The 72,089-nt window shown below is 37.4% G+C and overlaps 4 protein-coding genes across 5 annotated transcripts; 3 read left to right on the top strand and 1 right to left on the bottom strand.

Annotated features, from left to right (window-relative positions):
• Positions 1–42,599: 42,599 nt before the first annotated feature.
• LOC109219252 lies at positions 42,600–43,472 on the bottom strand. Its single transcript, XM_019383699.1, has one exon. It carries the CDS (start codon positions 43,470–43,472, stop codon positions 42,600–42,602), a length of 873 nt encoding a protein of 290 aa, XP_019239244.1.
• A 2,143-nt stretch (positions 43,473–45,615) lies between these two features.
• LOC109219254 (bidirectional sugar transporter SWEET2a-like) lies at positions 45,616–48,672 on the top strand. Its single transcript, XM_019383701.1, has 6 exons — positions 45,616–45,859; positions 46,782–46,818; positions 46,911–47,127; positions 47,215–47,373; positions 47,488–47,607; positions 48,246–48,672. The coding sequence occupies exons 1-6, from the start codon at positions 45,796–45,798 to the stop codon at positions 48,354–48,356; spliced, it is 708 nt and encodes a 235-aa protein (XP_019239246.1). The 5' UTR covers positions 45,616–45,795; the 3' UTR covers positions 48,357–48,672.
• An 8,505-nt stretch (positions 48,673–57,177) lies between these two features.
• On the top strand, positions 57,178–63,197 carry LOC109219253 (transcription factor GTE12-like). Its single transcript, XM_019383700.1, has 11 exons — positions 57,178–57,444; positions 58,424–59,349; positions 59,484–59,547; positions 59,632–59,730; positions 59,823–59,875; positions 59,967–60,027; positions 60,118–60,201; positions 60,301–60,419; positions 60,509–60,575; positions 62,417–62,538; positions 62,753–63,197. Exons 2-11 carry the CDS (start codon positions 58,438–58,440, stop codon positions 62,984–62,986), a joined length of 1,815 nt encoding a protein of 604 aa, XP_019239245.1. The 5' UTR covers positions 57,178–57,444; positions 58,424–58,437; the 3' UTR covers positions 62,987–63,197.
• A 1,554-nt stretch (positions 63,198–64,751) lies between these two features.
• Positions 64,752–67,591, top strand: LOC109219255 (protein SRG1-like). 2 transcript variants are annotated; one of them, XM_019383702.1, is made up of 5 exons: positions 64,752–65,206; positions 65,430–65,474; positions 65,579–65,826; positions 66,372–66,696; positions 67,179–67,591. In XM_019383702.1, exons 1-5 carry the CDS (start codon positions 64,949–64,951, stop codon positions 67,440–67,442), a joined length of 1,140 nt encoding a protein of 379 aa, XP_019239247.1. In that variant the 5' UTR covers positions 64,752–64,948; the 3' UTR covers positions 67,443–67,591. The 2 variants fall into 2 exon arrangements, with proteins under 2 accessions (XP_019239247.1, XP_019239248.1); XM_019383703.1 differs by lacking the exon at positions 65,430–65,474 and having other exon boundaries at positions 64,754–65,206.
• The last annotated feature ends 4,498 nt before the right edge of the window (positions 67,592–72,089 follow it).

Raw genomic sequence — 72,089 nt, 5'->3', positions numbered from 1 at the left:
CAAGGTCCATACATGGTTCACCGGGTTCTAATCGGAGGAGCCCTCATACTCGCAGAAATGGATGGAGAAGTCTGGCCAAAGCCAATCAACTCAGATGCAGTCAAGCGCGACTATGTGTAATCTTTATGCTTTCCTATATGATGTATTTGAACTACGCCTGACCTGATTCCCGTTTAAGAGGGGATACGTAGGCAGCCCTATGGGTTCGGTCACAATCCAACAAAATTTTCATTTCCCCCGACATTGGAAACTGGGGCAGAATTTTGAGGAGGACCCTCAAAATTCCGAAGTTGATTTTCAGCCATTCGTCGCACACAGCCGTCGGAAGCACCAGCCCAGTAAACTGGGGCAAAAATTTGAGGAGGACCTTCAAAATTCCGGAGCAAGAGAGGTTGCAATGTCTTGAACCGCGTCGCAGTCGTTGGTTCATCTAAAAAAAGAAGACTATTATTTTCAATTATGTATTTACGTTACATTATTTTACTAAATCATGCATGACTATTATCCGAATTGCTATGTTTAGCAACGCTACCCCGATGATACACAACGTCAAGCAGGACGAGAAAAGGCCACGGAAGACGAACTAACCTTCCCCCTTTTACAAAACTCACGATTTTTCTTTGGATGCAGGCACTCAATTCGCAACGTCATTAGATGTATTTATGCACTCATACTTTCTCAAGAATGCAACTTCTCAGAATCATCACTTATTTACAATTGCGATTCTTACACAACATCCCCAGCAGCCACAATGATGCAACCAGCTATCAGCTATCATCTACCAGCTAAGAGATTCCATTACTATCCGCCCTTTTAATTCCTGCATTTTTGCATAAGGCTACTTTTCTGCCTTTCGAGACTAAGCATTGTCTCCATCTGCATTTTCTTGCATTGCATAAGGCTACTTTTCTGCCTTTCAAGACTAAGCATTGTCTCCATTTGCATTTTCTTGCATTGCATAAGGCTACTTTTCTGCCTTCCGAGACTAAGCATTGTCTCCATCTGCATTTTCTTGCATTGCATAAGGCTACCTTTCTGCCTTCCGAGACTAAGCACTGTCTCCATCTGCATTCTCTGCATGGCATAAGGCTACCTTTCTGCCTTCCGAGGTTAAGCTCTACCTCCATCTGCATTTCCTGCATTGCATAAGGCTACCTTTCTGCCTTTCGAGGTTAAGCACTTCCTCCATCCTGCATTTCTACGCATTGCATAAGGCTACCTTTCTGCCTTCCGAGGTTAAGCTCTACCTCCATCCTGCATTTCTCTTGCATTGCATAAGGCTACTTTTCTGCCTTCCGAGACTAAGCATTGTCTCCACCAGTCGGCTGAAATATCGCCAATTTTATTTAAATCCTGCATGGCTGAAATGTCGCCAATTTTATTTAAACCCTGCATGGCTGAAATATCGCCAATTTTATTTAAATCCTGCATGGCTGAAATGTCGCCAATTTTATTTAAACCCTGCATGGCTGAAATATCGCCAACTTTATTTAAATCTCTGCATGGCTGAAATATCGCCAACTTTATTTAAATCTTTGCATCGGCTGAAATATCGCCAACCCTATTTGAATCATTGCACCGGCTGAAACATCGCCAACTATATTTAAATCTCTATGTCGGCTGAAACATCGCCAATTTTATTTATGCTTTACATCGGCTGAAACATCGCCAACTATATTTAAATCTCTATGTCGGCCGAAACATCGCCAATTTTATTCAAATTTTCTATGTCGGCTGAAATATCGCCATTTATATTTATGCTTTACATCGGCTGAAACATCGCTAAATCTTGCATTTCATCGACTGAAACATCGCCAAATCCTGCATTTCATGGGCTGAAAGATCGCCAAATTGTCCAAAGGCGTCATTGTTCGGAGGCACCATTTTCATAGCCCGAGAACGCCATGCCATGCCCTGAGGACCCCGCTTTTATCTTCTCATATTCGTTATCAAAGGCATTACATGGTTCGGAGCATCAATTTTCAAGCCCGAGAATATCATTCATAGCAGCGAATCCTTTATTAAGCCGGCTTCACAGCCCGACGTCAGTGGTCTGAGGAACGTCAATCTTAACCGTCCGAAGAACAGCATTCATGGCTCCAACGGGACTTGCATCACGTTTTAAATTGCCGATAGTGCCTTGTATTACTCAATTGCAACCACTAATCTGTACATCAGCTGCAACGTCCATTACTATCAGGAGCGATCCTCGCTCCGGTCTCGCAACCCATCAGTCCGACCACCTCCTCATAACCTAAATATGCAGTCCGTTCTCTTCAAAAACCATCCATCGGCGTAACTCACGTCGATGTACCCCGAATATCACAATGACCTGATTCCTTAAAACCAGGATATGTAGGCAGCACAGAAACCAACTGCTCGGTCAAAACCTTTGCAAGTCGTCTCTTCGTCAAAATTGGCACATCATATCTTTACCCACAACTCTTTTCGATCCTTTTCGGGTTAAAAAGAGGGGAAGCTGTTGGATACCCAATTTTTCCCATGTCATTTTTACAACTCAAAATACTTCAAATAGCATGTGTATGCATATATAAGCAATGCCCAGAGCTTGTGGGTATTTTTTCCTAATTTTTTTTAAGATTTTTAAAATCAATTTTGTCTATTGACAGTACCAAATCCAATAATTGTTCCCAAAAATATCCTGGTGAATAATTATTTTCTATCTCGTATTTACACCAAAATATATTAAGGTGATATTTTGCCATAATTTTTATAAATTTATTTGGTATTTAAAGCTCTAAGTTGCATATATTGCAATTATAGCCTATTTTACGATAAACACATTTTACCAATTATAAAATCGAATTCACAGTATTTTTAGATCAAGTATTTACGTATTATTAATTAGTTTCAGTGCATTTTAATTTATTTTTAAAATTATGTTTAACTATTTTTATATAATAAAAGGGGGGGAAATTGGCTATTTTAACACATGCCATTTCTATTATTACAGCCTCATGTTAACCCCCAATTCAACAACCTATTAACGACCCAACTTCAAAATTTTTCAAGCCCGACGACCGTTTTCGAGACCCCCAACTTCCTCTTTTAATCCTAGCCGTTTGATCATGTTGATCAACGGCACAATGATCCGTTCTTTCCTTTAATTCCCATACCCCCCCTTAACCCTAGATTCCACTATATCAATGTGCCGCGCCTTGAACTCCGCTTCACCTCCCAAATTCTCTTCAAGGCTCCCCGGACCGCTAGCCTCCCCTACCTTGTTCCACCATGTTTTCACCGGCGTCCATGGCTTCTCAGGCCATGGACAGCCTATACCCACCTCCTATGGCTCCTGCATGCTTGTTGTTCGAAGGATCGAGGCCAGACCTCGAGGGTCTTCACCCAGGCCTTCACTGATTCGAAGATTCCGGCCATCTCCGGCCTTGCTCCGGTGGCTCTTGGTCTTTTGAGCCTGTTTATGACATTATCCGACTTAGATCGGTATTTTCGAAGCCTTTCTCATCTCTAGGGTTCATCTGGAACCCTAAATATCGAGGTTCTCTCCGATTATTTTAGATCTGTTACATGTTTGCACTGTTGCTTAAGTTTCTTAAACCTTTTTTCCGATTTTCTTTCAAAAAGTCACTTCTTTTCGATTGGGGTTTCTCGAAAGTCCTTAAAGTGCTTCTGACTCTTCTTCTTCTCTTTTCTTGGTGTGAATCAATCCCTGCAATGTTCTTACTGGCTCTTTTCTGACTCACATGCCTTTCGTGTGTTCTTATATTTGCCTTGTTATGGAATTTATTTTATTATGCTCCGTTCTATCTCATACTGGTTTTTCACCATGCTCTCTCATGTCTATCTTATGTGTTCCTCTACTGTGTTTTCCTACTGAGTTTTGATCCTTTGTTTGCCTTTACCGGACTTCGCCTGGATTCTTTCTAGATGTGTTTCATCGACTGTTTCTTTAAGTTTACACTACCTGAACTATTTAATTTTCAAGCTTTCTTGAAACTTGTTTCCTGTACTGGTTCCTATGTTCTACTTGCTATTGTGCTTGTATGCTTCTCATGAGACTCTGAAAAGGTCTCTGAGCTCATCTCGATAGTTTGCCTCTTCATCTCTGTATCAAATTCGAGTTTAAAAACCCTAGGATTTGGGGGTTTTCTTTGGCTAAATTTGGTTTTATGTTTGGACAAGGGTTCTACTTTGAAACCTTGAACTCTCAGACTCACTTCGAGTTTATGAATTGAATTTGAACCTTTTTCTGCATTTGTGATTTTGAAACCCTCTTGCTCGACATGTCTATGTGTTTTATACGAGAGCTTCTCTTTCAAAGGTCTTGCCAACTGTTAATTGATTCTGAATTCCTTTAATGTTGCTTATTTGATTGTTACTGATTTTTCCCTAAATTAAAACTTTCCTTTTACCTCTTTTCTGACTCGAGCAAGGCTTTCAATGGGATTCTTTACTGGTTATTTTACTGGTTCCCTTTCCTTGTTTTACAAATCAAGTACCACTATGTATTTACCCTTATTTGTCTACCTTGCACGAGGTATTTACTTGATTTCCTTCCATAAATAACTTCTGCCCATTACCGTTTGAATTTGGACTCCTTAATTAAAGGAAGTCTATAGGCTGATTGATTTTAATTGGTACATAGTTCCTTAATTATTACTAAACTATGATTCTTGCCTTATTTGCTACACCTGTTTGCAATTATAAATACCCTGCTCTTTCATTAACACACACACGATTTTTAATCATCACAACTCTCTTCTAAACTTACACTCTTGCTTCTTGATTGCAATTTGGCTTCCCTAAATCTATTGTTTCTTCCTACTTGCTCTTCTGAACTGGTATGTCCTACTTTTGATTCAAGCATCAAAATCCAACGTGTTTACTTACAAGCTTTTATGCCAATGCCTAATTTACTGCTTTATAGAGTTCGGTTTTAAAATGATTATTTATGTTCGGCTATCTGTTACTGCAATGAATCCCTATCCCCATTCCCCTTTATGTGCTTGGGCTAAAGTTTAAGACATGGCAACGTACAAAGTTGTTGTCATGGATTAAGATTGGGTCCTTTGGATCCCAGCCTCTTTCAATCTCCCATACCCCCATTCCCTTATGTGTATAGAGTTAAGGCATAGCCTGGCAGCCTCTAAATTGCTGTCCATGGCTGAACCTGACCCTCAAAGGGTCCTAACTCTCTAATTTTTAAGGTGACAAGCTGGTCAGGGGTGTGCCAGCAGCCCAGGTGCTAGTCATGACCACCAGCCTGCCCTGGCTCCCCCCCTAATTCCTTTTCATTGCACTTACACTTACTCCTAAGCCCTTAAGTCCTGCCCCCCTCCTGTGAGCCTTGCCTTGGGACCTTGAGTTCCCTTTGAACTTGGACACTTGAGGGCTGGCCCTTCCGCACTGCACTATAATCTGTTCTGCAATAATATTTGGGGTGTAAGCACTGCCTGGAACTCTTGAAGTTCCTTGGAACTTTGACACATCCCAAATAAGAGAAGGGCTTTGAAAAATCCGATCCTGGAAGTTGGTTTATCTCATATTATTAGACTTTGAGTCTGGATTAGGTTTATTAGATGTAGATGTAACACTGATGTATTTTCATTTATTCTTTTGATTCACTTGGTCTGTCATAAGCTTTGTAATGAACCTTGTAATAACTACTGGGCTATAGTGAAAAGGGATGGGATGGAATGCATGCCAAAGGGGTAGACACCATGCCTAGGGTGTATACTTTCACAATTCTGCCTTTTCACGTAAATACCATGCCTATAGGGTGTATATTCTCTCAATTCTGCATTTTCACATAGAAAACATGTCTATAGGATTAATACTTTAAGATGCTGCATTCTTCACATAGATACCATGCTCATAGGTTTTTTTGCACTTCGCAATATTACCATGTCAATAAATCACTGCTAAAATTCTGCACATCACGTAGATAATATGCCTATAGGATTTTTCCTGCATTTTTTTGCACGTGCATCTGTCATTAGGCAATTCCACTTACAGGGCCTAAAATAAACCAATCATGTCAATGACCTGCTTAGAAGATCTCCGCATAACAAGATTCGTAACACCTAGAAAGCATGCCTATAGGAGTAATCGATTAAAATCTGAAATTGCCCACTCATCTTTAAAATCAGTAGTAATTCGTTGAAAGTGCTCGCAGAACTTACGATACTGTAACTTAAATTTTTTTATTTTTGCAATCAGTTCGTTCTTCCCCCGTCTTTGAACTAATAGATATCATGCATATAGACCCTGTTTAACGCAAATAGATAGTTAGATAATTAATCAATCGTCCGTTTTCTGCAACTACATCTAAGCAGGACTAATTCGGACTCCCTATCTGAAAATATGTGGTAGATCAATTCTTCCTACGCTAATTTTAATCAAGGACCTAAACAGTATGTGTAAGACGTGCTAAACAATTTGTTTCTCTAAATGAGGAGGCCTACTTGAGCCTTTAATTGCTTTATCTCCCCATTAAGTGTATTATGTGTTTTTGATTGTCGCCTTAGAATTTTATCCTTTTAAACCTCTGAAAAGCCAAGCTTCCTCCCTTTAGGATTAGTAGTCCTAAAAGCCTCCAGGACTGATAGGTGGGACGGGTAATAGCACGCTGTAGGTAGCGATACCATTCCGCGATTAATACCTTAACGGGGTGGGAAGGGTAGACATGGAGATGATACGATAACACTATGCGTACGATTGGCTACCGGTGTTATGTGGATGATCCATGTGATTTATAAACCTAGGACCCCTTTCCTTATGTTACTTTGTTTAGTATCAATAAATTCTGTCTTCTCAATTACCCAAAACTCCCCTTTAATTTTTTCACTGCATTATTCCTTTTCCTTTTAACTTTTTCTTCTTTGTTTATTCCATGTCTTGACTAATTCTTGCACTTAGACTCTCCCTCAAACAAATTATAGATTCCAACATGCTTGTTTGCAACCCTTATGTGTAAATTTATTTGTATACTTGTTTACATTAAAGTCACAACATAGCATGGCCGGGAAACACACTAGTGGATCTTGAGTGGTGCCTAACACCTTCCCCTCGAGATAATTTCTAGCCCTCACCCGAACTCTGGTTTTCCAATTCAAAACCCTTAGTGTCCTAATGCACTTAATCATTAGGTGGCGACTCTTCAATTCCAAAATCCAATTCCCAAACGGGAATAGAGTTGTCTTCCCAAATGTCGTAAACCCGATTTCTCTTTAGAAAAAGGGGGGCGTCGACAACTTTTGCTCCAGTTGCAAGACTAGAGGCAATCAAACTCCTCATAGCCTTTGCAGCACACATGGAATTCACTCTTCATCAGGTGGATGTGAAAAGTGCCTTCCTGAATGGCTACCTGAAAGAAGAAGTGTTTGTGAAACAATCTCCAGGGTTTGAGAGCAAAGAATGTCCTGAGCATGTGTACAAGTTAGACAAGGCTCTCTATGGACTCAAGCAGGCCCCAAGAGCATGGTATGAACGACTGTCCAAATTTCTGCTTGAACATGGTTACAAAAGAGATAAAATTGATAACACCTTATTCTTAAGGGAAAAAGATAATGATCTCCTTGTGGTACAAATATATGTTGATGACATAATCTTTGGGGCCACCACTGATAAGCTAAGTAAGGACTTTGCAAAACTAATGGGGAGTGAATTTGAAATGAGTATGATGGGTGAGCTTAACTTCTTCTTAGGCTTGCAGATCAAACAAAGTCCTAATGGAACCATGATTCATCAGCAGAAGTATGCAAAAGAGCTAATCAAAAAGTTTAAAATGGAAGAATCAAAAGAAATAGACACACCCATTGCAACTATCACTAAATTAGACATTGATGAACCTGGTTCATCAGTAGATCAAAAGTTGTATAGGGGTATGATTGGTTCACTCTTGTATCTTACTGCCAGTAGACCTGACATTGCTTTTAGTGTAGGGCTGTGTGCTCATTTTCAGGCCAATCCAAAAGAGTCTCACTTGACTGTTGTCAAGAGGATAATAAGATATTTGAAAGGCGCCATTGATTTGTGCCTTTGGTACCCCAAAGGTAGTAATTTCAATCTAGTAGGATATGTTGATGCTGATTATGCAGGTTTCCTAGTGGATAGGAAGAGCACCTCAGGTATGGCACACTTCCTGGGTTCATGTCTTGTATCATGGGCTACTAAGAAGCAAAATTCAGCAACCTTATCTACTACTGAAGTTGAGTATGTTGCTGCTGCCTCTTGTTGTGCTCAATTGTTGTGGATCAAACAGCAGCTGGTAGATTTTGGCATTGAAGTTGGTTGCATTCCTATATTCTGTGATAACACTAGTGTTATAAGTATGACAAATAACCATGTTCATCATAAGAGGACTAAGCACATAGATGTTAGACACCACTTCTTGAGAAATAACTATGAGAAAGGATTGATCTCCATAGAATTCTGTGCTACTGATAAACAAATTGCTGACATTTTCACTAAAGCACTAAGTAGAGAAAACTTTGAGAGGAATATGTTGGAATTAGAGATGATTAAGATCACCTAATAGGTCCAGTTCAGAATGCACACTGGAAAAAAAATTGAAAAATGAAAAAAAAATTTGGCTAGGAATTCTGAACTTGTGTAAATATCTAGATTAATTTTTACTCAACTTCATACTTTAACTAGTATACTCCTGTGACATATGTGTTTATATGACTCACCGATCTCTTACAAAATTTTCTCTATTATGGCATTTGAGGCATGTTCAAGAGAGTTATAAATGAAGAACCTGGTTCATCAGTATAGGCTCATATGAAAGCTCAGGTATGTTTTCTATACTCTGCACAACTAGAAAGATTAACGTTTCAATCATGAGCAGAAGTCCTATACTTGTCAAATTCCTAGAAAATTCTATCCGTTGGCATTGAACCAGTTCCGTCCCTCTAGAATTCTAAACCGTAATTTTTGCCTAATATCTAGGGAAGCCAAATTGATCATTAAAATTTCTGGACTCTCAATTTGATTAGACTTCTACATGACCTCTGAAAAAGCTGCCGTTACTTATCAATTGTCTAATTCTCTTTAAATACACACCACTTCTCTAGTCTTCATCATAATTCCAAAACCGTCAAAAATTGTTCTTCACTCCTAATAGTCATCTTCTCTAAAATTCCAAAATTCTTTCAAGAAATTGACCATCATGTCTAACCCTCAAGAAAATCCTGGAACTCCTCCACCACCATCTCGCTCAAATTCATCCTCATCTACTCCCCCCAGTGTATCTCCAAAACCTAGGCTACGAAGGCAGAAAATGCTCGCTCAAAAAACTGTAGCATCTGGGGCTCTGAGGAAGGTTTTAAACGAAAGGTTAAAAGCAAGCCAAGTGAAGGAAAGCAAAACTCCAAATTCAGACTCTAACTCTGAATCAGAATCATATCAATCAGCTACTAAGGGGGAAGGACATGGGTCTTCTAACTCTGAGAAGACTCAAGAATCCCTTACTGAGGTAAGTTCATCTATGAGTGGAACTTAGAGACTAGGTTTGTTCTGGTTGGTCCTATTAGGGATGTTGAAGTGCCTGAGAGACGTAGGAGTGGAGGTAAAAAGAATTCTGAAAAAGAAAATGAGAGAGATGGTGCATGTGGTGAAGAGAGGGGAAATGGGAAGGGAGCTGTTCTTGCTATATGTGGGGTTGCACAAGAGAGATTAGAAGAGATTGGCATGAAGTCAGGGGGAAGTGTTTCTGGGGAAGCTGCTGAGGGGCTGGTTAATCTGAGCAAGCAAAGAGATGAACCTGTTTCATCTAATGAAGAAACCTTGGCTGATCTACTGAAAAAGGTTGGGGCAAGCTATGATCCAAAGAAACGCAGAGCTCCCACAACAAAAACCCCAACTGTTCCCAAGCCTTCCAAGAAAAGAAAAGCTTCATCCCCAACACCTACTGCCTCTTCAGTACCCAGGGGTAGAGCCACAAGAAGCAGGGTAAAACAGAGTGAAGCTGATCTACAAAAAGCCTTAGAAGAAAGCAAGAAAAAGAAAATAGAGAAGGGAAAGGGAAAGATTGCAGAATCCTCTGAGGTTGTAGAGGAAGAGGAGATGGAACTGGTCCATCAAGAAAGGGGTACAACAGAAGAGGTTCCTACACCCAAGCCTAAAAGGCCCAAGAATTCCTCCAAGAAGTCTTCTTCTGCACCTGTGTCTGCTGAACCCCCATTAGGCAAGAGGACAAGATCTGCAGTGAAAGCTAAACAAACAAAAGTTTCAGATGATGAAGAGTGGAACAGAGAAGAAGAAGAAGAAAATGAATCTGAGAAGGAACATGACAAGTTTGCCATCTTTGGCAGAAGGAATATTTTAAAAGGTAGACTATTGAGGGACCTGGTGGAACCAGGGATGATGAGATTGGTAGACTCTTTAGCTGCTCAGGGTTGGAAGGACATGGTTCTTCAGATGGATGACAGGCCAGAAATGAGCTCATTGAGTTTATGGCAAATGCTGTTCTTAAGGATGGGGTAGTCAGTAGTTTGGTGAAGGGAGTCCCAGTGCAGTTTGATGCTGAGAAACTGAGAGAAATTCTGGACATACCCTCTGAAGGGTTTGATGATTACACTAGGCAAAGGTGGCCATGCCTGGACTCCCTCCCTACTGCTCTTGAAATCACCAAAAGGTTCTGTGACTCTGAGGAAATGAATGAAGCCAGGGCTGTGCAGAAAAGTGAGATGAGGCCTGAGCACAAGGTGGTGTTTGAGTTTGTCAACAAGTGCTTATTGCCCAGACAAGAAAGAAGGCACACTGCTAACTACATGGACCTGGTTCTTATGGAGTGCCTTGAGAGAGGAAAGCAAATCAACTGGCCTGCCCTCATTGTCAAATTGCTAGACAGGGTTATAAATGGCTCCAAGGCTCATGCTACTCCATATGGCTTCTTATTGACCACAGTTCTGGATAGGCTAAATGTGCCTCTGAAGAAATGGGAAATGGCCTCGAGCAAGGAACACTTTGGCATCTAAACTCTTCTTGCCTGTGACTATCCAGTCAGTGCCATCCCAGTTGAACCTGGTTCATCTCTGAAGACACCCATCAACAGCAAAGTCAGGACTTTGGTTCAGGAATGTGATGCTAAGGATGCTGAAATTGCTCGACTCAAGGCTCGTGTGGTTGAAGTGGAAACTGAGAGGAATGGTCATAGAATTGAGCTTGCCAAAGAAAAGGAGAAGAATGATGGAATTCTTCAAAACATGCTGAATCTTCTCCAAACCCAACCCTCCAGTTCCTCCAAGCCTTAGGACTCCTAGCCTTTGGCTCCTGAACTTGTCTAGTACCCCCAGTGACCCAGATTAGGGATTTTTTTGTTTTTTTTTTTTTTGCTCATGGTTGAATGTTTTCTTTCTTTTTGTGGATTGTAGGTGGTAACATATCTCTATCAATAACAACTACTGTTTTCTCTTGTTCAATGCTTAATTCTGACCTTGATAGTTTAAATATGTTTATTGATTACTGATGATTGCACCATGATTGCACTTGCAGTTGCCCCAGTGGCCATGAGTATTTATTAAAATCTGGGATTCACATTGTGTATGCAACTTTTCGATGATGCCAAAAAGGGGAAGAGATATTGTGCTTTACATATTCTGAAATAAGTGACGTTTATAACCTAATTAACCTGGTCCTTGATGATAAGTGAATTTTCTAAATTTAGTGTTAATGGTTAAGCTGAGTTCTTACAAGTTTCGAATCAGTAAAACACACAGAGTTTGTCATCATCAAAAACGGGGAATTTGTTGGCCCAAGAACAGATGAAGTTTTGAAGAATGACAAATGAACTCAGTCATGGACCAGGTCCATCTTGTGAAGCATAGTCATGCTCAACCTATACATGTGAGATGCACGTGAATGAGATAAGTCCTACTGATCAAGAAGCAATATCTCCTTATCTGATCGAAAAGGTTGCATATTGGATAAGGGGAGAAAGTCTCCTTATATGAAGAGAACACAATCCGAATAAAGATAGTGTTGGAGTTTGAGATCTTCAAGGACTCAACTACGATAGAAGATCAGTAATTGAGTCCCAATCAAACTCTGATTACTAACCCATTAAAAGACAGTGATTGTTCTCTTTCACAAGGAATTGCACATAAGTAGAAGTTAAACTAAATTGAGAGCAAAAGAGCAAGGCGATTTTGCAAACAATTTATGTGAGATTTGAGTGTGAACTCTTGAAGCTACTTGAACGAGATAGAAGAACCAATTCTGTCTTTATTTACTTCTAGTTCAATTGTAGTAGGTGATTTAAACTTGTACCTTTCAGCTTTCATAGAAGCAATTGTATTAGGTACTTAGAGTGTTCAAGTTATATGCTAACTTGAAGTTGCTACAACGGGATTAGAGTTAATCCTTAGGTTTATAAAGAGTTTTGTAAATGCTGTTTTGGCTTAGTGATTTTGGTGGAAGTTTGGGAAAATCCTACTGAGTAGTAGGTCGTGGTTTTTTCACCTTTTGAGCCAGGTGTTTTCCACGTAAAATCTCTGTGTTCTTTATTTTATGTACTTATTATTCCGCAAACAGTAGTAGTTAGTACACCTAGAAGAACTAGGTTCTTCTAAAGCAAAAATTGGGTACCACACAAATTACCCCTCCCCTCCCCCCCCCCCCCTTGTGTGGTATTGACGTTAAGAACATCAAGGGGTTTAAATAGAGTTCAATTAAGTGAACAAGTAAAGGAAGTAATCAAACACACATAAACAAGGGAAGAAAATAATCACAGAATCAATTGAAGTCTTGTTTAAGGACGGATAGTACAGAGCTCGGTCAATTAACAGGGCATAATAAAGTGTAATCAGGCGAGTAACACTTAAAATAAGGAAGATATCAATTAACAAACAATTTCAAGGAAAAATAAGGTAAAGAAATAAAGGAAACATGGTAGATTGAACAGAATAAGGAAAATATAAGTCTCGTATGAGAAAGGGAAGAGTATCAAAAAATCAGTAAAAGTTCTGAACCCTAGTTTTAAGGAAAACCATAGTACCAGGATATACACAAAAGCAATAACATAAGATGAATATAGACCCAAATAGCACTAGAAATCAAACAGTCAAACTAATTTTGGTCCGATTTAAGAAAATCTGAGAACCCTAAGTTTAGGGTAAGTAAAAATTAGTCAGAAAGATCTATGAAAAATCATATAGAGATGCACATAGATAGATACACAGAAACATTACAGAAGATATTCAACCAAAATAGAACCAGAACAGATCTAAACCCTAATTTTAGGGCAAAATAAATTAGGCGGAAAACCTTTTTAACGAAAATCGCGAAAAATATTCATAGATAGACATGCGGAAACATAGATGACATTTTTTTAACAAAAATAAGAACAAAATATTAACAGATCTTAAAAGATCTAAACCCCAGCTTTAGAGCAAACAAAGATTAAAGAAAATCTCAGAGATTCGTACTCGAAAAGATGAAGATTGATCATAGATGAAGAAAGGAGAAAGATTCGAACCAGATTTGGTCCAAAAATAGGGAAATCGGCTTGCGATGTTAGGCAAGCTATTAGGTTATACCATAATCGAGTAGCCAGTAGCGAGATATGACCAATAAGGTAAGAAAAGCATCAAGGGATTCCATATCCGGTTGGAACCGGAGAAGGAAATTAGGTGACGGCAGATTAGGGTTTAACAGAGACGGAGAGGCATTGGGAGAGTTTAAGGGCGGCGGGTTGAGTGCAATGGGGTAGGGTTTCTGGTGTTGGGTTAATAAGAAAAAGGGGGAAAGGATGTTTCTCAAGATCAACGGCTGGGGTTTAAAAAATGGATGGGCGGATCGTTTAGGAGCGGGTCGCGATCGAGTTGTGGGTTAGGGGTTGTTTGGTTTGGGCTATGGCGGACTGGGCTAGTTTATAAGTAGTTCGACTGGGTAATTGGGCTGGTTTGGGTAGCCTAGGTCCGATGTTAAATAAAATGGGGCCAGATTTAAATACCCATTTTTAATTAATAAAATAATTTGTAAAAAATGATAAATGAAATAGTAAAATTATCATTTGTGCCTAAAATTGATTAATGACAGTTAATACAATTGATTATCATTTGTGCCTAAAATTGATTAATGACAATTATTTATCCTTATAAAAATATAAAAGCTATTTTTTGCAAAAACAAAGTAATTATAAGCATATGTGGGCTATTATTGTAAAATGTGCAATTTTAATCTAAAAAATACAAATGTAATTATAAAATGCGGTTAAAATATTTAAACACTATATGGGCATAAATGATGAATTTAGATGATTAAATCATCATAAAAATAATATGAGGGATGATTATTGGATATTTGTACAATAAAAAATATAGAAATAAATTGATTTAAAGCTTTTAAAATTATAAAAAAATTATAAAAACACTCATGTTTGTAAATCTAATAATAATGCATGTGCACTATTTTGAAAATATATATGCATATTTAAAATATATGAGAAAAAAATTGGGTATCAACAGGTTCATCAAATCCATAAATGCTGCTGGGGCATTTGTCAACCCAAATGACATCACTAGGAAATCATAATGCCCATACCGAGTCCGAAAAGCTATCTTAGGGACATCGGATGCCCTAATCCTCAACTGATGGTAGCCAGACCTCAAATCGATCTTTGAAAACACCTTGGCACCCTGGAACTGATCAAATAAGTCATCAATCATCGGCAATGGATACTTGTTCTTGATGGTGACTTTGTTCAACTGCCGATAGTCTATGCACATCCTCATCGATCCATCATTCTTCTTAACAAACAACACCGGCGCACCCCAGGGCGAGACATTAGGTCTAATAAAGCCCTTATCAAGCAAATCTTGCAACTTCTCCTTCAATTCTTTCAACTCTTGCGGGGCCATGCGGTATGGCGGAATAAAAATAGGCTGGGTGCTCGGAGCCAAATCAATGCAAAAGTCAATATCCCTGTCGGGTGGCATCCCCGGTAGGTCCGCTGGAGATACCTCTGGAAACTCCCGAACCACTGGTACAGAATCCATGGAAGGAACCTCCGCACTAGAATCATGAACATAAGCAAAATAAGCCAAACACCTCTTCTCGACCATACGCCGAGCCTTTATATAAGAAATAACCCTGCTGGTTGAGTGACCAGGAGTCCCTCTCCACTCTAATCGAGGCAACCCCGGCAATGCTTAGGTCACGGTCTTGGCGTGACAGTCCAATATACCATGACAAGGTGACAACCAATCCATCCCCAAAATGACATCGAAATCAACCATATCGAGAAGTAAGAGATCTACGTTGGTCTCAAGACCCCAATAATAACCACACACGAATAATAGAATGATCTACAACAATAGAATCCCCCACGGGTGTGGACACATACACGGGAGCACTCAAAGAATCACGAGGCACAACCAAATATGAAGAAAATTAAGACGACACATAGGAGTACATAGATCATGGATCAAATAAAACTGAAGCATCTCTACTACAAACCGAAACAGTACATGTGATAACAGCATCGGATGATTCAGCCTCAGGCCTAGCTGGGAAAGCATAATATCGGGGTTGGGCCCCACCACCCTGAACCATATCCATGGCGTGACCTCCTCCTGGTTGGCCTCCACCTCTAGCGGCCTGGCCTCCACCTCTAATGGCCTGACCTCCACCTCTAGCGGGCTGACCCCTACCTCTGACTCCCTAACCCCTACCTCTAGCTGGCTGGGCAGGCGGTGCCGGAATCATGGCACAAGAACTCTGCTGTGACTGAACACCCACTAATCACGGACATGTCCTCCGGACATGCCCACACTTACCACACTCAAAGCATCCATCTGAATACTACGGCTGAGGAAACTTAGACTAACCCTGACGGGCCGGCTGACCACGATAATAACTTTGAAGAGGAGGTGCTCTGATAGGAGCTGGCGGTGCACTATAAGCTAGCTTCCGTAAAGGAGGTACATAAGGACCACGACCCCCTGAAGCTCCATGGGATGTCTGAAGTGCTGAATGAAACGGCCTGGGATGATGGCTTCTACCAAAAGTACCTCAACCTCCAGATGAGGCCCCACTGAATCTACCGGAGTGACGAGGCCTTTTGTCAGACCCCTGACCACTCCCCTGAGCTAAAACCAGCTCAACTCGCCTGGCCACATTGGCTGCATCCTGGAAAGAAATCTCACTACATGTCTCCTTGGCCATATGCAATCTGATAGGCTGAGCAAGTCCCTCAATAAACCTCCTCACCCCCTCTCTCTCGGTGGGAAGTATAAGAAGAGCATGACGGGCCAAATCAACAAATCTGATCTTGTACTGAGTGACGGTCATAGAACCCTTCTGAAGGCGCTCGAACTGCCTTCGATAGTCCTCTCTCTGAGTGATAGGAAGATACTTCTCCAAAAATAGCTGAGAGACTGGTCCCAAGTGAGGGCTGGCGACCCAGCTGGTCTGGCCAAACAATAGTCTCTCCACCATTTCTTAGCGGGACATGACAGACGAAAAGCAGCAAAGTCGACCCCATTGGTCTACACTATCCCCATGTTCCGTAAAACCTCGTGGCAACTGTCCAAATAGTCATGGGGATCCTCTAAGATGTACCGCCATAGGTAGTAGTGAAAAGCTTGGTAAACCTGTCCAATCTCCACAAGGCCTCAGATGACATAGCTAATCCATCGCTGGTTTGTGCTACAACACCTGGCGGAACTACCCCAACTAGCTGAGCTGCTGGAGTCTTAAACTGGGGAGCCATCTGCTACAGAGTATGAGTAGCGGGAGTCTGTGCTCCTTCCCCAGCCCGAGAGACGGCTGGTGCTACCAGAAGTATGCCGGCCTGAGTAACACTCTTTATAAGGCCCACTAGACGGACCAAAGCATCATGAAGTACCGGGGTAGCGATGAACCCCTCTGGGACCTGAGCTGGCCCCGCTGGAATGGTCTGGGCCGGAGCCTCCTCATCAAACTCTACTTGAGGCTCCGTCGCTGGTGCTGATGCTCGAGCTCTAGGCTGAACCCTACCCCTGCCTCGGCCTCGTACTCTGCCCCTCGTAGAAGCTTCCACAAGGGGCTCGGGCTGCTGATCAGCTGATGAAGCGGTACGTGTTCTCGCCATCTGCGAAAGAACAGAGTAGAGAGTTCAATTAGCATGGAGAGATCAATTCGCACGATAGAGATGAATAGAAGTGAAATTGTTCCTAACTCTGTAGCCTCTGGGGATAAGCACAGACGTCTCCGTACCGATCCCTCAGACTCTACCTAGCTTGTTCGTGAATTGGGAGACCTGGGCAACCTTGTGCTCTGATACCAACTTGTCACGACCCGAATTTCCCACCGTCGGAACCGTGATGACGCCTAACATCGCACTCGCTAGGCAAGCCAACGTTAGAGTTTTATTCACCTTTTTCCTTTACTTTTCATAATTTAAAATTTAACAGAACCAAATCAACGGAAATAAAAGCGGAAGTACATATATAATTGATTATCCTAATACTATTAACAAAACCAAAATAGTTACCACCCAGAAAATGGTGTCACAACCCACGAACTTTCTATGAATACTACAAGGGTTTGAAGGAAAAATACATCTGTCTCGAAAGAAAATAAAATAGAAATGAGGAAAACATATGAGGGAACGCCAGGGCCTGCGGACGCCTGCAGGACTACCTTGGGTCTCCTGGATGAATGCCTGCAACCGACCTCTCGATCAACCACAACCAGCTCCAAAATCTGCACAGGAAGTGCAGAGTGAAGTATCAGTACAACCAACCCCATGTACTGGTAAGTGCCGATCCTAACCTCGACGAGGTAGTGATGAGGCTACGGCAGGGCATAAAACAATATAACCTGCAACAGTATATAATAAAGCAAAACGGAAATACGGAATGAATTGGAATAATAACTCACAATAAAGTAAATACGGAACCCAAACATCCTTCCAGAACTCAGCTATAACCAATCCTTAAGAGAGTTACAATACTACCAGAATAAGTCACAGTAGAAGAAGAATACATAAACAACAAATGATGCGGCACGCATCCCGATCCCACCATATAATCAGTAACAATACGAACATTCACCCTTATTACTCCTTGTTGCGGCGTGCAACCCAATCCCATCAGTCCACCCTTATTACTCCTCAATATATCACCCTTATTCCTCCAGTTACGGCGTGCAACCCGATCCCACATGTCCACCCTTATTACTCCTTATTGCGGCGGGCAACCCGTTCCCACCAGACAATCATATTTCACCCTTATTCCTCCTATTGCGGCGTGCAATCCGATCCCACCATATCAGTACTAATCACAAAATAAGAACAAGAATTTCATAATTTAGCTCAAAACCCTCCACAACATTTGTATCTTAAACCAAAACAACGGGGAAATCTATACAATTATGAGACTTCGTCAGTTAATACTGCACAACGAGACCAACCAAAGTGTACCATGAAGCACCAATAAGCCACTTAAACCAACAATGTAGTATAATAAAACTACGGAACAATTAATACCTTCAATAGAGAAAACAACATTTAACAAGAATCAATTAGACCTGGAAGCATCAATAAGCAAGTAGCAGTTAAGACAGGAATATAATATATTAGAAACGGGGAAGGGAACAGGCTAAACAGATAATTTGGCGGCGCATAGGTGATCGGTGCCAACCCTGCACCACTATGGAGTGGCGAGAGCGGTCGATGCAGCTTTTACCCGAAAAGGTCGGGATCGAATCCACAGGGAGCTAGATTTGGAAATTGGATTCCTATCTAAACTAGCAATGCGTAATGCTCTTAATTACACTTCCAATCATAATTGTTCTTTTGATTACATCTACTTTTATACTAATGAGATGCTAAATTAAACTAAGAATAATTGCTAGAAGGGTTGTCTAATAGGTAACGAAGCACTAGGGAAGTGACTTTCCCCTAGGCGAATATTTGACGGGTTCTAAAGTCTAAGGTAAAGATGTTATGTTTGGGATCGCGATATAGCCAATGCATGACACTACTCACTCTATACCTCTCGGTAGCTTGAGTGACTTTGCCCTAATTGACTTTCTCAAGACCAATTGGGTGTCGAAATTATGCAAGCAATGTAGGCTCAAGTCGGGTATTACTATCTCTAGATTTAACCCTTTAATTGGGGCTATCAATCTCTTGAGTACGCCCCAATTCCTTGTTGGACTGATTACCTAGACTCAAACTCTCTTTCTCAAGAAGAGCTCAAGTCAAATAGGCACAAATTAGTGTTTGCAACCACTAATCCAATATAGAAAACACAAATCGGTCCAAATATCAACCACCCATAAACATCTAAGCCTTAAAACACAAGACCCATCAAATACCCACACTAGGGTTGAGCAACAACCCTAGCTAATGGGTCTAGCTACTCATAATAATGGAAGAAAACTTGTAATTAGATGAAGAATAACCCAATATGTTTACAAGCTAATAATTGAAGATTCAATGATAAACCAACTATGAAATTACTCAAAATAGTCAAAAACCGCCGTTCACGTGCTTAGATAAAAGTTAGATACCCTAAAAATCTGAAAAAGAACTATTTATACAAGGCCTAATTTTCTGGAAAAAAATACCCCTGCGGAGGTACCGCAAAAAATGCACCGCGACCACGGTGAGGATTTTTAGCTTGAATTCTAGGTCTCTGAATCTGGCCACCGCGGACCGTGTAAAATGCACTGCGGACGCGGTGGCTTCACTGTGATCCGCACAAAATGGCGCTTCCAACTTCTAAATTCTCAACTCTCTGAATCTCTTCTTCGCGGACCGCATAAAATGGATTGTGGTCGCGATGAGGCTACTGCTGTCCTCATAAAATGGGTTGCGGCTGCAGTGTTGAGCTTCCAAAAATTGCACCTCTCTGAATCTCCTCACTACGGACCGCACAAAATGGATTGCGGCCGCGGTGGGTCTGTTATAGCTGTGCTTTGACTTGTTCTTGGTACTTGTGCAGGTTTCACTCCTTTTTGAGCTGATCTTTGACCTCTTGTCACTTTCTTGACCAAACCCTGCAAACAAGTACAACATGTAAGCCTTTGGGACTATTTGTATGCATTTTTTAATCAAAACTCAAGTAAAAAGGAGTGTAAAATGGACTAGAATCCCTAGTTATCAATAGGTACTCGTCACCACACCTATACGCCACACATATGGAATTTCACATAGCAATTAAGTCGGGGATCCCTAAACCCTCGAGTCAAGGTTAGACCAAACACTTACCTCAATTCAACGGACAATTCAAAGCTCAATTACCGCTTTACCTCTTGATTCCACCTCCTATCAACTCATATCTAGTCATAATTAACTTAATAACATCAATTTCTGCTAAAGAAATCAAATCCAATGCAAAATTGTAAGTTTCCCAACATTTTCCCCAAAAAGTCAAAAACCGACCCCGGGCCCGCTTGGTCAAAACTCAAAATTCGGACCAAAACCCGATTACCCATTCAGCCCGGATATACAATTGGTTTTGGAATCCGACCTCAATTTGAGGTCCAAATCCCCAAATTCCAAAATTCCTGAGTTCTACCCAAAAACACCCAATTCCACCATGGAAAATCCTAGATTCTATGATGAAATCTTGTAAAAAGATGAAATAGATTGAAAGAAATGAGTTAAGAATCATTTACCTATGATTTGGGGAAGAACTAGCCTTAGGAAAATTGCCTATTGAAGTTTAGGTTTTGAAAAATGGAAGAATGAGTGAGAAATCCCGTCTAAGTCCAAAGTTATCAGTTGCAGATGTCCCATTTGCGACATAAGCTTCGCAAATGCGAAGCTCGCAATTGCGAAGGGGATATCGCAATTGCGAAGCCTTCACAATCCTGCTGCCTTTGCAAATGCGAGGAAAGTGACGCAATTGCGATCACTGACCTTGCAAATGCGAACAAAAGATCGTATTTGCGATCCCTACCCCATCCCAGTCTCCCTTCGCAATTGCGAAGGTTTGTTCGCATTTGCGAACTCTACCGGCCCAGCCTTATAATCGCATTGTGATGAAAGGCTTGAATATACATACCCTGCAGGGCTCACAATTGCGATGCCTGATCTCGCAATGCAACAAGCTGAAGCATACCTGCAATATTCTCTAAGTTCCAAATTACTTCGTAGCCTATCCGAAACTCACCCGAGCCCTCAAAACATCATACGAACTTGCTCACGTGATCAAATTGCCAAAATAACACCTAGAACTACTAATTTAGTACCAAATTGCATGAAATTTTCAAGAAAGTTCTAAAACTTTTAACTTTTCAACCAAAGGTTCGAATCACGTCAAATCAACTCCATTTTTTACCAAATTTTATAGACATGACTTAAATACTATATCAAACCTGTACCGGGCTTTGGAATCAAAATACGGGCCCGATACCAACGAGATCAGATATTAATCAATTTCTTTAATTCCTTAGATTTTTCAGACTTACAATTTTTATCAAAAATTTATTTCTCGGGCTTAGGACCTCGGAATTCGATTCCGGGCATATGCCCAGGTCGCATATTTTACTACGGGCTTTTCGGGACTGTCAAATCACGGGTCCGGGTCCGTTTACCCAAAACGTTGTCCGAAGTCAACAAAAATCAACTTTTAAGCCAAAAATTGTTATTTCATAAATTTTCCAAATAAAGACTTTCCGGAATCGCGCTCGGACTGTGCACGTAAATCGATGAGAGCTAAAATGAGGCTTTTAAGGCCTTAAAATACGGATTCGAGTTCTAAAAATAGAAGATGACCCTTTTGGGTCATCACAAACAATCCTAAATGTCTTGGTGGTCAATCACGCACACACACATATAAGTGACCCCACTAGAGACGGCTTTATAGACTCCCTAGGACTCATGAACCTAGAGCTCGGATACCAAGCTTTGTCACGTCTCGAACCATGGCCTTGGCGTAACACGACACTCGGTGCCTAACTACATGTGACCGAGCAAACCAACTGGGTGGCTGTATCGACATGTGGTATAATTGTAAGTTGAATAGAAACATTCAACGTGTTGATCTAGTAACGAGTCTGTGTGAAATATCATAAATGCGGAAAGTACTGAAAAGTCTGCAAATATAAACGAGTAGCCGACAAGGCTAACACATAAAAGCCTGCTAATAGCTGACTAACTGGGCTATAGTCTACGAAGCCTCTAAAGAATACTGAAATGCTAAATGTTTACCGAGACAAGGTCCTCGGTATACCTTATTAACTGAAATACTATACTGGCTGAAAAAGGGAGGGATAATGCCCCCGATAGTCTGGGGCTCACCGATAGCTGATACGAGATGTCCTAGCAAACAGAATCGTCAACCTGTAAATCATTACCTGCATCGCGAGATGCAGGCCCCGGGCAAAAAGGGACGTCAGTACATTTGAATTGCACTGATATGTAAAACAACTGAAGGAAAGAACTGTAAATACTGAAATTGATAACTGATAACTGAACTAAACATAGGAAGTAAGGTTATGAATACTCCCTCTTCTGGATGATGAACCAACTGTTTATCTGAATAATAGACTGCGACCTCAAGCCCTATATATATATATATATATATATATATATATATATATATAGGGCCTCGGGCCCAAATAAAGGTGTCCAACATTCAGGAACTTAGAATCAGGAACTGAGAATCATACTGCAATACATCATACTGAAATACTGAACCATACTGAGTTACATGATACCGGAATAATGAATAGGCTAGACTGAGATGTGTATTCATAATAAGTTGATTTGGCATAACTGAAACTCATAGAATATTGAATGACTATGAAACTATGCCATCTAGAGAATAAAAGTTCTACGACTATTCATGGAACTAAGGCATAATTACTTTCTGATAAAACTAGTAATAGTCATAATTAATGGGACGTAGGGAGAATCATAGACATTCCTAAACGTAAAGAGTTAGCCTCACATGCCTTAACTTCCTGCTCTTGAGCGTAATACAACGTTTGTCAACCCTTTCAACTTTAATCTATAGCAATACAAGTCAAAGGGATTCCATATTAGCTATGATACTCATGTTTTGGTCACTTAAGCATTTTATCAAACACTTGGTGAGAATAAAGCTTCATAGTCCTTATTAATGGTGTCTCTACAATCAATAACCCATTCTCTTGCTCTTAGATAAATTCTAAAGTCTCAAACGGTTATAATCAACATCATTGTTTATCACCCATAAGGTAAACAACACCCTTAACCAATAATCAACAATCAACACCCCAAACCTATAAGCGTTCATGCTTTTCTATCAAACCCATCAACTCATATCTCATGAACTAGAGTTTATAATCATTAATCCAATGCTAGAATCAATTAGAGGGTGAAGGCATTACCTTTTTGAAGTTCAATCCCCTTGAATTCGAGTTCTAGGGTTCCTTCTCTCAACAATGATGTCCCAATAGAATATCTAATGATATGGAGGGTTTACCCATGTTAATAAGATGTTGGAAAACTGAAATTAACTTAGAATCACCATTAGAACTTACCTTGCATGGTGGAGGGACCCTTAAGGAGTTAGGTTTTTGAGAGCTCCTCTTTCTAGAGCAAGTTTTTGTGTTTTGGGGGTGTGGGGGACGAAGTAGGGCTTTAAAATGACCCCCCAAGTGCGCCCCCTGCGCACCTGAAGGCCTGACCGCACACCTGACCGCGCAAAATGGCGGTAACACTGCCACAAGTGCGCGGTCGCGCATGGGGCGCGCACTGTTCTGTAAAACGCACATAGCATTTTGCACAGAGATCAGTTTGGGCTCCACAATATATCGTTGGAAAGATATTCCAAAGGCCTAGAACTTTCGTGTTTTGAGTTTTCCCAAATATCTTATACATTTTTACTAAATCCTGCTGCAAGACTGTCCTTTTTGTTAACTTAGTAGATTTTATCGAATCTTGTACACCTCACTCTTCGTCTTGATTCTAAAATAACTACTTCCACTCATACTCATACCAATAGAACTTCACATGTCCAAAATATAACATTACTACTCATTTAACACATTCATACCTACGCCGAATTTACGGGGTGTTACATTGGGGCCTTCCAGTAATAGCTTCCGTCAATCATTTATAGAATCATTGATTGATTCTTCTTCCGGATCTCCAATGCTTCTTCCTTTTTCATCGCTAGTCATTAATTCTTTTCCTTGTGTTGCTTTTAGAGCTCCCGTTAATAGATTGTTTCCTTAATCTATTTTTGAATGGATTTCTTCTTGATTCCTTTGTTTTTTTCCCTGTGATCCTGCACCAAATGTGATATATTATTTTTCATTATTGAAAATTAATAGTGTGTACGCAGATAACAACAACAACAAGATAATAAGAAAACAAACATCAACAATAGTAAGATAATGAGAAAATCGGGAATTGAGCACGTAACATGTATGAAAAAGGAATGCTTAGGTTTACAGAGAAGAGAGAGAAGCGGAGAAGCGGCTGTGAGACCTAATTAGAATGTGGGAAATCCTTTTTGCAAAAAATAAAAATATACTAATATTTACTTTCCCAGAGAATGTGTGGGAATATTAAAAATATTCCATATTTTCTTTAGTTTGCCATTGTTTTGATGTTTTCCCTAGGAACTTCCTTTTAATTTCATGTAATTATTTTTCCACTGACATAGTGGGAAACCAATTTCCCAATTTCGCGGTTTTAGGCGCTAAACGGAGAGTCTGTGAAAACTATTGAAATTTTGATAAAATTTTTGTGTCCCCACTTTCCACTGATTTTGTCAATTTTTTGGTGGGAATTACCATTGATATATTTTTGTGGGAAATATCCGTGGGAAATTCGCATTATTCTAGTAGTATGAACACATAACTTATTTTCACTTCTCTTTCAACCAAAGTATAGTCACAATAATCAATAATGCCGAAATTGGAAAATAAAAACACTCTTTTAACAACTATAGCTTCTTTAAACTTTTGGGATTGTTTTGTGAGTATGAGAAGATCTTTTTGTTCAAAAAGTGCCTTTAAGTCACTTCATCCAAAAGGCATCACGAGAAAAAATTTAATCAAACAAATTTTTTCTCCAAAAGATTTCAACTTTGAAATGATTTTAATGTTCGAACTCTTAAATTCATATTTTATTGATGATCAATTTTACCTTTCACCTAAAATGCTATCCCGTAATGCTCACCATGGCACATCAATGACGTTAATGTTAACTGGCCATGAAAACTCAACACCTTTATAAAATAAAAACCTTTGATTTAATTAACAAATGTCGTATCATCAATAGTAATTAGTGACATATATGTGAAACTAGCATTGAGACATTTGAGCATTTCTTTTCCACCACAAAATTGCTAAAGACTAACGGGAACGACTAATGAATTTTCTAAATATTAGTCTCGTATTTGTCCAAGTAAGCCGCCCATAAAAGAATAAGTTTGATATGGTTGTTATGAAACAATAAAAGAAGAAGAGTATTGCAGAGAAAAGTAGAGAGAGAGAATTCTTATTGATTTGGGATGAATTACAATGGAATAGAACCCTCTACTTATAGGGAGAGGATGACTTAGCCACCCAGTAATAAACCCTAGAATCTCTCTAAATATAGACATTCACCATAAATAAAATTCTATTTATAATACTCCCCCTTGAATGTCTATTCAACAAATAATGTGCCTCGTTAAAACTTTAACTAAAATAAAACCCAATGGGAAAAAAAATTCTAGAGAAGGAAAAAGAGTACACATATCTAACAATACGCCTTTTGGTTGCCTCGTTAAAAACCTTGCAAGGAAAACCCAGTGGGACAAAACCTTGTAAGGGAAAAAGAGTGCAACGCGCATTAACTCCCCCTGATGAGATCATCAATTCACATCCTTGAGCCTTCGCATTCCAATCTTGTGCACCATCTTCAAGAGATCTTTGGTAGAGATTTGATGAACAAATCAGGCATATTAACTTGAATGAATATATGGCACCTTGAAATCATCATTCTTGATAGATATATAATGTCGTGGAATGGCTCTTCAATATCTCCATAGAGATTCTCGCTATCATATTATCATGCTTATAATTATAGCAAGATACATATATGCACAAATTGCACTGAGGATGTAGTACTTCATGACCATGAATTCTATATGCTTTAAGCAATTTAAATCCTCCATGGATTGTCATATAAGTTAAGTCATATAAGCCATATAATAGACTTTAGATGTATATCAAGTTTTCATGTCATGCTAGACATATAAGATATCGAAAACTGATTGCACGTACCATTGACTTTACACTTTCAAGTGTTTGAACTACATGTTCAAAACTATATGTCTTTCATATGAAACCAAATTCTACTTGAATTGTTTCTCTAGACTTAAGATCCTCATATATTTTTAGCGCTATCATAGATGTTGTCGACAAACATTTTATATCGGTTCCAACCTCCTTATTTTTCATAAAGACATAACATAGAGATCTCTTCATTCACATATTCAGATACCTGAATCTCTCAGGAGATTTTATGAAGTGTTATGTCATGTGATCTTCTAGATCACTTGCTTCCTTTATTATGATCATTTTGATCATTTGCTCATCTTCTTTATCAAGAAGTTTATTTGAAACCGATTGTCTATACGCTTTAAGCTTACCATAGACTTTGTCCTTCTAGGACTTAATAGGAGCATTTGCAATGAGAATATAGTTACTTTCTTTGGGTCAACAAATGCGTCTGGCATGCTTTGCAATATATTGCAAATGAATTATCCTTTTATGAACTTCAAGTTCATATTATCTTATTCGAGGATCTAGATGCACAAATGATAATTCATTCCACGTAACTTTTTCTCAACTGTTTATCATGTCTCCCCCTCATGTTAGAAAAACTAACTTGTTACCTCAACTTTGAGAATCCCCCTTTGTGCGTTATGGTGTTAATCAAAATATACACCGCACATCAATAATAATAAGATGAAATTATTTGGTTCCTGACCCTGAAACCACTTGTGAGGGGAGAATGTAATATACTTTCGTATAACCTATATCAAACTGATATAGATAACTTTGTTCTCATAAGCAATAGTTTAGCTATTAAGTGGAGTCACTCAATAAATTATTTTGCTAAACCAACTGTGATGTAAACCAACTTATCAAGAAGAACTATCTTGAATAAAAAATTTGGAAATTATGCTCTATATTAAATTATTGAGCAAGTTACCTCGCACACACCAGGTTGCGCGTCAACAATATTTGCACAAGTAACCATCTCATAGATCCATCTTATGTGGTATACATGGCAGGTGAATGGGCCCATATTCACCTTTGATATTTCCAGCATTCATGGGATTCAATCCCAATTTTAGTTGGTNACTTTCTAGGCATACACCTGAGCACCCAAGTCAACAACCGTTAAATTTTCAATGAAAAATTTTGTAGAGAGAAAACTGACTACAATAAGAATCTTTGTATTTCTGTCAATGGCAATTGATAATTCCGTTAACTCCCCGGCAACGGCGCCAAAATTTGATCACGCCCAACTATGCCTTATAAAAAGGACTCTGCGGGCGTTGCAAATATAACCCGAGTATTACGCCCAGGGTCGAATCCACAGAGAGTTAACCTATCAACCACTATCTTCAGACCCACTAATTCTTCAGAACCAGCTTCCCAAATATTCAAATCTCAGTTGAATGTTCTTTAACAACTACGCTTGCAAGTAACTAAATGGCTGTAAACTAAACTAATAAGGTTGTAAACAATTATGATAAAAAGCTAAGGCAATGATTTCCCCTATTGATGGAATCCCTTCTGTTTATGCTCATACAAATTTACCAACACATCTCTATCAATCATGAACGCTAATCTTACCGTAAATCTCTCCCGAGTAATTACAGTAATTTACTATTGCACTCTCCCGAGATACACTAGCTTACTTTATTTAGCACGATTCACTTTAGATTACACCCAAGGCTTCGTTATCCCTAATCCCGCCTTTAAACCCGCAATTATAGATTTTTCTAATAATCTAGGAGTGGTGTTGTTCAACAATACCCTAAATATGCACTCTTTTCCAAGTTATGCACACTAAATAGGCACAGCTAATTGAGGATCCTGTCAATTAACTACAACAAATACGAAGTTGAACAAATAGAGATTAAATTAGCAATTTGTATTCACATAAACAAGAAGTTCATCACCCAATAGGTTCCATCAAAACCTTAGACAAGGAATTTAGCTACTCATGGCTATGGGAAAATAAACTAAGATAGAATTCATCATAAAAATCAAAAGTAAAGAAGAAAGATGTTTTAAGTATTCTCTCACAATGGTTTTCCTTGCTAAGAAACCCTAAAAATCAATAATAATCCTCTTGGGCGAAGTCTAATGTTTTAAATAGGGTTTAGGTCTAAAAATCTCGTATTTGACACTTTGACCCCTGAACTTTTCTGTGCCTGCCGCGGTTCTGCCGCGGTCGCGGTTGAACCGCGGCCAATCACCCTCTCTGAATCTCTAAAGTTCTGAAGCTGCTTTCCACCGCGGTTCTGCCGCAGTCGCGGTAGAACCGCGGCCAAACCATTTTTCTGAATCCTAAGGGCTGGCAGGGCGTAGCTTCATTGGGAATTTACACATTTGGCCTCTTTTCTCCAATTTTTGACTCCAAAATCGCTCCTTAGCCTTCCTTATACATATATCACCTGCAAATCATGAAAAACACTAATAAGAGCATTTTGTTATCACTTTTAGCATTAAAACTACACAAGAAGGTGATTATTTAAGGTGTGATTATAGTCAAATTCACCTATTATCAATATATATTGAATTGTGAGTTCAATGCTAAAACTTATTATTATTTTGTTAACTTTTCAACTATGATATCAATTTAGGATCTAGATTTCAATAATGAACAAGTCACAAGTGGAGATACGAGAGACAAGGTGATTAATATATAGTTTCATTAAAGAGCTTATCATGATACATTGACAATGGTAAATAATTTTCTACGTTTGATTATGTCAACCTTCACTGTTTTGCTTTTGTAGGATTCTATGGCTGATAATGAGATGATCTCTCCTAAACGGACCCCTGCTAAGAGAACTGGAGACGATGATGGAGCAACCACTTTAGAAGTTGATGATGATGTGGGACAACTATCAAGCAACAGGGTGAAGAGAATGATTAAAAGGAGAAAAATCCATGAGTTATTGCACAAGCTTTAACTGAAATAACTTAGTAAAGTACTTGACTTACTTTTCAACAGTTAGCTTTGGCTATGAACTAAGTGATTCTTACCAATATTTGGTTATGTCGTTATTTTGAAGTAACTTTACTATTTATGTTATTGTTTTGAATTCATACTATAAGAGTTAGCTCTTATAGTATCCGTGCATCGCGCGGGTACTAATACTAATTTATTTATTAAAATCGAGTAGCCGTGGGAACCACGTGCTCACCTTATTATGGTATTATAGTACATTTTAATTTGGACAAAAGTTTCTGGTCCAAATAGCACCAGCAAAAGGGATATGGAATATCCTAACCTTAAATATATGTGAAGTACTATAATTCAAGTCCTACCAAAAAAAAAAAAATTAAAAAAATCAAGTAAAACATGATAAGTACTAAATTGTTACTTTTTCATTTCACTTTTGTTTAGTCTTATCTTTACTTAAAAATCCGTTGACTCCTTTTCCTCTATTGCTAACTAGTTTGAGTAGCTTTTCACAAAATTGGATAGGTTTTCTACATTTTTAATTTCTAAAAGTATTATTTTTGACTTATTTACAATTTTGAGTTACCAAGTTCAGTGAGATTCGACCACAAAATCTTTTAAATTAAGGTTGAATCCTAAAATAGTTTTAAAAAATATTTCTTCGTTCAGCAATTTTTTTAAAAATTATAGAGCATTTGACAGAATAAGAACAAAATCTAATAATTCAATTGATAATGGATAGGCATGATTTATATATGTGTACTATAGCAAAACAGGACCCATCCATGTTTCTTCTTTTTCACTAAATGATTCATGTGACAAATTTGAAGATGTAGACGGAGACTCGGCCACACCTAACTAGTATTCTCTACAGATATCAGTATATTATTGATGAAGTCCAATAATGGGTGCAGGCCACATTGTATAATTTTTTTTTTTTTTGTTAACAAGGGACCCGCAACCGATACCGTTGATTTCGCCCAGGGTACCTTGCTCATGTATGCGTAAGGTTGTGTATAATAGACCCTTGTGATCCGGCACTTTTCTGGACCCTGCGCATAGCGAAAGCTTAATGCACCGGGCTGCCTTTATTTTTTTGTTAACAAGGGACCCGCAACTGATACCTTCGGGTGTGCATAGGGTAAACCTTGCTCATGTATAACAACCCGCAAATCATATTGGAGGATAAATTGCACTAGGCAAGTTATGTGTGATGAACTCGACCGAGGAGGTATGCAAATGAGTTTCAAACCCTAGACCTTCGATTAGGGAAGTTCCCCGCTCAACTAACTCAATCAACGGGTACATTATATTATTTTTGTTGTTGTAAATCATCAACATTTTGAGCCTTACTCAGTCAGAATCTCATAAGCCACTCAGGCAACAGTAAAACATGATGCTCAGCTCAAAATATCTTTAAAAATATCATTTAAGGTGTTAAAACAGAGTAAACATGGCTGAGTTATGAAAACAGTAAATATAGCATGACTGAGTACAAGTATAAAGTCAAAACGATGAGGAAATGGCAGTAAAAATCCCCTAAGGGTCCAAATAGTTGGCACGAAGCCCAAATATGGCATTTAGCCCAAAACATGATAACATCAAGCAATTTGCAATCAAATACGCAGTAAAACAGTCATTCAGGATGGACCAAGTCACAATCCCCAACGGTGCACGACCCCACGCTCGTCATCTAGCGTGTGCGTCACCTCAACATAGCCTAGCGCTGTGTAATCCGGGGTTTCATACCCTCAGGACAACATTTAAAATCATTACTCACCTCAATCCGGCCCAAACTCTAGCTCGCGATGCCTTTGCCCCTTAAATCGGCCTCCAGATGCTCCGAATCTAACCAAAATCAGTACGTAACCATCAAAATATGCTAAGGGAACAAAGCCCACTCGAAAACAATCGAAAAACAACGAAATTCCCGAAATTAACCAAACCCGACTCCCGAGCCCACGTCTCGGAATTCGATAAATTTTACATCATTAGACTCCTTATCTCCCCACGAGTTCATACATACCAAAAGCTTCAAAATCCAACCACAAATGACCCCCAAATTCCCAAAATCTAGGTCTCCAATTACAAGCCCTAGTTCTTCAATATTAGGCTTAAATTCCATGATTAATTAGGTAGAATCCACATTAGAATCGAGTATTAAGTCCATAAATCTAACCTCCAAGTGTTTCCCCCTGAATCCTTCTTCAATCCTCTACAAAAAGCTCCAAAATCGCTCAAAAATGGTGGAAGTTAACCTCAAAATCGCGGACAATGGCTATTTAAACATTCTGCCCAGGCATTCAAAACCTTCTTCGCGAAAACGGTCAAAGCCTCGCGTTCGCGAAGCACAACTTGGAGTTGACCACAAATTCCTGTTACGTGAACGCGACCACTACCTCACGAACGCGATGACTCCACAGCTCAAACCATCGCGAACGCCTCTGATACCTCGCAAACGCGATGCACAACGACCCCAGCCCTTCGCAAACACGGAACCTCCCTCGCGAACGCGAAGGCTAAATCTTTAGCCTCACATGCTAACCCTCCGCGAACGCGACGGTCCACTCGCGAACGCGAAGCACTGCTGTCTGCAACACTTCAGCAGATTTTTCTGCAACTTTCAACAACTAGAAATGGTCTGTTTAACCACCCAAAACTCACCCGAGGCCCTCGGGACCTCAACCAATCATGCCAACATGCCCCATAACATCATTCAAACTTGTTCCGATCTTCGGAACGCTCAAAACAACATCGAAACACCAAATTCGCATCGGATTCAAGCCTAAGAATTCCAAAATCTTCTAAATTACGCTTTTGATCCAAAATCCAACCAAACCACGTACGAATGACCTGAAATTTTGCACACACATCCCAGATGACACAACGAAACTACTGCAACTCCCGGAACCATTCCGACCCCTATATCAAAATCTCACCTATCAACCGGAAAATGCCAAAAATCCAATTTCGTCAATTCAAGCCTAAATCTACTCCGGACCTCCAAAACACATTCCGATCATGATCCTAAGTCCCAAATCACCTCCCGAAACTATCTGAACCATCGAAATTCACATCCGAGCCCTCTAACACATAAGTCAACATCCGTTTGACTTTTCCAACTTAAGCTTTCTTAAAAGAGACTAAGTGTCTCAAACCTTCTCAAAACTTTTTCGAACCCGAGCCAACCAACCCGATCACATATAGAACTGATAAATAAAGCAATAAGAAGCAGAAATGGGGGAAACGAAGCGGTAACTCATGAAACGACCGGCCGGGTCGTTACATTAGCCTTAACAGAACTGTGACTGGTGGACTTGCGTATGCCATTAAGTTGCATTTGCAATTCCTAAACTTCATCTTGAAGTACCTCTTTTTCAATTTCCCATACTTCAAGCTTGAGTTCCCAGTCTTTTTTTTACCTATTGAGTCTCCTTAGTTCATTCATGAGTTTTTGAGACCCTTTTAGAGTAATGTCAATAATATCCTGTAATTCGTTACATCTATCACAGTTATAAGATCTTACCTCGCTTGTTTCACCTCGTGGCGTGAAATAAAATTTTATTATCATCTTTTCATTCATCGTCTGATACATCTTCATCGGTCCAGTAGCCGGAGTATTTGTTCATGTCATTTTCTAGAATGGTCATGAAGCATAGATTTGCTATTTCCTAGCATTCCGAAATGTCTTCATCACTCCAGCTTCCAAAAGATTTATTTTTATTGAAACCTCTGGAAACCTTTCTTTTAAGATTTGGGCATTCAGCTTGAACATGCCCATATCTTCCACGCTCATAACATTTTCCATCATTCTTGTCTTGTTCATTGTATTGCCTGGTTCGCTTGGGGGGCATCCTACCTCTTTGCGTGTTCCTGTATCTTCTCATTAAACCATCCATGTTCCTTGATACCACGGCAATCTCTTCTTCAAGAGCTTCTGGGTCATCATCAATATTATTTTCTGGTCTTTCAGTTGTACCTTTGAAGGCTACCGTTTTCTTCTTTTCTTCCTGGTTTGTTTTCTTGAGGTGAGTTTTCTCGAATGCTATAAGATCTCCTCGAAGCTCATCATTTGAAAGTTTGTTTAGATCGTGATTCGAGTGCAACTACTTTTGTCTGCCAAGTGGTAGGTAGGCTCCTTAGAATTTTCCGAACTTGATCACCACTTGGGTATGGTTTACCAAAAGCTTTTAGATCGCTAATAATTTTACTGAACCTTGCAAAAATTTCCTTAGTGGATTCTCCTTCTTTCATCTGGAAGAGTTCATAGTCATGAACCAACATGTTGATGCGAGTTTCTTTCACTTTGCTGGTTCCTTCATAAGTAACTTCTAGTTTATCCCACATTTCTTTGACTGTATCAACTTGAGATTTTTTCATATTCCTCTCCAGTTATAGCACTATAGAGTAAATTTCATGCTTTAGCATTGACCTGAACAACTGCCATTTGCTCGTCTGTGTACTCAGCTATATCTTCTGGATCAGCAGGTGGTTGAGTTGTTGCTGGCAGTGGATAATTCCCCTTTTTGATAACTCGATATACTTTGACATCATAGGATTTTGCATATATTTCTATACGCACTTTCCAGTGAGAAAAGTGTTTCCATTGAAATATGGTGGCCTAACTTGCGATGTTCCTTCTTGAAAGAGTGCTCCGACAATTACTTGATTTGCCATGATCTTTTCTCACAAGCTGTTAAGCAAAAAGTGTGAGACTAGCTCTGATACCAATTGAACGTACAATAGGAGGGGGGTGAATTGCCTATTTAAAATTTGTATTATAAGTAGTTGACTAGTTTACCAATTAATCGACTAGAGATAAGAACAGGAAAATAGTAATGTAGGAAATAAAGTCACCAGAATTTTATACTGGTTCGGATTTAATGTGAATCCTACTCCAGTCCCCTTGGGTTCCAATGGTATTCTCTTTCAGTAATTGAAATTTCTTGAGTACGGAATGATTGATGTAGCATTACACCAACAGTTTGATCTCTATGCACTTTTCTCTTCTTGATACAATGCCTCACTAGTGTTTGTCTCTTTTTCTTCTCTCACTAATTACACAGCACATCTAAAAGAACTACAATGCTTGTTTGGAGTAGAACAAAAGGAGTGGTAATGGTTCGTTCAAAGTATGTCTTGTTCAAGTCTGGAACATATATATATATATATATATATATATATACTTCGTGAGGCCTTCTTGATTCGTGAATCTTGAGAGATTGCAAACCCAAGGGAGTTGATCCTTGAAAGGAATCATAGATTGATTCTTTCCAAGAATAAAGTCAAGTTTCCATTGATCTTCCTTGATTTGTGGTCTTGACGAGCTTTTCATCCGCTAGGCATATCTTTTTGTTACTTTGATTTGTGATAGATCCCTTGATTTTTGGCTTCAACAGTCTCCAGTGCATCCCTTTGCGATCTTGTTTCCCTTTGATTTGGGGCTTTCCAGTAATAGCTTCCGTCAATCATTGATTGATTCTTCTTCCGGATCTCCGCTGCTTCTTCCTTTTTCATCGCTAGTCATTGATTCTTTTCCTTCGTTGCTTTTAGAGCTCCCGTTAATAGATTGTTTCCTTAATCTATTTTTGAATGGTATTGTTTCTTGATTCCTTTTTATTTTTTTCCTTGTGATCCTGCACCAAATGTAATATATTATTTTTCATTATTGAAACTCATAATTAATAGTGTCCGCTCAAGGAAAGAAAAAAGAAAATGATAACAACAACAAGATAATAAGAAAACAAATATTAACAACAGTAAGGCCTCATTTGTTTTTTTTAGATTAAGACGTCTGAATCTGAATACACATCTGAATATATTAAGATGTGCATTAAGATCTGAATAGAAATAATTAAGACTGTTTGATTTTTAATATCCAAATATATAAACTTATCTTTATTTGAAAATTAATAAACATAAAATTCAAATGAAATAACTAATCTAATATTATATTAATAAAATATATAGTCTTTTAAAATATGATAGTTGTTGGTGGTGATGGCTAACGGGTGAATGCCGACTAGAGGCGATGGTTGATGGTAGTTTTGGTTGATGATGGTGGTTCATGCTAGTAGCTAGTAGTGATTGGTAGTGGCGGCGATTATGATTGAGGATGGTGGTGGTAGTAGTTGTGACTGAGGAAGGTGGTGGGTGGATGGTGGTAGGTTATAATGATGGGCAGTGCCGGCTGTGGTTGTTGATGGGGTGATCAGTTGTGGTAGTTGAGGTGGATGAGTATTGATTGTGGGTGAGAATGATGGTGGTCGGAGTGGTGGGGATAGTGGGTGGTGATGGTCGATAATGGTGTCGGCTATGATTGAGGATGATAGTGGTGTGGTGGTGGTGGAAGTGGTGGTGGTGGTGGGTGGGTGGGGGTGGAGGTTGAGTATGGTGGTGGCGGCGGCATGGTGGTAGTTGATAATGATAGGCAGTGGAGGCAGTTAATGATGAATATGTGATAGCATCTCAATGAAATTAAGTCTCTGTTATAGATCTTGATCATACAGACCTATTCAGACCCATTAAGTGGTGAAAGAATTACGTCCAATGTCACTTGGCCCAACAGCCTAACTGAAAATGGCCCAGGTTTGAAGTCCTTACACTGTTTGGCCCGGGTTGTACATAACCTGAAAGAATCTTTTCATCATTTAGCCCATTATTAGATACTCAGTTCCTTCACAGTCATAACACACATAAGCTTCTTAATATCTCTCTTTTATGTGTATTCTGCCTTATCATATAAGCGCATTTCAACTCCAAGAGCGAAGCTGATCTTTGAACAAGATTTGAAGTTGTTCAGTTACAAATTTGCATCATCCTTGCTACTAGGTTTAGTATTCTCTTCGTTCAAGTGTATATAATCATAAAACCTCCATTATTGGAGCTCAAGTTTCTCAAATTTAAAATTTGATTGATTAAAAAAACTCCATTGAAGGCTGAAGCTTTAAGTTTGAACCATATATGAGATTTTGGGTCTGAAAGCACACTTAGATCTAAGATTTGAGATTAATTTTGAAATGGGTGTTATTGGGTTTGCTTGAAAACATGATTGTGTGTTGTTTCAAGATGAGTTCAAAACTTAAATTTGAAGTGATTTAGAGCAGATTTGAGCTAGATTTAAGTCAAATTTCAGTAAAGGCTCAAGAAAGAAGAAGAAAACCTGTGAAGCTCCATTGATAGGATTCATTTGTATAACAATGTATAATATTGTATAATAGTGTATATGGGTATCTAAACATCTCTTATACACCATTATACCAAGTCGATAAATATGTATAAGTGTGTATAATTATGTATATACCAGTGTATAAGAATGTAGAAAGGTGAAATTAAATTTTTGTATGTTTTCTTACCTTTTCTCGAGCTGGACAACCTCCTTTGTTTGTTTTTAACTTATTCTATGTTTTGGGTTAAACTCTATTAGTGGCACCATTGAAGGAAAAAAAAATTTGAAATCTAGCAATGATGTGTGTATGAGAAGGAATTACCATCTGTTATACCGTTGACAAGGCAAAAAGCTGCCAAATTTATTTTTATTTATTTGTTTATATTTGAATGTATATTTTGCTAATTATTTAATCGAGTTCTTCTACTTTTATATTCATATACTATATATTTAATAACTATTTAATTGAAACCCAGCAAATTCTCTGCCTCTGACAAAGGGAAAAAAGCTACCAATTCTTTTTTTTTCTTTCTCTTTTTATATTTAAATATATTTTTATTAATTGTCTCATAAAGTTAATAGTAAAACACTGATTTTGGTAGAAGATAAACACAGAAGCTCTCCTCAACAATAGGAATGTTGAATAGCATTGACCGTAAGAACTGCTGGTTGCGTCAAAAAATGCTGGGTTTTTCATATTTGGGCCTATTGTCTTTGGCGTATAGATTTGCAAAGTTATAACTGGGCTACTCAGTTGCAATGTGTGTGTATGAGTTGTACTTATGTGCAATTCTCCCTTAAGTGGTTGTGAAGTAAAAAAAAAACAACTTAATGATTAAGATCTGAATAATTAAAATTAAAATTTTAAAAATAAATACACTTAATGTCTGAGATATGAATGATTAAGATTCAGACCTCCATTAGGTGCAAACAAATGAGGCCTAAAATAATAAGAAAATCGGGAATTGAGCACGTTACTTCTATGACGAGTCAGGAATTGAACACGTAACTTATTTTCACTTTTCTTTCAACCAAAGTATAGTCACAATAATCAATAATGCCGAAATTGGAAGATACTTTCACTTTTGGACAATTCAGAATAGCTCTTTTTGCAAAAATAATAATAATAATAAAAAAACACTCTTTTAATAACTATAGCTTCTTTAAACTTTTGGAATTGTTTTGTGAGTATGAGAAGATCTTTTTGCTCAAAAAGTGCCTTTAAGACACTTCATCCAAAAAGCATCACGAGAAAAAATTTAATCAAACAACTTTTTTCCCCAAAAGATTTCAACTTTGAAATGATTTTAATGTTCGAACTCTTAAATCATATTTTATTGATGATCAAATTTATCTTTCACCTAAAATGCTATCCCGTAATGCTCACCATGGCACATCAATGACGTTAATGTTAACTGGCCATGAAAACTCAACACCTTTATAAAATAAAAAACTTTGATTTAATTAACAAATGTCGTATCATCAATAGTAATTAGTGACATATATGTGAAACTAGCACTGAGACATTTGAGCATTTCTTTTCCACCACAAAATTGCTAAAGACTAACGGGAACGGCTAATGAATTTTCTAAATATTAGTCTCGTATTTGTCCAAGTAAGCCGCCCATAAAAAGAATAAGTTTGATATGGTCATTTATTTCTGTCATTTGATATTTCATATTAGTAAATCAAGAGAATATCTCCCAAAATTATACCTCTCCCCCGTCCACTCTTAGGAAAGAAAGAAAAAAAAACGTGTGATACTGACATTGACACTAGCGATAACTCATGTTTAAGGCATTTTAAGCAATACTCCCAATAATAAATAAGATAATAATTATTTCATGAAAATTATAGAAATATTAACTAACTATTGTAACAACTAACAAGCACCACGACAAATTAACAACAAGTAAATAGTCATGAATCTCATAGTAGTTTACTTCCCTTTTCTCTTTAAGTTATAATTTAAAAACATTTGAACAATTCAATTGTCTAAATTGAAGTTTAATTTGCTCTCGCTAATTAAGCTCTAGTTATTTAATGAAAATTACTACTATTTAACATCAATTTCCTTATAATGTCTAGCTGGCATCCGCGAGAGACATGTTTTTTTGGGGGTCAATAGAGACATGTTTCTTAAATTTTTGTTGTAGAAAAAACCCATAAACAAATAAGTACAGAATTACCAACAGGCTGACCGGGTAATTCATATTAACAACAAATAAGATTTGTACTGGTTGGAATGTCAACACCGCACAGTACTTTCCATATTTATTTATTAAAATCGAGTAGCCGTGGCAACCACGTGCTCACCTTATTATGGTAGTATTGTAATACATTTTAATTTGGACAAAAGTTTCTGGTCCAAATAGCACCGGCAAAAGGGATATGGAATATTCTAAGCTTAAATATATGTGAAGTACAATTCAAGTCCTACCAAAAAGAAAAAAAATCAAGTAACATGATAAGTACTGTTATAAAATAAAGACCGTAAAATAAATACAAGTATAGAGAGAAATTGATATATTATTCGAATTCAAACTGATATTCATAATGAACTGAAATCTCTTTTGTTTATAGAAGAAAGGAAGCTGTTGTGTAAGTTGCTGTGTGAGTTGCTACTGCAAGCTGCTGTGTAAGCTGCTACTGCAAGCTGCTGTGTAAGCTGCTATTATACCAGATATAGATAATCTTCTACTAGGGGCAATGATTATCCATAACGAAGTACTGAAAGGATAAGCTCATTGTACCCGGTATGGATAATCTTCTATCGGGGGTAATGTTTATCTATAACCGGGTACCGAAGTGATAAGCTTATTATACCCGGTATGGATAATCTTCTACCGGGAGTAATGTTTATACATGATTGGGTACCGAAGTGATAAGCTTCTTCAGGAAGCTTATTTCCAATAGAGTACTCAATAGATAAACATATTTACGGCGGAGTCCCATATGGATAAGCTTCTTCAGGCAGCTTATTTACAACGGAGTACTAAATGAACATCCATAATATAATATATTTATAACACTCCCCCTTGGATGTTCATTAAAAAATAATGTGCCTCATTAAACCTTACTAGGAAAAAATCCGTGGGAAAAAATTCTAGGGAAGGAAAAAGAGTACACATATTTAGTAATACGCATTGCTAGGTGCCTCATTAAAAACCTTATAAGAAAAACCCTGTGGGAAAAAACCTTAGTAAGGAAAAAAGAGTGCATCGCGTATTTTACTCCCCCTGATGAAAACCTTGTTTCAAATATTTGAGTCTCTGCATTCTAATCTTGTATCTGCATAACCAATACGATCTGCACCACCTTTGTTAGCATTAGCAAGATACATAAGTGCATAGCAATTGCACTGAGATAGAGTATTTCAGGACCAAAGAGTTCCTCATCCTCTTCTGGAGGTCGGAACGGATCCTTATTTACTTCAAGTGATCGATCACCCATTGGTGTACTTAATGGGTGCGCTTTGTCCATGTAAAAGCGTTTAAAGACCCTTTATGTATAGGCAAATTGATGGATAAATATCTCGTCTGCTAAATATTTAATTTGCAGACCAAGATAAATTTTTATTTTTCCAAGATCTTTCATCTCAAATTCTTTCTTAAGATATTCAATTGCCTTTGGATCTCTTCTGGAGTTCCAACAAGATTTATGTCATCAACGTAAACAGCAAGTGTAACAAATTCTGATGATATTTTCTTTATAAAAATACATGGACAAATAACATCATTTATGTAACTTTCTTTCAGCAAATATTCACTGAGGCAATTATATCACATACGCCCAGATTGATTTAAACCGTACAAAGATCTTTATAATCTGATCGAGTACATTTCTCGAGACTTTGAACTACATGCTTCAGCCATTTTAAATCCTTCAGGGATCTTTATAGAGATTTAATCAAATGAGTCATATAGGTTATGACTCGCATTTAAATGGCATGACATCTTGAGGTGTCTGGACTACTGGTCCGATCCTCACAATATTTCACAGCATTGTGCACTATATTGTATCAAATATATCGTCGACGATCATTTTGTATCGGTTCCTAAGCGACATAACTTGTTGAGATCTCATCACTTTCTTTATTTTCAGGTACCTCAACTTCTTCTGGAGTTTCATGAAATGTTATGTCGCGGGCTCTTCTAGAGCTCATTTCCTCCTCATTATGATCATTTTGATCATTAGCTCCTTATCATTTGTCAAGGATTGTTACCTTTGGAGCCGATTGGTCTACCATGCTTCATGCGTACAGTAAACTCTATCCTTTAGGGACTTTAAATTTTAATAGGAGCATTTGCAGCTGAAATATGATATTTGATTTTGGATCAGCAAATGCTTCTGGCATTTGAGTTGAATTATCTTCTAAGTGAGGATCATATTAATGATAATTCGATTCATATAGCATATTTTTCAGCTGTTTATTCCATTCCCCAAATGTTAGAAAAACTATACATATATCCCCAATCTTCCTTGGGAAACATATCTTTGTGCATTGTGGTAGAGAAATTAATCATATACCACACATCAAAAGATAGTAAAATATTTGGTTTCTGATCCTAAACCAATTGTGAGGGGAGGACTTATCATATATTGTTGGTCTGATGCATACAAGTGCTGCTATATGCAATTTAGAAAATCTTAGACCAACACATGAAGCTTTGTTCTCATAAACAATAGTTTAGCCATTAATAGGAGGTATTCACTGCTAAACTAACTTGTATATAAACCAGCATTATCAAGATGAACTGTCTTGATTTCATAATCTGAAAATCATGCTCTTAAGTGAGAAAAGCAATTTCAAATGCCAAACTGCAGGTTGACAATAAACATACATGTAACCATCTTATATATGCATCTGTAAGTGGTTCACATGATAGGTGAATGAGCCCATATTCACCTTTTATATATTTCAGAATCAGGGGTCTTAGTCCCAACTTTAGCTGGTATAATCAATTTATTATGAGAACAAGCAACACGGGAGAATTCTTGAGAATCTTCTAGTTCTTTAGTATATGCTTATCTAAATTCTCAAATAGCTCATTTAAAAATGGCAAATGAAAACTTCAAGTTTATCATGGCATGTGCTATCTCTTAGTAAACTTCTGCTTTACTATGACATAAACTTTTGCATTAGTAAACTTCTGATTTACTATGGCTACTTTTGTATTAGTAAACTTCTGGTTTACCGTGATACATGATGTAGTACAAATCGAAGAATAACGCGGGTAACTTCTCATATATATATTATTTTACCCCCTATGATTGTAGAAACATGAAGATTTTCAATCTTCCAATCATTTATAGTCGCAATATGATAGCCATTTATTTTAGTAAACTTCGGGTTTACTACAACATATGTTTTGACCATAATCATATAATATGAATGACATATTTGTAATTAAGCTCTTCGAGAGCCTTCATTTATTATTCACAATCTAATATTTATCGGACACTACTGGTGTCATGTGTATTCTAGGCAAACACTTAGCTCTTCAGGAGTTGTTGATATATTTTGTACTATCAAATATTGCTCAGACACTTCTGGTATCATAAGAGAAAATCACAATCAAATAAACAATTGTTTAAGCACAAGAAAACTCCTCTTCATAATATTTTTCTACTTCAGGAGGCAATTTCAATTGTATTACTTCTTCAGGAGCAAATTTAAAATACGAAATATTGAGTATATATTCTCTCAATCATATTACCTCTTCTGGAGGTGAATTGTAATATATTTACATCAAGAGCGCGTTCATATTTACCAGATTTATTAATATTGTCACATTCACTTCAGGGAATAGATTATTATTATTAAAAGTTCTCATCCTTCAGGAAAATCAAACATAATTATCTGAATGCGCACTAATCACATCAAATTGTGATACCTCAACCTCTTTTAAAATATTTACTACTTCAGGAGCAAATCGAGGCGTGCATTTAATATAGAGAATATTTATGTAGCTTATCTTCCATTGTAACCATAGAAAGCCTAAATTATCACTTCTGCTGATCATAGGCATATACCACTTCTGGTGGTTAACAAAATATAATTACAATGAGATATACGAAAATCACTTCTGGTGGTTGTATATTTCTTGCAAACTTTGCTAGAGTTTAAGTTGATCTAATAATGTTATCCGTATTCTTCAAAATGACATAAATAAGATATATTATAGTAAACATCATTATCAAATCATAATTTTTCTTTATGTACAACAATTACATAACCATACTATCTATTACAAACAACAAAAATTAAAATATTTACATTTCTACAGATTCACCACCGATCATATGACTTGTTTCTCAATCTGGGAGTGCAAGGTAATCAACTACATCTAAATGCATAAAGTCTAAATTATCTTCAAAAATAAAATTTGCTTCAGCATTTTTCTTAGTCTTCTTTAGGGAGGCTTGATAAAGCTCAACCAGGTGCTTTGGCGTACGACAAGTACGTGACCAGTGCCCTTTTCCTCCATATCTATAGCATGCATTTTCTGCATTTTGTGTTTGCACCGCTTCATGCTTTTGTTCCTTCCTTTTCCACTGCTGGTGGTGAGGAGGGTTCTTTGGTGCATTATTATTACCATGATTAAAGTTTCTTCCCCGACCACGGTCATGACCACGACTGGGGCCACGACCTCTTCCGCGCTTAGCTTGGTGGAAGTTCGTCTCATTCACTTCAGGGAACGGACAAGAACCAGTAGGTCGGCTTTCATGATTTTTCATTAATAGCCCATTATGTTGCTCGGCTACAAGAAGATGTGAGGTAAGTTCAGAATACCTTTTGAATCCCATCTCTCGATATTGCTGCTGCAGGAGCATATTCGAGGCATGAAAAGTGGTGAAAGTTTTCTCCAACATATCATGGTCAGTAATATTATCACCACATAATTTCAATTGGGAAATAATTCTGAACATAGCAGAATTATACTCACCGGTAGATTTAAAATCTTGCAGCCTTAGATGAGTCCAATCATAACGTGCCTGTGGAAGAACGACCATCTTCAGGTGGTCATATCTATCTTTCAAATTACTCCACAGTATGACTGGATCTTTAACAGTAAGATATTCCATTTTCAGGCCCTCATTAAGGTGATGGCGTAGGAATATCATTGCTTTGGCACGGTCTTGGTTTGATGCCTGATTTTTATCCTTGACGGTGTCTGCCAGACCCATCGCATCAAGATGAATTTCAGCATCAAGCACCCAAGACATGTAGCTTTTGCCCGATATATCCAGGGATACAAATTCAAGTTTAGAAAGATTTGACATTATATAGAAAAAGAAAGTTCGTACCTCAGATACTTTCAAAGTATTTGCTCGAGATGGCAGAGTCTTGTGCTGATAACGTGTTATAAAATAAAGACTGTAAAGTAAAGACAAGTATAGAGAGAAACTGATATATTATTCGAATTCAAACTGATGTTCATAATGAACTGAAATCTCTTTTATTTATAGAAGAAAGGAAGCTGCTGTGTAAGCTGCTACTGCAAGCTGCTGTGTAAGCTGCTACTGCAAGCTGATGTGTAAGCTGCTATTATACCAGATATGGATAATCTTCTACTAGGGGCAATGATTATCCATAACGGAGTACTGAAAGGATAAGCTTATTGTACCCGGTATGGATAATCTTCTATCGGGGGTAACGTTTATCTATAACCGGGTACCGAAGTGATAAGCTTATTATACCCGGTATGGATAATCTTCTATCGGGGTTAATATTTATCCATAACCGGGTACCGAAGTTATAAGCTTATTTCCAATAGAGTACTCAATAGATAAACATATTTACGGCGGAGTCCCATATGGATAAACTTCTTCAGGAAGCTTATTTACAACGGAGTACTAAATGAACATTCATAATATAATATATTTATAACAAGTACTAAATTGTTACTTTTTCATTTCCCTTTTGTTTAGTCTTATCTTTACTTAAAAATCCGTTGACTCCTTTTCCTCTATTGCTAACTAGTTTGAGTAGCTTTTCACAAAATTGGATAGGTTTTCTATATTTTTAATTTCTAAAAGTATTATTTTTGACTTATTTACAATTTTGAGTTACCAAGTTCAGTGAGATTCGACCACAAATTCTTTTAAATTAAGGTTGAACCCTAAAATAGTTTCAAAAAAATGTTTCTTTGTTCAGCAATTTTTTTTTTAAAATTATAGAGCATTTGACAGAATTAGAACAAAATCTAATAATTGAATTGATAATGGATAGGCATGATTTATATATGTGTACCATAGCAAAACAGGACCCATCCATGTTTCTTCTTTTTCACTAAATGATTCATGTGACAAATTTGAAGATGTAGACGGGGACTCGGCCACACCTAATTAGTATTTACTAAAAATATCAGTATATTATTGATGAAGTCCAATAATGTGCAGGTCACATTGTATAATTTTTTTTTTGTTAATAAGGGACCCGCAATCGATACCCTTGATTTCGCACAGGGTACCTACCTTGCTCACGTATGCGTAAGGCTTCGTATAATAGATTCTTGTGATCTGGCACTTTCCTAGATTCCGTGCATAGTAAGAGCTTAGTGCACCGGACTGCCTTTATTTTCTTTGTTAACAAGGGACCCGCAACTGATACCTTCGGGTGTGCACAGAGTAAACCTTGCTCATGTGTAACAACCCGCAAATCATATTGGACGATAAATTGCACTAGGTAAGTTATGTGATGAACTCGACTGAGGAGGTATGCAAATGGGTTTCAAACCCTAGACCTTCCACCAGGGAAGTTCCCCGCTCAGCCAACTCATTCAATGAAGGGTACATTATATTATTTTTGTTGTTGTAAATCATCAACATTTTGAGCCCGTTTGGATATAAGTTTTTTTTTTTTTCCGAAAAATTTTCACTTTTTTTCGAAATCAATTTTGGCCATAAAATTTTCAATTTTCACTTGAAGACGAATTTTGAAAATTTCAAAAGGTTGTTTTTCAAAATTCACTCAGATCACTCACAAAACTTTAAAAGTAACCAAAAATTATATTCATATCCAAACATAACTCTAATTTTCAAATACCATTTTCACTTGAAAATATTTTTCGCTCTTTTTTTAATTTTTTTTTTTTTTTTTTTTTTTTTTTGTTACCAAACGCCCACTTAGTTTTCTTTTTAGCATCATACACTATTTTGTTATAATAATTAGTAGTTCTCTTATTTCCTTTTTATGGCGCAGTGGGGGAATAAAATATAGGCATGAGCAAAAATTATATTCTTCGGCTGGTCCCACCATTAAAAGACAGCTGGGAGTATACTATGTGTATCTTTATGTATTTATGCAATTTGGCATTACATTCATAATAACCATTTCCAACTTGACAAAAGCTGTCACAGAACTAGAGTAGTAGTATATATCCTAAATCTCTCTGAGCTACTTTTCTTTTTTCCCAACTTAGGAGGAGAAACACAAATTGAGATTTTCTTCTGTCATATGTTTAAAAAAATCTAAATATCTTTTTTGAGCTGATTGAACAAAGAGAGAATGTCATTAGTAGGTGAATTGCACTCAGTTTATTCAATCTGCAGTTTTGCTGCTGGGATTGCAGGTAATCTTCTTCCTCACCCCAACTCTAACCATTTAATTTTCTTGTGCCTGTTACTGATCTGCTGCTTTCGTGTTCTTTAAAACCTTTTTTTCTTTATTTAAAGTGAAGAAACTTTTGTGGACAGGAATAATTGAACTTTCTTCTTCTTCTTCTTTTTTTTGGGTATTTTTCCATTTGTAAAGGTTCCATCTTTTTCTTCTAATTTGACTAGTTTTTGGCACATCATTGGAGAATATCTGTTTAAACTTCATTTATCTTTTTGTGTATAATGAGGATTGTTTGTTTTGAAAGTTGGTTCCTTTTCTATGTTCCTTTCTTCTTTTGGTTGTTTCTTTGAGGGGGAGAGGGAGGTTGTATTCATTGGATGGAAAGATTGTTTTGTTCTTTTCTCTTTCTGAATGTAATATTTTGCCATCAATTTTTCTGAATAAATGCTTGGAACAATCTTATTAGAAACCAAAAATATCATTTAAGTCCATCTGTTATGTCATTTGAGGTTAGCATTTATAGCAATAACTAAATTGGAGTGGCATCATATTAATGAATATCCGATTAGTTACTAAATGTCAGACTAATTTCCCCTTAAGGCTTTAGTTTTAGAAGTATGACTTCAAAAAATCCCAAAAGTGGCTCTTTGAAGCTCTCCTCAGGGTTTGATTGGTCAGAAGAAAGATCTTGTAATTGATAGAAAAGGAACAGAAACAAAAAGAAAGAAGAATAGATCAGCTTAGTCTCTTCTTACTAATCATTTCCTATCTTGTACTTCTCATTGCTTTTCTTTTTATCCGATCGACTAAAGCATTCCAACAATGAAGGTTTTATTCAATCTGACAATTATAACACTAGAATTTCTCTAAAGCATCAGCTAAATTGGAAAAAGTTTACACTTTCTAACCAAATATTTGGTTAATGTGTAACGCAGGGAACCTCTTCGCGTTCGTCTTATTCGTGTCACCAATGTAAGTTTTCTAAATCTTTGAACAGTGAAAATGTAGTGCAAGCGATTAATATGTTGCATTGATGTTGATGGTATCCCTCCTTCAATTTTCAGACCAACATTCAGAAGAATCATCAGAAGCAAGTCTACAGAACAGTTTTCTGGATTACCTTATATCTATGCGCTCATTAATTGCTTAATATGCCTCTGGTATGGGACACCAATTGTATCTCCTGGTATTATATTGGTTTTCACTGTCAACTCAGTTGGAGCAGTGTTCCAGCTAGTATATATCACCATCTTCATCATTCATGCTGAGCGGTCAAAGAAGGTCATTTTGGTTCTTTCATATCGAATTTTGCTAAAGTTTCTAATGCAAACTGATCTTTTGCTTATAATCGTTACATGTTCAATGCAGTTGAAAATGTTGGGGTTGTTGCTTGGCGTTTTTGCTGTATTTGCTGCTATAGTGGCCATCAGCATATATCTGTTTGAGCCTCCTAGTCGACAAGCTTTCGTTGGATATTTATCCGTCATTTCTCTGATTTCCATGTTTGCTTCTCCACTATTCATTATTGTAAGTTTTCATGAAGAAAGTACTATAAGTTTTCATGAAGAAAGTACTATAACCTAAGATGATAAAGACGCCATTCCTCATACTGATTGGTTTAAGAAACAAATTTTTGGGCAGAATTTGGTGATCAAGACAAAGAGCGTGGAGTACATGCCGTTTTATCTATCGCTTGCAACTTTTCTCATGAGCCTTTCTTTCTTTGCCTATGGAATGTTCAAGAATGATCCATTCATCTCTGTAAGTAAACCTTCCATTCTTCAGGCGGATTTCCTTCTCTTTAACTTCCTTTCCAGTCCTATTTATGTAACCTAATATGTAGCATGGCTTTGCTTCAAAGACAACATTGTTAAAATTTTATTACTTCTGAAATTTTTCTTGTTGTTTCTGGAGATAAATTAGAGGAAGTATGAGCTCGAAAGTTTTTCCCAACCACTATTCATGAAAGGTGAACATTTATCATAGTAACTATTTTTAATTGAAAATGCGCGAACCCTGAAAATTGGCTAAATTAATGTTCTATACCTTCTAGGAAATGCCCAATGGTCTGTTAGCTTTCTGCTTAACTGCTTTTACCTCCTACTACATTGGCCAATGCGTTGACGCTGGTGCAGGGCAAGTTGGCTTATTGTTATTTATTATTTTGCTTTTTCACATTCGGGCGCTTGGGCGAAGGGTGCCAGGGTTGAGGTCAGACCTACACCTCTTCACCCACCCTCCAAAAAACAAGGAACACCAGAAAGAGCAAGAAATGCCCCTCGAAAGAGACTGCATCAATTAATCCCACAATGGTGTTTGAGTTTCGTGGTGATGGTCATCATTGTTGATGTTGTTATGTTTCATTTGCTGAATAAATATGTTCTTCTGAATGTGGTCAGGTACCAAATGGGATAGGAGCAATTCTTGGTGTCATACAACTGGTCCTATACTTCAGATATAGCAAATCAGAAGAGGAGCCAAGAGCACCTCTCTTGGATTCTTATGCATGAGATGCAAGATTATGGCTGGAGCCTGGAGTTAAGATTCATTCATTAAGAAGTGACTCAAAACTTTATCTTTTCTCTTTTTTCTGATTCTTTTTTCTTGTGCGGGAATTTGGGAAGTTGAGAAGTCTTTTTGCTTCTTTTTCTGTTAATTTAATTTTTTGAGGAAAGAGCTTGAAAGATGTACTATAGGTGGTGAAGAATATATGATTTCAAATTGTGGAAAGTATAGTTACTTGTCCAGTGTTCTGTGCTCAAAATTTCATTGAGTGTCTATTGTTTAATGAAAGGTTCAAGTGCTGAGTTAACAAGTTTTCGTTTACTCTGCTTGTGTTTCATCCTCATTGTTTAACTAGTTTCTGAACACGTGCAACGCACGTGTAACCCTTATCAATCGTTACAAACTTCTTAAAATTGAATATAACCAAAAATATCTAAACGATTTGTTAAAAATTCTATAAAATGGATATAGCTCTTGGAAGTCAGATGTATTGAAATACTTAACTCCACAACCCCCTCCCCCCCTCCTCCCCCCCCCCCCCCCAAAAAAAAAGGATTTCGATATGTAAGAATTATTGTGCCTTAAATCCTACTGAATGATAGTTGATTTATGAGGATTTGAGTTATGTTTTTCTACTTGTCCTATATTTTTCTACTTATATATAACTGAAACTTAGATTCAAATGATAACAATTAACTTATAAAATAATTTAACAGTTAACCGTGCACTGCACTGTAGGCACTATTGTTCGTTGATTTACATAGTAGACTTCCACATAACCCATCGCTTCTTACTGGTAAAAGTAAATAGAAGGGGATGTAAAGAAGTGAAGTCTACTAATGGGCATGATAATTAACCTAACACTTGAATCAGAAATTTCTTGTTACAGCAAAAGGAAAATAATAAAGTTAACACTATTTCTCAGTGAAACTCAATAACAATAGTGTAGTAGTCAAATTTTTCCTAATAAAAGATATTCATTTCATGTTAAAACTATGAAAATATTATATAAAAACAAGAACAATTGTGAAATTTGTTCGAGACTCATAAAATTAACCGGAAAAGAAGAAACTTTACCACATTTAGCACTTGTAGATTGGTGTTATGTGCCGTAGACAGTTAACAGATATGCCAAATGAAAAGAACAAATTTTTTTTATGAGAAAAAGGATTTTTCCAATTGACAAATGTGTTGGTAATACTGTGTTCAAAATCAGAAAAGTAAACAAACGTTAGTTCAATAAACAAAACGTAAAATAATTCCGAGCCCACTGAATGCACAATGTGTCCTTAAGGAATTTAATCCCCTCACTGTTGCCCAAGGTATACGGATTAATTCCTCTCAGGATAGAACGGAATAACTATTCTGTGATAGCGGCACTTCAAATCACAGAACTTCAGCGAACTCAACAAACGGAGCAAATCACACTTGACACTTATGTTTATTTAGAAAATAATGCAACAATGTAGAAAAGAGGGGAGAAGATTTCAGATTTTTGCATGTCTGATTTCATGTCTCAAAAATGAGGCCAAGCCTCTAAATTTATAGACAACGGAAGGGTGATATGGAGAGGTGCAATCTAAAAGGTGCCTCTTCCATTTCCCATTCACACCCCTTAATAAAAACGCAACAATCCCCCACATGAATGGGGAATGGTCATATGAGGAAAAACATGCATGAAAATACTGTGTGATTCACAAACAAGGATTAATCGCATCTGGATAAGTAGGTTTCCCTTTGAACTTTCCGTAGTGAACTTATGTCGGATATACTCGGTCAATCGGTAGATTTGATATCTTTGAACCGTCGAACTTTGGTGTATACCTAGACAACCATAAGTCACACAATTAACCCTTAACCGTCTTTGGTTCTCACGGTTGTGTTCGTTTCAGCCATGAACACCGCCTGGTTTCATGAGTGCTTAGAGAATAGGCCTTTACTTTCATTCCCCTTAAAGCGGCTTACACTTAACACTCACATAGGTGATTTCTAAACGTGTAATCCTATAGACACACTATCTGGTCATATCCTGTCAGACTTAGAAAATCATTAAAAAGCTTTAAGCTTTATTGACTCATCAAAAAGCCTTAATGCTTTACCTTGATTTCTGAACATTGTCTTCATCACGAGAATGGGTTGAGTTATTTGAGAATGTTGAACCGTCATTCATAACTTTGTTTGATCTCTTTGAACTTAGCTCTTGGGATCTCCAGTCTGCTAGGTAGAGTTACCGCCATGATGACTTGCCCTAGGCCTTAGCCCCATTCCCTTCAATGATATTTCAACTGCCTCTCTAGATAGGCCTGTGGATCCGACACGTTATCTCTTGACTTTACGTAGTCAATCGTGATAACACCACTAGAGAGTAGTTGTCTAACGGTATTGTATCTCCGTCGAATGTGACGAGATTCTCCGTTATACATAACGCTCCTTGCCCTTCCTATTACCGCTTGACTATCACAATGTATACACATAGGTGCCAAAGGTTTGGCCAAAATGGAATATCTTCCAAGAAATTTCGGAGCCATTCAACTTCTTCACCGGCCTTGTCTAAGGCTATAAACTCAGTCTCCACTGTAGAGCGTTCAATACACATTTGTTTGGATGATTTCCAAGACATCGCTCATCCACAGACTGTTTAGAATCGGTTGAACCAGTGATTTAATTTTCATCACTATACCCCTCTATTATCGCGGAATACTTATTGTAGTGCAAAGCATAATTTGGAGTATATTTCAAATACTTCAAAACTCGTTTCATTGTCATGAACGTTTAATGCAAACTTCCTTATGTTGTAGACTAATATGTCTCGACTTTCGATTGCATATCATATTATTGACTACACTTAATGTAGTAATTATAACAACAGCTGGAATGATTGGCATCAGTTGTGGCCACAACCTTTTAATATATAACACATTTCGCAATCATTCCGCCATTTTCAAGCATTTGTATGTTATTCATTCATACGTCTGTATGATATGCAAATTATAGCACCTTCATTCATGAAACAAATCCAATTTGCAATAGATTTTGATCATGTTCATCGGTTGGTTCACCTCATTATAGATCAACGTATTAATACATTTGTTCATTAACGATCATGTCCATACAAAAACGTATAAACGTATCTTTCTATAAAAAATCACAACTTTCAAAGTGACATCATTTCATAAAAGAACTAAACAATATAAATTTTCAATAAAGAAAATGATCTTTCAAGAAAGGCACGTGACCAACTTCCGAATTAGTAGTTTAATCAATTAGTCTTCATTAAGACTAAACAACTGATGAATTACCAACTACTATATCAATGGGGTTCAAAAAATTATATCATTTAGACATTACGTCTAACATTGGTTTTTGTCATGCATAAGCTAAAAGCCCCCACAATTTAAATATTTCATGTGCCTTTTCCATCAACATATAACCCATACAAACAATGACTACATAATTTAGAGTATTCTTAATGTAAATACACTAGTTTGAAACCATTTGACGATATTTTCTAGTCAAATTTCGCATGCCATTGTTTGAGTGTTTATTTTAGTCCGTAAAGTGACTTAACAAGCCGATACACCTTCTTTCATTTCCAGGAACCACGAACCCTTCATGTTGTTCTATATAAATTTCTTCCTCCAAATCTCTATTTAAGAAGGCTGTCTTTTACGCCCATCTTATGGACTTCAAGGCCATACACGGTGGCTAACGTTATTACCATCCGAATAGATGTAATTCTCGTTGCCGGTGAGTATGTGTATAATTAATCAAGACCTTCTCGTTGTCTTAATCCTTTCGCAATCAATCTTGCCTTATATTTGTCAATAGTACCATCACCTTTCATTTTCCTTCTGAAAATCCACTTAGAATCCAAAGGTTTATTTCCTGGAGGAAGATCAACCAAATCCCAAGTATGCTTACTTAATATGGATTCTATTTCACTATTGACTGCCTCTTTCCAATATTGTGCTTCCGAGGAAGACAATGTTTCTTTAAAAATTTGAGGCTCGTCTCTAACAAGAATGTTAGAAAATCCGGTCCAAAGGAAGTAGTTATCCTTTGACGTTTATTACGTCTTGGATTTTACTAATTCAACGTACTTTCCTTTGCTTCTTCCCGAGTTTGTTTAGATATTTCACTAGACGACTCACATTCCTTTTTATACGGATAAATATTCTCAAAGAATTCAGCATTATCTGATTCGATTACCGTATTAATATGAATGTCGGGATTTTCTGATTTATGAACCAGAAAACGATATGCCTTACTATTTGTTGCATATCCTACGAAAACGCGATCAATAATTTTTGGTCCGATCTTTACCCTTTTGGGTTTAGGAATTTGCACTTTATCTAAGTACTCCCACACTTTAAAATATTTAAGTTGTGCTTCCTTCCATTCCATTTTTCATATGGAATGGATTGCGTCTTGCTATGGGGAACTTGACTGAGTATACAGTTATTTGGAAAAATAACTAGTTCTGAGGTAAACCAGAACTTATCAACAAGGCATTCATCGTCTCATTTAACGTTCTACTCATTCTTTCCGCAATTCCATTAGATTGCGCTAATGAAGGGACAGTCGTTTGGTGAATAATGTCATATTCCAAACATATTTCTTCAAACGCCGCCTCTATTGCTTTGTAGAGCCAACCACATGAACTGTTGTTTGTGTCATTAACAGAGCCAGAATAAATGGTGAAGTTTTTAATCTTCAAACCAATCTGACACCATTAGAATTAATAGACGGTAAAGTTTTTAATCTTCTAACCGAGTAATACCTGATACAGGATCTAATACACGGTGAAGTTTTTAATCTTCAAACCGAATAATATGTGACACAATCAAATTTAATAAACGGTGAAGTTTTTAATCTTCAAACCGAATAATAAATTGGAGTAGAAAATCACTAAGATTTGAATCTCCAAAACGAGTATAAAGTCACCCAGACTTTAATTTCCGACAAATGAGTAGAAAGTCACGAAGACTTTAATCTCAATGAACGAGTACAAAATCATGCAGATTTTGATCTCGAAGTAGGAGTAGAAAATCACGAAGATTTTATTCTCCATAACGGGTGTAAAATATTACGAGAATTTTAATTCCCTTTCCAAATGGTTTTCCAACTAAACCATTATAACACTTTAAACAATTTGATCTCTTTCTCTAATCAAACACATATATGTTAATCTTTACATATATTATATTTATGATCTCAAAATAATTTTCAAGTATTAATGTAAGCCTAATTCACATCTTACATACCTTGAAAATAATCTTTCACAATATTTTTTTTTATGCATGTTACCAAATTCTATATCAACAAAGGAATAACAAAATTAATATTTAAATACGTGTTATTCTCAATCATGCATATATTTCCAGATTTGCTGTATGAGATCATCACATAATAAATATCTATCCTAACATACAATATATATTGAATTTCATAAATCACATGGATAGATAATTAAAAGTGAATAGAGAAAAGAAAGTTGGACCCAGATTGATGCCAATAAATCAATTCTCTGTCCATGCAATGGCGTGACACTACATATTCCTTAGAAAGTTAAAGCAGTGTTCTTTGACTCTTTGGTTTCTTATCTTGATAAAAAGTCATTTTTTTTCTTTCTGCCATTTTCTCTTTATAGTCGTTGATAATATTATACAACGCAAATACGATTAAATGATTTCTCCATCACAGATAGTTCACTTGATCACAGGCATGTGCACTCTTTATCGAACATTCAAAGTTTGTTCAATTAAATATTATTCTGACGATGCAAACGTATCAAGCAAAACAGATTCCACTCCCATATCAGGTGATTTGCTTCATCGTTATCTTTCGAAAGTAGAAAACGATTTCCACTCCTATTTTTCTGTCTGAGATCAGCCGTCTCAAAAACAAATACATTAAATTCCTTAAGCTTGTTGGTAATACTGTGTTCAAAATCAGAAAAGTAAACAAACGTTAGTTCAATAGACAAAACGTAAAATAATTCCGAGCCCACTGAATGCACAATGTGTCCTTAAGGAATTTAATCTCCTCACTGTTGCCCAAGGTATACGGATTAATTCCTCCCAGGATAGAACGAAATAACTATTCTGTGATAGCGGCACTTCAAATCACAGAACTTCAGCGAACTCAACAAACGGAGCAAATCACACTTGACACTTATGTTTATTTAGAAAATAATGCAACAATGTAGAAAAGAGAGGAGAAGATTTCAGATTTTTACATGTCTGATTTCATGTCTCAAAAATGAGGCCAAGCCTCTAAATTTATAGACAAAAGAAGGGTGATATGGAGATGTGCAATCTAAAAGGTGCCTGTTCCATTTCCCATTCACACCCCTTAATAAAAACGCAACAAAATGGTCTCACAATAAGAAGAATTGCTTAATTGATTTCTTTATCCAATTTTATAAAGTGAATGTGAAAGAGAGAGAGGGCTGAAATACATGATTATTCTAAAGGCCGAGATAGTATATACACTGCAATAAAGTATCGGAAGATGAAAGTAAAACTTAGGAGTTGAATAGGCTGCATTAAATAGTATAAATTTATTATTTATTGGAAGGTAAATTTACTTTTTAGTACAAGAATATTAGTGAAGTAGTGTTTATATAATTAATGGGTAAACTAGTCCTTTATTTTTTATGGACATTATGGTAATTCAACTTTGACATTTGGAGCTTCTTACTTTTATATGATATATTGAAAGATAGTTTGTTATATAAGTTGGAAAAGTGGGACTTGTCCCATATCGGTGGTGCAAGGCCACTTTGTGTGCCTTTTAAGTCCTTGTCCTTTTATGTGTTTAATTTAGAACACATACTCTTATATGTGTGCAAATACGTATATATTATATATATATATTAATATCAAAGACTTGGACTTGCGGCGCGAGCCGGGTCGGACCTAAAATAAATATTTATTTTTTATTTATTTCTACAATTAAATCTGTTTTATTTGAAATTTAAATTTTTAAATTTATTTAAATAAACAGATGCGTCTGTTTATGAAAGATGCCATCTTTTTTGAAAAGGTTCGACGGTTTCCTATAAATTAAAGTTCTTCCAACAAAGTGAATATAGAAAAATCTGCAAGTATATTCTTGGCTTATGGTATCCTGAAGAAGATTGTTTGTATTTCCCCAATTTGTATACGGGCAATATCTTCTTTAAGGAAAGTCGTTCCCTCGCCTCAAGCCTTCTTCAATTTTGTTTTCGATTATTATTTTTCTAACAAATATGATATGATGATATGATATATGATCGAAAAGTTAAGTTTTACCTGTTAGCATATATGTTCTTGTACGATCTCCTTGGTTTCCATCCTTCAGAGTTTATTCATCAAATTGCCTACTAAATGCTGATTTTTTTTGGAAGGTGTCACAGTTCATATTTAGATGGTAGACATGCAATGTATTAGCTCTTCTTGTTGCGTAGGGGGGTGGCCAGGACCATCCTCTATGAGGTCTCTACTCCTAGGCAAGTAAGACGATATATCGTATTCTGGTTGTGTTGGAAGAAAATAGAGGAATTGAGGGTCCTTGAACCTGAATTTTACTTTAAAAATAATTAAAGTTCTGCGATTGAAATTCATTATTTGGCTAATTGAACTGCTCCTTAAATCAGAACTTCAAATTCTCTTTTTTAAGTTAGTTTAAATACGGGATTAAATTGTACATCAAACACTTACTATGAACAAACCACTAACACTGACTAGAGAAAAAAGATCCAACAAGGATTGTGGTGAAGTGTTAAATACTTATTCAACGTTATCCATAGGTCTCCGGTTCGAGTTCTGTTATGGAATCACCTTTGTCATAGAACGTTTTTATCCCTTCCTCCCCCAATGTAAAACTTCCAAGTGCAAATCCGGATTAGTTTTCCAGATATAGGTACAAGACATCAGATAAAAAAAAACTAGAGAGAAAAAAAGAAATATTAAATATAAATAAAATAAAAGCAAGTACTTCAAAAGAAAAAGAGACTGAAAAGAATTCTCCGTAAAAATAATTATTAAATTGTCAAGCAGAACTATTATCTAGGCCTAAAATTAGTGGCAGTGGTGGGATAAGTGTGAAGTTCATAAATAAGGGTAGACTCTAATACAATATTAAATTTGTCATGATTCAAAGTTAGAGAATTGTGATCGGCAAAAAGTGATTTGATCTACCAAGCATACCCTTAATTATTGATATTAATTAGCTAGTTATTTACATTCATAACACATAAATAACGAAGTAAGACCTCAATATTATCTATAACGAAAAGGGAACAATAAAAAATACAGTTCATTTTAGATTTAATTCTAACAAATATATTTATAATTTTATAAGAATTAATTTTTCTATGCTAGAACTAGCACAAATTTTATTTCTGAATCTACTGATATCATTCACTAATTACTTAGTACTCACTCCGATCCAAAATAATTGATTTTTTGGTTGTTTTTACACGTATTAAGAAACTCACTTTTTAACATTAATTAGCATTGCAATTGACTATATTAACCTTTATTATCTCTTCACATAAACACTCCTAACACATACTCCAACATTATTTACTCTAAGGGCAATGTAGGAAAAAAGTAATTAATTCATTCTTAAAATCTGAAAAGATCACTTATTTTGGACCACAAATAAAAGGCCAAAAAATCACTTATTGTGAACCGTAGGGACTACACACTATTAAACCTAAACTTGGGGCTCAAGCAAAAAATAAAAGCAGGTATATTCCAAATTCTTTCAAAGGGTAAAAGGGTCTTTTTCCCTTTAATATTAAAGGCGGCACATACTAGGGAGTAGGGAGACAAGGAAACGAGGGCAAGAAGATTGATAAAAACCCTAAAACCTCTCAGACTCGTTCGCTTTTCACTCTCTCTCTCTATAAGCACTACGCTTCTACTCATAGCAGTTTGTTTCTTCTACTACCCCAAAACTTTCACCTGCTGCATCGGGGAGATGGCTCTCAGAGCCCGTCTTCTCTTCTTTCAGTTCTTTTGTTAAGAACTTTTAACCTTCCGAAGAAAGCTGATCTCGGCTTGAATGGGTTTTTGATTTTAATTTCTGGTAATTCAGTATCAGGTTTGTTTCTTTGTACGAATTTATTAAATAAATTGTGGGTCTTTTTTTCTTTTTTGTTGAATATGATAGTTCTTTGATTGATCGTGCTTCTTTGTGTGTTGGGGGAATTTGTTGTTCAGGTTCAATTTTGTTGTTTCTCTGTGTGTGATTTAGGGTTAATAAAATCATGTGTCTTTTTGTATGAATTGATTTGGTTTGATTCAACTCTGTTGGTTCTTTCTGTGTGATTTTTAGGGGCAGAATGATTATGGGATTATGTTTTGAAATCATTGTCTTGTGCTTCTCTCATTCGTTATTTGGTTCAACTTCCTTCTTTATGCATGCGCTTAATTTTGGGGGAAAAGTATTCATCTGCTTTTGGAATTTGTAGCTTTGTTTGAATTCTGTATGTAATTCACGGGGAACATAAAACTTGTCTTCTTTCTAAATTCATCTTTTGCTTCATCTCTCTGAAGTTTTTTTAATTTCTCAAAAAAGTTGCAACATGTCCTTTAGTTTTTTTCATATTTATCAACTTATCTGTATACTTCATAATTTTGGGAAAAATTATTCATACATCTAATTTTCCATCAATATTGATCAGTTCTTTAGTTTGATGATGAGATCATACACTTCGTTGCCATCTAAATTTCATGCTTAAAAAAAGAATTTCATGTTGAAGAACTTAATAATGAAATAAGGAAGTATAGTACATTAACTAAGAGCTTATGCTAACTTTTAAAGTCCCTGTTTTAGGAGTATATAACAATTTCTTTGCTTTGTTCTCTCTCTCTCTTGTTGGATTTTGGTGACTTGCAAGTGATAAACTGAGTCTTGATATCAAGGCGATTTTTGTTTTTTTAATCATCTCTTTTGTTGGGCAAGTGTTGCATTTTTTAAGTTTGCTTTCTACTCGTATCAAAGTTTATCTCAAAAATTTCTGTCGAAGTTGCGGTCTGGTTTCCCTTTTAATTCCTTTCTGTTACTCTATATTTTCCAGGGTCTGTATGTTCAATGGTTACTGCTCAATCTCCCAAAGTGAACAGTTCTCTTCAGCTCCTGGAGTTGCCCACCATGAATGTTGGTGATAGCATGGTGACTAAGAAGCTGAAAATAAAAATTTCTTCCAAGGGGGTGCGGGCTGAATCTGGCAGAGGCTCCGAGATGAATATAAAGGTGAAACTACCTATGCCATCCGACTCTAATAAACGTGGACGTGAGTTAGTGCTGGACAATGAAAGAGAGAAAAGGCGGAAAATGGATCGGAATGTAAAGCAACAATGTGGTAACATTCTGAAAGCCTTGATGGCTCATCCTAGTGGGTGGCCCTTCCTTGTACCAGTGGATCCAGTCCAATATAATATACCCGACTACTTCACTATAATTACAAGACCAATGGATTTGGGGACAGTCAAAGCTAAATTGGATGGCAATGTGTACTTCGATGTTGATGCATTTGCTGCTGATGTGAGGTTGACGTTTGCAAATGCGATGAAGTATAATCCTCCTAATAATGATTTTCATCTCATGGCTAAGAGATTAGATAATATTTTTAATCAGAGGTGGAAGCTGCTGGAAGGAAAGTGGAAATCTGAGAGCAAAATATTCAGTCAGGATTGTGTTTCAAGTGATAAAGGAAATGGCTTTAAGAATACAAGGGAGACTTCCTTTAAGAAATCTGCACCTCATGCTAATGGTCCGAGCAAGAGGCTGATGCCTTTGGAGGAGAAGCAAAAGCTGAAGAAAGAACTTGTTGATTTACTTGGGGGAAATGTAATTAAGAAAATGCAGAATGCTCTCCAAAAGTTTGGGTTGGTGGGTCTTAAAGAAGAGAAGCTTAGCCTGGACCTAGATAAGTATGATGATAACACACTATTGGAATTGAAGAGAGTGGTTAGAGCTTATTCCAACTTAGCTACAGAAAAGGTAAGAAGTTTGTCTTAGTCACACGATTGAACTTCAACTGGTACAATAGCTGTTTATTGCGAAGGAAACTTTAACCTGTTATCTTTTTTTTGTAACACTTAAAATGTTATATAATTGGTGCTCTTTTTTTACAGGCAGAGCCCGCTAGTGTAAAACAAAGTGGTGGGCATCTGTTGTCCCAGGAGACTCTCCAAAAAGGTATGAAAAGGCCGGGTATAAAATTTCTGCTCTTATGGATCTTTTCCAGGGGCTGATTGTGGAGATGTGTCTTTTTGGGCACAGATAGTAGCACAGGTTTTAGTTGCTCTGCCAATACCAAGCAACAAGCAAACACTGTTGCTTGCCACCTTCAAGGTGTTGATACCCATGCTCGTCCCAGGAGTAAGTTTGTTCTGCCCCTTCTTTCTTCATCCGCTTCGGAGCTCAAATCTTCAATTGCTAATAAAGGAGTTGTACTTCTGTTTGCAATTCAGATTTTCCAACGGAAAGAAAGCTAGAACAAGATCATTCGGGTGTTGCTAAAAGGGTCGGTGTCTTGATGGTTAAAATATCTTTGAATAGATTTAGGGCGTTTGCCATTCCTTTCCTTGCAACTGACACCTTGTATGCTTTTTCAGGACAGAGAGGTGACAATCTCCTTGGCATCAGCTTCATGCAGAACTGATCTGAACTCTCATGGTGATTGCAAAACACTCTTATATTTGTTCACTAGCATGCATAAAAAAATATTAATCTTCTTATTGACATGCTGTTGCCGACAATATGCAGGTGATCTAGGAGTACTTTATGAAGAAAACTCTTGTTCCAGTCCAAGTAGATCAATCTGTGCTTCCAGTACTACATATGGTGAAGGTGAGTATGTTGCTTGTACTCTTTCTATCATTTTTTTGGGTACCCAAGAAGGCCAATGAACTGAAGCCTAATCTGCTGATGACTGTTTTCTGGAAATAGGCTGGGATCCTCTTATGAACATTGATCTTTCCCCGACTAAAGCACTACGTGCTGCAATGCTGAAGAGCCGATTTGCTGACACCATCATCAAAGCGAAACAGAAATCGTTTCCAGTTGATGTAATTCCTTGCCTTTTCCTCTTGAGAGAACCTATAACATACACTAGTTAAGTTGTTTGGTTTGAGACAGCTGTTTATTGCTGAATCAGGGTGATAAGGCTGATCTGCATAGAATGCAGCAGGAAAGAGCCCAACTAGAAAAGCAGCAGCTTGAAGGTAAGATGGGTTTTTCAAATTTTTTATTTTTGTATTTTTTGTAATTGAAGGTAAGATGGTTTATGTTGTGTGATTGATTGATGGACTTCTTATGGTAGTAGCTCAAATGTAATTGGGATAATAAACTCCAGCAGTTTTATCTGTAAAAACTCTTAAGTAATTTCAACACACTCCCATCTCAAAAAGTAATTTCAACACATGAACGTGGAATCACAATCTCTATATGGCTTGTTATCAATATTGATGCAGATAAAATAGAGGATTGCCTACTTATAAAACAAAACAAAATTATACAAAACAGAAGGATATTTTCATTAATTTTTTTTAATGGCCAACTGTTGCTTTATGCACTGTCACCATTTCTAGACCTGCCATGGATTCTAGAAAGCTCTTAATGTGATGTTAATTAATCTTCTGGAGTGCCCTGGATTAGAATAGGCTATAGTAGCTGAATGGACAGAAGCTTCAAACTATCTGATGAGCCAAAAACAAGTCCATTAAGGCGTGTATTAAGTTTTTCCTGTTTGGTTGTAGTGTTTGGATTTGGTTTAAAAACCATTTCAAACCAAATCAAGCTCAGGTTGATTGGATTTTTCCTTCTCGGTTTGTTTTTTCCTGGATTGGTTTTTCAGAGTTTTAGCTTTGTTGCCTTCTCCTCTTTATTAGCTATGAAATTTGGTGAATTTTAATGTGTATTGGAAACTTTCAACATATCACATCGGTATATTAAATGGACGTCAGTAGTTTCAAACTAAATTAGATCTCAAGCATATCTTATTTTTTATCCTGAGAAATCTGGAGCCAACCCTTAGGACAAACTGCAGCCTCCGAAACTCGGTGATGATGGGCTGGCCTCTGTATCCTTCTCCACTTAATACTGGGCTTAGTTCGTTTGGCTTAGGGATCAAATTTGTGACCCTAAGCCTCAAATCTCTCAACCTTTGCCAAGTGAGCTAATCCCTGTGGGCTCATATCTAGATTTAGCATGTTTTCTGCAGATATAGATGGTTTCATAAACAACAAAATGTAGGTTTGTTTCCACAAAATCTTTCCGGGAAGAGAAACTTAAACTAATATTTATCGTGCAAACTCATAACACAAAAGTAATCTTATATACTGAAATGTTTGCAGTAAAGCTCTCACTATGGCAAATGGGAAACAATAGCATAAGGATGGTTAATTTCACTCGCAAAAATGACATAATAAACAACTGAAAATTCTTGATGCTCAATACAAAGTGACAGATAAAGCAAATAGATACTATCTGATGATTCATTATGTTTTGTGTGAGTCACATGATTGCAATCAAAATATTTAGTGCCCTTTGGTTGTAAAAGTGAGAAAAATGAAAGACTGAGAAAGATTGCAACCCAGGAAGAATTTTTTGTGAGGTTAATAAAGTTGCAAAATCCTAACTTACTAAGATCATGAGATATTTAAATGCTAAAGAAAAATAGAAAAACACTGCGGTTTTTGGGGTTTTATTGGAAATATCCGAATCCCAACCAAATAATTGAAGATTTTAAATTCTCAACGTGAAACCAAACCAAAAATTATAACGGAACAATCAAATCAAATAATCAAAATTTTCGCCGGTTTGGTTATTTATTTTGACCATCTACCTTGGAGTAAATCTAGGTGTTGCGAGGCTGAAGTAGTTGACGGCCTTTTTTCATTATATCTCTCTTTTGAGGTTGTCTACTCGGTGGATAAATCTGTGATATTTCGAGAGAGACAGGCAGTACGTCTATGTATTAAGTGGTTACGTCTCAAGTTAACTGTACATGATTTTTTTTATTTTACGTGTGCTGTTTCTCTAACAGAACATTGGGTGTGTGCAGAGAAAGCTCGCATTGAGGCAGAACTTAAAGCTGCGGAAGTTGCCTCTCGAAGGAAGGCAGAGGCTGATTTAAAGATGCAGCGGGAGAGACAACGGGAAGCTGCCCGGATTGCTCTACAGAAGGTTGGCTGTTACTTTTGAAGCTATCCCTCCTCCCCTCCGCCCCCAACCCACTCTTACACATCCCTCCCCAACCACCAATACTCCCTCTTTCCAAAATTGAAAAAAAGTAAGGAAGAAGGAGAGTCGAATAACAAATGAAGAAAATATATCCCCATACCAATTATAATAACTGAATTCCTTTTCTTTAGTAAGAATCTTTTTTCTGCCTGAACAGATGGAAAGGACCGTTGAATTTGAAGACAATTTGAAGATACTAAGAGACCTCGAAAAACTATGTAAATGCTGCTCAGAAGCTGAGAATCTCTCTGGTAATGGAGATGGATTCACAATCATATTGGGGGACAACCCGCTGGAAAGGCTTGGCTTATGCATCAAAGAGGATTACTTAAATGATGATGAAGATGAAATATTGAATGGAGACTGGGAAGATGGGGAGATCTCCGCATAGAGGCGGTGCCTCTGCACATTTTTGTCAATCTTTTCTTGTTCCTTACCTCTTGTCCATAGTAGACTGCTCTGTGTAAATGCGCAACAATTTTTATCCCAGCCTTGATTTGTTCATAGCGCAATAATGTATTTAACTGCATATATGTATACGTATTCCAGCTTGTGATATACTAAGTAGAGCAAGATGGACTCAATCGCTCCAGTCTTTGATTTCAAGGTTCCAGTTATGCATATCCGTCTCTACGTCCCAGAGAAACGATCAGACAAGAACATTGTCTAGGATCACATGGTTTACTGCTTTTGCTGGTGCGTTATGCCTTTAATGGAATATTTAGATAAGTATGATAGGTAACAAAACAAACTGAAATTGCCAACTGCAGCCAAATTTCACAAATAATGAAGCCAAACCACTGCTAATTGATCACCCTTCACGTCAGTGGTAAAGTAATCAATTCTTCAGCTGCAAACAAGAAAATAATTCTCTGTACGGAGTAGGAACATTCAAACATTGATGCAAAACTCACAGCCGAAATGCTTAACAACATTACTCCTCACCCAATTTCTTAACATGGTACAGAATCAGATTCTTCTCTGTTCTCTGTTCTTAGTTTCCATGCTATATTGTTCACGCATTCATAATCTTGCATGGTAGTAGTCTTGTTTGCTGGAAATTAAATATGGAGGCAGAAGCTCTAGTGTTGCTTCATATTTTGGAATGGTAAATGGATTTTAAAAATTGGCAGGTACATGTGAAATTCGAATGCCCTAATTGTGTGAAGATGGCAACGAGGCTACGGGCGATTTCCCCGGAAATTTTCGAGAACTATAAAACTTGTTCCTTTTTAACTTGGGATCACGTACGTGACCTCCATTTCTAACTTCTAAGGGGTCGTTTGGCAGGAGGTATTAGAAAAAATAATACAAGCATTAGCTCTGTGCATTACTAATACCTTGTTTGATATATTTTTTCAACCTGTGTATAGCTAATACTTGTATTAATTATACATCATACTTGGTATTATCCTATGTATAAGTAATTCATAGAAACCATGACATTAGTAATACCAAGGCTATTAATGCATGCATTAGTATGGTTAAAGACAAAGTTGTCCTTAAAGTCCCTTAAAGCTAGAGAATGTAGAGGGCATTTTTGTAAACAACTTTTCAAAAAGGTTATGCAATGCATTATAATTTTTAATACAACACACCAAACAGTAGATAAGAAATAATATGTGCATAACTAATGCTTGCATTACTAAGTCATGCATACTAATCCATGCATTACTAATACACTTTGTTCCGCACTATTCTTATACACCTTACCAAACGACCCCTAAGTGGTCTAGAGAGTCGAATAGAGTTGCGATGTAAAACTGGTAGCTACCTGACAAGACAATTAAACTTTCAATCTTGAGAGCTTCATATTAAGTACTCCCTCCGTTCCAATTTATGTGAACCTGTTTGATTGGGCACGGAGTTTAAGAAAAAATAAAGACTTTTGGAATTTGTGGTCCTAAACAAATCAAAAAGGGGCCCAGAGTATTTGTGTGGTTATAAAAGCTTCTCAGTAATGGTAGAATTGTAAGTTTAAGCTAAATTGTTTCCAAATTTAAGAAAAATTCATTCTTTTTGGAGCGGACCAAAAAGGAAATAGGTTCACGTAAACTGGAACGATACTAATTATTAGCTTTAATACACTTGTGCTAGGCAAGATCGTCTTTCTTATTATATTGATAATAATTACTTACAGAGTAGTTTATATTTGCCATGTAATGGGGATAGTAGCTATCCTCATTTTCAATTACAACTTCCACTTGGGAAAATAGACCAATATATATACATATATAATTCAAATAATTGAGCAGCTCAAGGAATTGAATAAGCAAAACAATTAAAAAGAAGAGAGAAAGAAAGCTAAGCGGAATCTATTGGTTTTGTTTGTTTGTTTGTTTGTTTTCATTGAATGGATGAGTCGCCGCCGGAAGTGGTGAACTTTGGGAAATCTCTGTTAGTTCCAAGTGTTCAAGAGCTTGCCAACGAGCACCTTACTAATATTCCGGCAAGGTATGTCCGTCCTGAACAAGAATCTCCGGCCGTATCCGATGGAACGGTGGGTCCTACAGTCCCCGTTATCGATCTGAAAAAGTTAGTATCTGGTGATTCCATGGATTCTGAGCTTCAAAAACTTCACTCGGCTTGCCAACACTGGGGTTTCCTCCAGGTTTAAATTTCGTCATAATTTGTTTAGTTATTCAATTATACTAATTTCACCTAGCATATTAAAATTTAACTTTTATCACAATTTATTGTATTGTACTAAAATACTTCGGGAAAAAGGTCTAAATTTATCTCTTTACTCTTGACTATGATATAGGATTACGCTTGGTTATACTTCAGTTGGATCTCCATTAGAGTCAACTTCTCCTTTTTCTTTTCTTTTTCAGAAGGGACTTGTATTCATTTTCTCAGGAATGAAGCGTAATATCACAGTAATAGAATCTGAAATGCATAAGATTCCATGTTTTCTTCCTTCTCATTTACTGGTTCATCATTATGAATTTTAACATTTTTACCACTTCTCTTGAAAATGTAGCTTATAAACCATGGAGTGACACCTTCAATACTGGAGAACTTCAAGAGAGAGGTTATCGAATTGTTCAAACTCCCAATGGAAGAAAAGAAGAAGCTATGGCAACAGGAAGACAACCATGAAGGATTTGGGCAGCTCTTTGTTGTATCAGAGGAGCAGAAACTTGATTGGAGTGATATGTTTTATATAACTACTCTTCCCCCTCATATCCGGCAAATGGACTTGTTCCAAAAATTGCCTTCAAACCTCAGGTGCCTCTCTCCTCACTATCTCTCTCTTATGCCGTGGTACCCTCTCCCCCGAGGTCGTGTGTACACTGCAATACCCGTAAACGTTTGCAGCATAACACATCCATGTCTTATTTCACTTATATCTGATGTATAATAAAGCATATGTTTACTGGAGTTACATCTTTGAAAGGAAGATGCAAAGAAATAAACACACTTGTATTTAAAAAACATATAAAGAGTCCCATTTGTCAACACTTTCAGAAAACACACCATCTGAAAAGTGGTGTATTAAGATTAGAAGCTTTCATTACTTAGAAGTTATTTTTGCCGAATGGTTGTGTCCTATCCTATTCTGTTCTTATTTACTTTTATGCATATTCTGTTTATATACCTAATGGTTAGATATAAGAGATGATTCTAACACAATCTGCTGATAATCTTGGTACTCATCTTTCTGTCAAGTGGAATGCAAACATTGTGTTACTAGTTACTACTTTTAGATGATAAATGTGGTTTGATGGTTGTATAGTTTCAAGGTGATCATGATTGATAATTTCAAAATGCAGGGATATCATGGAAGCATACTGCAGTGAAATCAAGAGCCTAGCAATGATCATCCTATGTCAGTTGACAAAGGCTCTAAGGATGGATGAAAAGGAAATGAGAGAGCTATTCAGCGACGGTGTGCAGTCAATAAGGATGAATTATTATCCTCCTTGCCCTGAGCCAGACAAAACTATTGGCTTCAGCCCTCATTCTGATGCTGATGCTCTCACAATCCTTTTCCAGCTAAATGAAACTGAAGGCCTCCAAGTTCAAAAAGACGGCATTTGGGTGCCTATAAAACCCCTCCCAAATGCTTTAATTGTGAATATTGGCGATATTATGGAGGTAAAACATTCTTGTTGAGTAACAATTTCTCAAAGGTCGGTAACATAGTGAAAGTTGCAATTTTAGTGTGCAATCTATAGGTTAACTTCTGGTTTATTCACCGTGTTATCATGCTTCATATATTAACTCTTTTAAAATCTTGAAAGGACTTAATTCAGACCATTGGTTTTGCGAGTTAATAAAATTACACATGATTTAAAGTATTTACCCATTCTTTGCAAAGAGAAGAAGATGCTTTGAGGGGGGTGAAGTAGGGCAGTCTAAACATCTTCATTTTATTTGATTAGGTCAAAAACTTTCTTGTTTAGAACAAATTGGAATCAGCTCAAGACATGTCGATTAACAATAAATAAATATTACTAATCCATTTACTTGGAAATAAAGAGCTAATTTCAAAAAGGATATTAGTGAAAGTATCATTTTTTAATATCAACCTTACTGCTCAAAAAAAAATTCTATGCATGTGCAATTTTACTTGGCAGATAGTGAGCAATGGTGTTTATAGGAGCATTGAGCACAGAGCAGTTGTAAACTCAAACAAAGAGAGGCTATCTGTTGCAACATTCTACAGCTCCAACCTTGACTCGGAATTGGGACCTGCACGCAGCCTCATTGGACCAAGTAGTCCAGCAATTTTCCGAAGAGTTCCCGTGGAAAAATATTTCAAGGATTTTTTTGCACGAAAACTTGATGGAAAATCGTACATTGATTTCATGAAGGAAGAGGCAAGGGATGGCGAATCCTAGGTAGCAGTTGATACTTTAGTTGGTTATTAGCTTATCTATATCCAGTGAAATATTCTTACAAGTTACTCTTGCTATTGTAATTTGGAGTTCCACTGTTTGATAACAGTAATAAAGAAGAAGAAAAATATTGTACTCTCTGTTTCATTATATATGACGAGTTTGACTTAAATATTAACATAAATCTAAGATAATACTGCCGGAGCATCCAGTCTTGAATTGTAGTTCTCGTTGCCTGAAAACAAAGATGGAGGAAGAGGCTTTAGCATTGCTTCATGGTTCGGAGTGGTATGCTGCCAATGGTTTTGGTAGTTGCAGCTACATGTGAAATTCGAACCTAAGCGCTGAAGAATTCCTCGGAGGAAATTTGAAAACTATAGAAATTGCTTTCTTACTTGTGGCTTCCAATTCTCATTGTTTTAGAGAATCAAAGAGATGCGGTACACCGTTGGCTATGTAAAACTGGTAGTTGATGATGATACCAAAGACATATATTATATTCATAATTACTTAATAAATAAATGGCTTCGGAAGAAATTGATAAAACCAAAGCTAAATGGAATCTATAGCTAAAAGGATTCTACAGATTTGGCTTTGGCTGTTTGTTTTTGTTAGAATAGTCATGTAAATAAGAGTAAATAAATAACCCTAATTCAATATATATTAGGAGTAGGACATGTTATGTGTGTATATATATAGGGCTCATTGTAACATATGTCAATACATCAATAATATATTTTCTCCCGTGCTTTCTCACATGGTATCAGAGCTACGGTGAGAAATTTATAGTTGTGCGTCATTCCAGCGATATCCGGGAAGAAAGAACTCAGTTACCGTGCAATTTTCCGGTGACCTAAGTGACTTATTGCGTCAAAGTCACTAATTAACAGTGTTGTGCAAAATCCAACACCACCACAAGGTTCCCAAGAGAGATCCGACCAAACCCCAGAAAAAATCACCGGAAAACAGTCACCCACGTGCCGTCACGCGCCTGTCGGAGCACTGTTTCCGGCGGCGCGTCTGTCCCACGCGCCGGCGCGTGAGACCCCTTCCTGTCAGATTTCGGCTTCGCTCCTTCAGGACAGTTGGATCGCCCTGCAATTCCGAGCCTGTCCATATTTTTATTTTTTAATTCCGACCACTTTGAGTTTTTCCGGCGACTACACTGGTTTTTCCGGCAGCTACAGTACTTTCCCGGCAAACACAGTGTTTTCTTCATCTGTTTCAGAGAATTTTCAGTTGATTCTTTTTGTTATTTGGTGATAATCCAACCATGTCTTTGGGAGTCGATGCTTTCGGGTCTAGAAACCCGGGTTCTGGCAGTTCCGGTGTTATGATTACCTCAAACCTTTAATGGGAGGTTCAAACTACTTAGATTGGGCTTCATCTGTCGAGTTGTGGTGTAAAGGTCAAGGAGTTCAAGATCATTTAACAAAAAAGGCTAGCGAAGGTGATGAAAAGGCCAAAACACAGTGGGAGAAGGACGATGCTCAGTTATGTAGTATCCTGTGGCGATCTATTGATTCCAAGTTGATGCCCTTGTTCCGTCCATTCCATACATGTTATTTAGTTTGGGAAAAGGCTCGTAATCTATACACTAATGACATATCTCGTTTCTATGATGTAATATCGCGAATGACAAGCTTGAAGAAACAGGAATTAGATATGTCTACTTACTTGGGACAAGTTCAGGCAGTCATGGAAGAATTTGAGACGTTGATGCCAGTTTCTGCTAGTATTGAAAAACAACAAGAGCAACGACAGAAGATGTTTCTAGTTCTTACACTCGCTGGACTCCCTAATGACCTTGATTCAGTACGTGACCAGATTTTGGCTAGTCCAACCGTCCCCACAGTTGATGAATTATTCTCTCGATTACTTCGCCTTGCTGCAGCACCTAGTCACCCAGTGAGCTCATCACAGACACTTGACTCATCTGTCCTCGTATCCCAATCAGTGGACAATCGGGCATCTCATACTATGGAGAATAGACGAGGAGGACGTCGTTTTGGAAGATCTAGACCCAAGTGCTCCTATTGTCATAAACTTGGACACACTCGTGATGTATGCTATTCTTTACATGGCCGCCCAACCAAAAATGCTTATGTTGCTCAGAGTGAGACTACAGGTAACCAGGGATTTTCTTTATCTGAAGGGGAGTATAATGAGTTCCTTCAGTATCGAGCAAGTAAGCAGACATCTCCACAAGTAGCTTCTGTTGCTCAGACTAATACTTCTGTTGCTGGTAATTCTTTTGCTTGTGTTTCCCAGTCTAGTCCTCCTGGACAATGGGTTGTGGACTCAGCCGCTTCTGATCATATCTCTGGTAATAAATCACTTTTGTCAAATATTGCGTATTCACAGTCTCTTCCCACTGTTACTTTAGCCAATGGGTCTCAAACCAAAGCAAAAGGAGTTGGACAAGCGAATCCCCTACCCTCTGTCACTCTAGATTCCGTTCTCTATGTCCCTGGCTGTCCTTTTAATCTTGCATCTGTTAGTCGTTTGACTCGTGCCCTCCATTGTGGTATATATTTTATTGATGATTCTTTTATTATGCAGGACCGCAGTACAGGGCAGACGATTGGAACAGGACTTGAATCAGAAGGGCTTTACTACCTTAACTCCCTAAAATCCTCCAAGGCATGTCTAGTTACAGATCCTCCGGACCTAATTCACAGACGTTTAGGACATCCAAGCTTATCCAAGCTTCAGAAGATGGTGCCTGGTTTGTCTAGTTTATCCACATTAGAGTGTGAGTCATGTCAGCTCGGGAAACATACCCGAGCCTCCTATCCTCGTAGTATTGAGAGTCACGCAGAGTCTATTTTTCTTTAGTTCACTCTGATATATGGGGTCCCAGTAGAGTCAGTTCAACCTTGGGATTTCGTTATTTTGTTAGTTTTATTGATGATCATTCAAGATGTACTTGGATTTTCTTAATGAAAGATCGTTCTGAGTTGTTTTCTATATTCCAGAATTTTTGTGCTGAAATTAAAAATCAATTTGGTGTTTCCATTCGCACTTTTCGCAGTGATAATGCCTTAGAATATTTATCCTCTCAATTTCAGCAGTTTATGACTTCTCAAGGAATTATTCATCAGACTTCTTGTCCTTATACCCCTCATCAAAATGGGGTTGCAGAGAGAAAGAATAGGCACATCATTGAGACTGCTCGCACACTTCTCATTGAATCTCATGTTCCGCTGCGTTTTTGGGGCGATGCAATTCTCACAGCTTGTTATTTAGTTAATTGGATGCCTTCCTCTCCCATCCAGAATCAGATACCGTATGCAGTATTGTTTCCCCAATCACCCGTATACTCTGTTCCCCCTCGTGTTTTTGGGAGCACTTGTTTCATTCATAACCTAGCCCCTGGGAAAGATAAGTTAGCTCCTCGTGCTCTCAAGTGTGTCTTCCTTGGTTATTCTCGTGTTCAGAAGGGATATCGTTGTTACTCACTTGATCTTCGTAGGTACTTTATGTCCTCTGACGTCACATTTTTTGAGTCTAAACCTTTCTTTACCTCTTCTGACCTTTCTGACCCCCTTGATATATCTGAGGTCTTACCTATACCGACCTTTAAGGAGTCTACTATAGCTCCTCCTTCACCTTCCGCCACAGAAGTCTTACCCGAGTCTCCTATAGCTCCTCCTTCACCTTCCGCTATAGAAGTCCTATCCATTCCAACCGTTGAGGAGTCTAGACTCCCTGCCACAGGAACACCACTTTTGACATATCATCGTCGTCCGCGCCCAGCATCAGGTCCAGCTGATTCACGTCCTGCACCTGACCTTGCTAATACTGCGGACTTGTCTCCTCTTAATCAACCGATTGCACTTCGGAAAGGTATACGGGCCACCCTTAATCCTAATCCCCATTATGTCGGTTTGAGTTATCATCGTTTGTCATCACCCTATTGTGCTTTTCTATCTTCTTTGTCCTCTGTTTCCATCCCTAAGTCTACAGGTGAAGCATTGTCTCATCCAGGATGGCGACAAGCTATGATTGACGAGATGTCTGCTTTACATACGAGTGGTACTTGGGAGCTCATCCCTCTTCCTTCAGGTAAATCTACTGTTGGTTGTCGCTGGGTGTATGCAGTCAAGGTTGGTCCGGATGGTAAGGTTGATCGTCTTAAAGCTCGTCTTGTTGCCAAAGGATATACTCAGATATTTGGGCATTACAGTGATACCTTCTCTCCTGTGGCTAAGATAGCATCAGTCCGCCTTTTTCTATCCATGGCTGCTGTTCGCCATTGGCCCCTCTATCAGCTGGACATTAAGAATGCTTTTTTACACGGTGACCTTGAGGATGAAGTTTATATGGAGCAACCACCTGGGTTTGTTGCTCAGGGGGAGTCTCGTGGCCTTGTATGTCGCTTGCGTCGGTCACTTTATGGTCTAAAGCAGTCTCCTCGAGCATGGTTGGTAAGTTCAGCACAGTTATTCGAGAATTTGGCATGATTCAGAGTGAAGCTGATCATTCTGTATTCTATCGGCATTCTGCCTCGAGTCTCTGTATTTATCTGGTGGTCTATGTTGACGACATTGTTATTACCGGCAATGACCAGGATGGTATTACTAAATTGAAGCAACATCTCTTGCAACACTTTCAGACTAAGGATCTGGGCAAACTAAAGTATTTTCT

This window comes from Nicotiana attenuata, unplaced genomic scaffold, assembly GCF_001879085.1.
Source record: "Nicotiana attenuata strain UT unplaced genomic scaffold, NIATTr2, whole genome shotgun sequence".
Taxonomy (NCBI): Eukaryota; Viridiplantae; Streptophyta; class Magnoliopsida; order Solanales; family Solanaceae; genus Nicotiana; species Nicotiana attenuata.
The sequence above is the reverse complement of the archived record's forward strand: the minus strand, read 5'-3'. Positions and strand labels throughout refer to the sequence as shown.

Bases quoted from the DNA above. Each gene is read 5' to 3' on its own strand.
- LOC109219252 (XM_019383699.1), bottom strand. From the start codon at position 43,472: ATGGGTCTGGCAGACACCGTCAAGGATAAAAATCAGGCATCAAACCAA.
- LOC109219254 (XM_019383701.1), top strand. From the start codon at position 45,796: ATGTCATTAGTAGGTGAATTGCACTCAGTTTATTCAATCTGCAGTTTT. The intron at 45,860-46,781 runs GTAATCTTCTTC...TGTGTAACGCAG, and splicing joins TTTTGCTGCTGGGATTGCAG to GGAACCTCTTCGCGTTCGTC. The intron at 47,374-47,487 runs GTAAGTTTTCAT...ATTTTTGGGCAG, and splicing joins CTTCTCCACTATTCATTATT to AATTTGGTGATCAAGACAAA.
- LOC109219253 (XM_019383700.1), top strand. From the start codon at position 58,438: ATGGTTACTGCTCAATCTCCCAAAGTGAACAGTTCTCTTCAGCTCCTG. The intron at 59,350-59,483 runs GTAAGAAGTTTG...CTTTTTTTACAG, and splicing joins CCAACTTAGCTACAGAAAAG to GCAGAGCCCGCTAGTGTAAA. The intron at 60,576-62,416 runs GTAAGATGGGTT...GGGTGTGTGCAG, and splicing joins AGAAAAGCAGCAGCTTGAAG to AGAAAGCTCGCATTGAGGCA.
- LOC109219255 (XM_019383702.1), top strand. From the start codon at position 64,949: ATGGATGAGTCGCCGCCGGAAGTGGTGAACTTTGGGAAATCTCTGTTA. The intron at 65,475-65,578 runs GTAATAGAATCT...TTGAAAATGTAG, and splicing joins GAATGAAGCGTAATATCACA to CTTATAAACCATGGAGTGAC. The intron at 66,697-67,178 runs GTAAAACATTCT...TTTACTTGGCAG, and splicing joins ATATTGGCGATATTATGGAG to ATAGTGAGCAATGGTGTTTA.